This window comes from Hemibagrus wyckioides, linkage group LG06 (genome assembly GCF_019097595.1).
Source record: "Hemibagrus wyckioides isolate EC202008001 linkage group LG06, SWU_Hwy_1.0, whole genome shotgun sequence".
NCBI lineage: Eukaryota > Metazoa > Chordata > Actinopteri > Siluriformes > Bagridae > Hemibagrus > Hemibagrus wyckioides.
Genome location: NC_080715.1, coordinates 3,276,667 through 3,347,072, shown reverse-complemented (window position 1 = coordinate 3,347,072; position 70,406 = coordinate 3,276,667). Strand labels below are relative to the sequence as shown.

The 70,406-nt window shown below is 40.0% G+C and overlaps 4 protein-coding genes and 1 long non-coding RNA gene across 7 annotated transcripts in view; 4 read left to right on the top strand and 1 right to left on the bottom strand.

Annotated features, from left to right (window-relative positions):
• Positions 1–420, bottom strand: part of prmt2 (protein arginine methyltransferase 2) — a 14,544-nt gene extending 14,124 nt beyond the window's left edge. Inside the window, exons 1-2 of the mRNA XM_058393391.1 lie at positions 410–420; positions 74–135 (exon numbers count right to left, since the gene is read on the bottom strand). Of these exons, the coding sequence (XP_058249374.1) occupies positions 74–100 (27 nt within the window). The 5' untranslated portion in view covers positions 101–135; positions 410–420. The remainder of the gene's footprint in view (positions 1–73; positions 136–409) is intronic.
• A 15,559-nt stretch (positions 421–15,979) lies between these two features.
• Positions 15,980–19,200, top strand: LOC131354874 (C-type lectin domain family 4 member E-like). The gene is made up of 5 exons (XM_058392955.1): positions 15,980–16,232; positions 16,306–16,563; positions 16,788–16,933; positions 17,411–17,517; positions 18,241–19,200. Exons 1-5 carry the CDS (start codon positions 16,085–16,087, stop codon positions 18,383–18,385), a joined length of 804 nt encoding a protein of 267 aa, XP_058248938.1. The 5' UTR covers positions 15,980–16,084; the 3' UTR covers positions 18,386–19,200.
• An 803-nt stretch (positions 19,201–20,003) lies between these two features.
• LOC131354101 (uncharacterized) lies at positions 20,004–22,701 on the top strand. Of its 2 annotated transcripts, XR_009204697.1 has the most exons (5): positions 20,004–20,152; positions 20,263–20,556; positions 20,804–20,941; positions 21,466–21,572; positions 22,244–22,701. It is a non-coding gene; the product is annotated as an uncharacterized LOC131354101 (long non-coding RNA). The 2 variants fall into 2 exon arrangements; XR_009204696.1 differs by having other exon boundaries at positions 21,466–22,701.
• A 14,068-nt stretch (positions 22,702–36,769) lies between these two features.
• LOC131354100 (CD209 antigen-like protein C) lies at positions 36,770–40,686 on the top strand. Its single transcript, XM_058391382.1, has 5 exons — positions 36,770–36,940; positions 37,051–37,361; positions 37,583–37,728; positions 38,268–38,374; positions 39,673–40,686. The coding sequence occupies exons 2-5, from the start codon at positions 37,073–37,075 to the stop codon at positions 39,815–39,817; spliced, it is 687 nt and encodes a 228-aa protein (XP_058247365.1). The 5' UTR covers positions 36,770–36,940; positions 37,051–37,072; the 3' UTR covers positions 39,818–40,686.
• Positions 40,687–57,102: 16,416 nt separating this feature from the next.
• Positions 57,103–70,406, top strand: part of LOC131354691 (zinc-binding protein A33-like) — a 166,155-nt gene continuing 152,851 nt past the window's right edge. The window contains exons 1-6 of one of the 2 annotated variants that reach the window (XM_058392632.1): positions 57,103–57,744; positions 58,008–58,103; positions 58,193–58,423; positions 58,552–58,574; positions 58,661–58,779; positions 58,925–59,972. In XM_058392632.1, the coding sequence (XP_058248615.1) occupies positions 57,346–57,744; positions 58,008–58,103; positions 58,193–58,423; positions 58,552–58,574; positions 58,661–58,779; positions 58,925–59,469 (1,413 nt within the window). In that variant the 5' untranslated portion in view covers positions 57,103–57,345 and the 3' untranslated portion in view covers positions 59,470–59,972. Of the gene's footprint in view, positions 57,745–58,007; positions 58,104–58,192; positions 58,424–58,551; positions 58,575–58,660; positions 58,780–58,924; positions 59,973–70,406 lie in introns of those variants that run through there. The other variant, XM_058392633.1, reaches the window with a different exon arrangement.

The following is a 70,406-nucleotide window of genomic DNA, read 5'->3' as shown; positions in this document are numbered from 1 at the left end:
ACCAAGTGAAAAAGGTGCATGTGGTTGGGTGATAAAATATTAATAAAAGAATGACAGTTGAAACAAAACATACCTGCAGAAGACAATAACACAGACACATAGATTGTCTTCTGGTCTGTCCTGCACATCTGACCCCTATATACACAAAACAATAATGTACACTGAGAAATGCCGCTAAAATCTCCGCTGAGCTACATTAGCATAGCAGTCTGCTGTAGTGCATTTGGTGCCAACAGGTGAAATTAAAACTTCTATCAAACTTACATTAGCTGTCAAAACAACACAAAAATTACATGGCAATGTAATAAAATTGACAGAAAGTAACTTACATTAAATATAACAACATAAACGTTCATTTTTACAAAGAAAATAGTCAAATAGCATCAGCAGCATTTCTCATACAACTTACCCTCAGCAATGCATAACCGCACTGTGAGGGGGGGGGAGAGAAGAGAACTACGGAAACCCAGGGGGTACAAAAAGGGGCGATATGCGTCAATATTATTTCCACAGAAAACAAATAAAAACAACTATAAAAGAAAATGGCTCAATATGATAAAATTCACAATTTCTAAACAAAAATTATAAATAAAATTCACAACACTATTTGAAAATAATAGTTATTTCACAAACTGCATTTCTAACCCTGTTACATCCACCCCCACTGAATTTTATCGAATTTGAGCTCCAACTACACAGTATGACAAAGACCACCTACACTGTTCCATTTACCATTACAGGGTCGTTAAACAAAAAAAAAAAAAAACACCAACACCTACAGTATCCCGTAAGGATGAAGTGGCATGAGAGCAGCGCTTATCTCTCAATCCATCTACTGGTAATAGGGTGCCTTGTACACCCCACAAGACCCAAACACTTAGTGTAGTTCAACCCATGAAAGATAATAACAATTTATGCACCATCACAACACACTTGTATACCCTTAAAGCCTGAACAATCTAGTCTGGAATTTACTTGATAAGAGACTGCAACATAGACTTGCAAACTGATTTAGCACCGAATCTATCCTGAACAACGTCCTGTCTTGACATGGTTTGTATCAGTCTTGTAACAGGTTTGACTATCCGACCAAATCTCGATCTGATCCGGGTTTGTGCATCGGAAAGATCACAAAGCGTGAGTGAGGTCTGGTCAACAGTGCACAGAGTGTGTGGTGCATTGATTGTCTGTGTTGTATTGCCATCAGCAGTATTAGTCACAGATCCAAAGTCACAAGTCACAGACTGGTTTGTCATGATGTTTCCAGGCAAGGCTGAATCATCTGTAGGTCCAGAAGACACACTTGTTATATCAGTAGCACCCACCTGTGACAAACTTGGTGCAGACAGCTGTGAGATCCATTCTACTGTTTTCCTTTCAGAATCAACAGGTGAATCAGTCAGGTGGCTCACTTCATCACTCATACATGCAGACAAGCCGGCCACACTTCCAGCATCAGAGTCTCCACTACATTCACAACCATCCTCGCTCTCTCTCTCAAGCAGAATCTCTGCTTCATCTTCTGTAACGTCAGTGTCCTTAACTGATGATTCTGCTGCAAAGGTTGGTGAAGGCAAGTCAGACATTTCAGATGTGTTTCCCACAGGAAGGAAGTTGGCCAACAAAAGCAAATTTCTATGGACCACCTTCTCCCGTCCGGTGGCTGTGTCACATATTCTGTATGTGTGTCGTCCCATTCATGTCCACCACCGTGTAGATGGTTGATTCCCACTTATCAGCTAGTTTCTTTTTACCTCTCTCTTTCCTGTTGGCTAATAACACTCTGTCCCCAATTCCAATATTGGATCCTTTTACTTTCCTGTTATAAAGCTCAGCATGTCTTTTCTGCTCTTTCACAGCATGGTCCTGGGCGATCAGCATTGCTTCCTTCAGGTCATTAGATAGGGAAACCACGTATTTGTCATAGCTTACCACATCAGAATCATTAAGGACAGTATGAAACAAAACATCAACAGGAAGGCGGGGGATACGGCCAAACATGAGGTAAAAAGGGGAATAGCCCGTCGTCTCATGGGCTGTATAGTTGTACATGAACGTCAAAGTCTGTAATCGTCGCGGCCAATCAGCTTTAGGTGGCAAAGCGCGGATCATACAGCCCAAAGTCCTATTAAAATGTTCTACGCTCCCATTTCCCATTGGGTGATAGGGGGTAGTGTGTGATTTTCTGACACCAGAGACCTTTAGGAGTTCACTTATTAATCGACTCTCAAAGTTAGCGCCTTGGTCACTGTGGATTCGTTCAGGAAATCCAAATACACAGAAGTATCGGTCCCACAGAACCCTCGCCACCTGCTTAGCCTTCTGGTCTTTACAGGGAAACGCCTGAGCCATCCTTGTAAAATGGTCTGTTATCACCAAAACATCTACCGACTTGTTACTGGAGTTTTCAGCCAACCAAAAGTCAATACAGACCAGCTCCAGTGGTCTAGTTGTAGTTATACTCTCCAGTGGGGCCCTCCCTTCAGGTTCGGCTGTCTTGCTGACGATGCATCGCTGACAATGGCGAACATAATCCCTAACATCTCTGTCTATGTTCAGCCAAAAGAATCTCTGTCTTGCTAAACTTAGAGTCCTGGACTGAGCCTGATGTCCAGCCTCATCATGAACTCCTTTCAGGACTTCATCCTTGAGAGAGGAAGGAACAACATATTGGGACCGCTTTGCTCCAGTTTTCAGGCCTCTAGAAACCCTATATAGAACACCATTGCGCACAATAAGTTTATCCCAGTGCTTTAAGTATCTGGTGACAGAAATGGACTCTTTAGCTCCTAGAAGGCCTCCATCGCCTCTCAACATAATACAGGACACGAAAGAGAATTCTATCTTCCAACTGCTTATCACGAAGGTCTTTTTCAGAGTATGCAGGTAAGGTATCAAGTCCAGGTGGCACCAACTGAGGAAGATACTGCAATGTTTCCATTGCTCTGGCCCTGGGACCAAGTTCCCATTCAAGATGTGACTGTAATACCGCAGACACGTCCTCCATTCTGATAGACTGTGTGCGCTTGTGAGGTGGACTGCATGTCGACTGCACATTGTTACCCACTGCAGTGGGTTTCACACGACCACTGGATGACTTGAAGGCATTGTGAACAGAATTACATGATACATCTTTGACTTCAGTCAGAAGGTCTGCGTAGGGCTCCGCAAGCAGTCTTTGGCCAACACTCAACTTGACAAATGGTAAACGGCTCAAGGCGTCAGCTACGATGTTCTGCTGACCTGGGACATATTTAATGTCAAAGTCATAGCTTGCCAACTTGGCCACCCAGCGTTGCTCACAACAGTCCAGCTTTGGCTTTGTCAGAATGTGAGTCAACGGGTTGTTGTCAGTCCAAACTGTGAATTTGTGGCCTTTGAGCCAGTGGCTGAACTTATCGCAAACTGACCATTTTAAAGCCAGAAACTCCAGCCGATGAGCTGGGTAGTTTCTCTGGGCCTGAGTCAGTGACTTACTGGCAAACGTAATTGGTCTGGCTCTGGTTTCTCCATCCTGTACCTGAGACAGCACAGTACCTATGCCTTCTAAGGATGCATCAGTTGACAGCATAAAGGGACGGGTAAAGTCGGGGTGAGCAAGGACCACCGAGTTAACCAGTGAAGCCTTAAGGTGTTCAAAGGCCTGTTCCTGCTGTGGTGTCCAATCAGCTGCACACAACTTTCTGCCTGATGGTTTGTGTTTATGATTTTTCCATTTTCTCTTCTCACCCTTCAACAGGTCAAAGAGTGGTTTGGCAATGGCAGAGTATCTATGCACAAAATGCTGATAGTAGTTTATCATCCCCAGAAAGGACCTAATCCGTTTCTGTGATGGGGTCACACCATCAGGTTCCATTAGGTCAGCACTGGTCATACTTGTGATGTTCTCGACCTTACTGGAATCTGTCGAAACACCACTCTCATTGACGACGTGGCCAAGAAACCTGACAGACCTCCTCAGGAAGAAGCACTTTTTGGGAGCCAACTTTAAATTATGACCACGCAATCTGTCAAACACCATCCACAGGCGTAACAAGGCAGCCTCTTCACTTGGTGCAAACACCAGCAGATCATCCAAGTAGCATAGCAAACTTAGATAGTTCTGGTCCCCAAAAATACTTGTCATCATGCGCATAAAACTCCCTGGACTATTGCACAGGCCCTGAGGGAGACGGTTGTACTCATAAAGGCCCATTGGAGTTGTAAAAGCTGAGTACTTCCTGTCTTCCTCATGAAGAGGCATGTTGTAGAACCCGGACGTTAAGTCCATCGTGCTGAATAGACTGTTGCCTCCTAGCGCCGCCAGACAGTCCGCCTGATGAGGGAGAGGATGAGCATCCTTCAGGGTTCTCTTATTCAACCAGCGAAAATCCATACATATGTGGAGATCTCCATTTTTCTTCCACACAAGTACGAGAGGTGACGCGTACTCACTGGTTGATTTTCTTATAATCTCTTTGTCCTCCATCTCACTTAACACCTGGCGGAGTTTCTGGTATTGTCCAGGGGGCACTCGTCTGTAAGGGAGCCTGAACGGTCTTTTGTCCGAGAGGTGAATGTGATGTATAAAACCCTTTGCCTCCCCACAGTCAAGATGGTGGCGTGAAAAGATGTCTTCATACTCCAAAACAAGGTCAGCCATCCTTCTCTTACATACCTCAGACACTTCACATGACTCCACGTCAATATTACTGAGCCCAACTGATATTAACTTTTCTTGGATAGACTGCCCATCAGCAATTGGCGACATGAGTGATTGTGAACAGCTAGCCAACTGACCCTCTGGTAGCTCAGTGACATCCATGTCCTCGATCGCTAAGCAAGGGTAAACATCAGCCAACTTTGCATTTCGTCTTAACACAGGCTTGTCAGATGTATTAATGAGCCTTAGTGGAACCCACCTGTCTCCCCACAATGGAGTTATAATCCTTGCCACTAAAACACCTCTGGGAGCTGAGCGGGATGATGTTGGTTCCATCATTACTGTACTGCCTGTTGAAATGACTGCATTTTTGGGAAGTTTTCCCCAGATTAGATACTCACGGCCAGGCTCAAGACTGGTAGCTGAGTTACACCTGACAGCACCAACCTTTCCAGGAGTGTCACAACCTCTCCAGGGGTTCAGACCTGAGAGCATAGACAGGAACTGTTCCATTTCAGGATCTTTGTTTGAGCAGGGACCAGACACTGTCTTCCAGTAAGACTCACACAGCTTGGACTGATGCAGGACATATTTAATAACATTGGTTCCCAATATGAGGTCATCATGTTGGCCTTGGACAACAAGCGTTGGAACCACCATCTTACAGCCATACACTTCCATCTCCAAATCAAAAGCATACTTAGGTTTAACATGAAGTCCGCCACATCCAACAAGGACCACGTTCACATCAACTTTATGTTGGTCAGTTATCACCCCAGCCCCTTTCAGTTTCATCTCAGCCTTTTCACTGATGCTGCAGGCCATTGAGCCAGTGTCTAACATGCCACCAAGTTTCACTGTCCCACCCAGCATCACAGGTGTATAGAAAAGACTGTCACTACTGCTAATTCTGTGAATATTCTGATAAACAACAATTTCAGAGCCATGACATGAATCTCTTGCAGATGTGTAAACTGTCTCAGCATCCGAAGTATCAATGGTGTGGGAGTTGATCTTTAGACCTGTACTGCCTCCCTTCGAATACAGGTCAACTAGTTTCCCTCAGACTGGGACTGGGTCGGGCTATTGGTTTGGCAAGTCAGTCTGGTGTGACCTGGGGCGAAACAGGCAAAACACAGTCTATCAGACATGCAATGCGAAATGGTGGTGTGGCTTGAGTCATTACACACCTTACAGACTGACTCATTGGGGTGCCTTTCACGGGGAGTGCGCCGAAATCTGCCACCTCTGGTCGGATTAGGAGTATTGCGTTGCTGCAATTTGTCCATCATTTCTTGAAAAATGTCAACCATACGAGTTAGAAGTCTATCCTCTGACTGTAACTGAAGGTTTTGTGCCACAGCTGGCACAGAGGAGTGACTCAGACTATTAAGTGATTTGCCCTGAGCAGGGACAGAGGTATGAGGAGGGCAGGGGGACAGGCACACTGAGTGTTGGGCTTGTGTACAGGGGTTTGGAGTGTGTCGTTGCAAAGGCACTGCCAGATTCGCTGATGGGATACTGGGCTGCTCAGGGGTCACTGCGATGATGTTACTCTTTAGCTGTGCAGCCCCAGTGGCTCTGCCACTAGCGCTTAACTCCCTCTGATAATCATCAATCCTCAGTTGAACATCACGTGAGGTCCATTCATGGATTGGCTTACACTTTAGGGTGCAGGATAGGTCACGATCAGGGCAATGTTTGACAAACATGAGTGCAACTTCATTATTCATGTTCTCTATTTGCTTCCCTTGTCTGTGCAGACCCTCGAGAGCCAAGTCAGCTGCCTAGTTCAGTCTTATCCAGTAATCAACTGGATTTTCTTTGTGTTTGGGCAGTGTGGCATAAAAGTCAGCAAGTGGGAGACATGAGGGAGCCTCACTGAAATAGTGGAGAAGAACATTGTAAATTAGCTCAGGTTCCCGTTTGGGATCATGCGCTGGATCACTACGCAAGGCAATCTGAACAACATCTCTGGCTTTGCCCATTAAATGGCTCATAATTTCCTCTGACTGATCATGCACAAGTGTCTCACGTTTCCTGAGGTAAGTTTTGGTCATGTCAATCCAGTCCCGGACTGGGTATTTGTCAGTGCTGTCACCTTTAAATGTTGGGAGTTCTCTATCTGACTTAACATGGACTGTCACATGTGGGGGGTCATGTCTGATAGATTCACGATGTGCCGTTTGGTCAGTTGGAGTAGACATGTGATCACTAGCCATATTTACTACACCCACTGACATTAGCTTTGCAACAATGGATTCACCAATTTGTGCCCCTAACTGCCCTACCATGTCTGTGAGTTGGTGAATAGCATCAGCATCAGTGCCTGGTGTTGAAGTAAGAAGATTCTCCCTCTTAAACCCACTAACAGGAGTATAACCCGGGCTACGACCAAACCCTGTATCTGTGTAATCATCAGCTATGGACTTAGAATGTCCCACATCCCTACTGCCAGCAACACAATCAAGCCAAACACCCCTTCCCTTTGGTGAATTAGGACCTGCAAAACTATCCATTGCTTTGTTATAAACTGATCTTGGCTACAGGGAAAATAAAATGAAAATAAAATATATATATTATACTTGCGTTGTGTGTATTATTATGAAAACAAAGTAAAATAGAGAAAAAAAAACAAAAAAAAATGTTTTTGAAAACAAAAAATAATAATTTTTCAACTTTTCCAAAAATAAATACAACAGTATGCCCCAATTAGCTTTCTTTTGCAAGTCTGACCACACGTTGATCTTGAAATGTAGAGTGGAACAGCAGCACAGCATCCACGGTGTCCGGCGTCAAGCTGGTCTGAAGATCCAAAGGGTCACGGCACCAGTGTAACGGGACTGCAGATAGGGCATAGACACACTTGACACCAAGGACTGCTTTCCAAGATTTATTTCTCCTGCAGAAGACAATAACACAGACACATAGATTGTCTTCTGGTCTGTCATGCACATCTGACCCCCTCAGCAATGCATAACTGTGCTGGTCTTATATATATATATATATATTTCCTCAAAATTATGCAATATGAAGACATTTTCTAGCAAGAGTCATTAGAATTCACAGGAAAACAAACTTCTTTTTTTCCTCGGTCCCAAATTATAATAACAAATCAGTAACACTTAACACTTTTTCTAACTTAACTATGAGAAATCATGTACAAAACATAAACCAGAGCCATCAGGTGGACCAAGTGAAAAAGGTGCATGTGGTTGGGTGATAAAATATTAATAAAAGAATGACAATTGAAACAAAACATACCTGCAGAAGACAATAACACAGACACATAGATTGTCTTCTGGTCTGTCCTGCACATCTGACCCCTATATACACAAAACAATAATGTACACTGAGAAATGCCGCTAAAATCTCCGCTGAGCTACATTAGCATAGCAGTCTGCTGTAGTGCATTTGGTGCCAACAGGTGAAATTAAAACTTCTATCAAACTTACATCAGCTGTCAAAACAACACAAAAATTACATGGCAATGTAATAAAATTGACAGAAAGTAACTTACATTAAATATAACAACATAAACGTTCATTTTTACAAAGAAAATAGTCAAATAGCATCAGCAGCATTTCTCATACAACTTACCCTCAGCAATGCATAACCGCACTGTGAGGGGGGGGGGGGGGGGGGAACTACGGAAACCCAGGGGGTACAAAAAGGGGCGATAAGCGTCAATATTATTTCCACAGAAAACAAATAAAAACAACTATAAAAGAAAATGGCTCAATATGATAAAATTCACAATTTCTAAACAAAAATTATAAATAAAATTCACAACACAATTTGAAAATAATAGTTATTTCACAAACTGCATTTCTAACCCTGTTACACATAGCTTTTCTCTCGGTTGCGCTGCTTCCAGTAGTGTATATTTATGATAAGAGTATTTATCCAATCATATTTCAGACAGTGGATGACATCATGTGTCACCAGAGTGAAAGAAATCCTTAAAGCCTTCAGAATCAATAGTGCAGGCGCCTGGAGCTTAAAATAAGTGGCAATGAAACTGTTCCATTAACCAATCAGATTTCAAGTTGGCGTCACTGGGGCCATCTAACGGGCATATGATTACGTCAGCAATTTCCCGTCCTTTGACTGGATAATTGGAGTAGTCAGAAGCATACTGTAGACTAATTTCTTTTTTACTTTGTTATTTAACGGTTGATTAGTATCTATTGCTGTGGTGTCCAGGGGCGATTCTATAATTTTCATTTAAGGGGGGCTCAGCCCCCAATGAGAGTATAATAGTAAAAAATAAATAAATAAATAAATAAATAAATAAAAATAAAAATAAAAATAAAAATTAAATTAAATTAAATTAAATTAAATTAAATTAAATTAAATTAAATTAAATTAAATTAAATTAAATTAAATTAAGGTTTGACTAACAGGGTAGGATGGTAAACGTATTGCAGCATTCCACTGTATTGCTTAGATGTGTATAACATTTGAGTACTGAACAAGCCAAATATGAGTCTTCATGATCACACACACACACACACACACACTTGTCCTCTGATCCTCGCTCTGCAACGCAGCGGTCTGCGGATTGAAGAACGCGCTGAAAGACGGGGAGGAGCCGAAGTCTGCCGCCGTTTTCATGTGAAATTTAAAGGGGACTGAGGCAATCAGGAATTTGTGTACAGTTTAGGGAGAATCGCAGAATTTTAGGAGGGCTGAGTAGAAAATGGCCTACCGACGCCCATGGTGGCGTCATAATGATGGTAGAGAGGTGGATTAATTAAGGAAGGACACCAGTGAAGGCCTAGGTGTGAAATGCACGGCCCACCACTGACGGATACCCATATTCATTTACTCATTGTTGAAATTTGTTTATATCCATTTCAACTTGAGTTGAGTGTCATGTGATCATGTGAAGGGTAGTGGGTAAAAAATGGATGCACCGGCTGACACTGGCATCAGCTCTATTGCAGCTTGAAAAGGGTGGAGGGTAGAGTCACACCTGAGTTAGCATGGGGAGGTGAAGCAGGCAAACTTGAGGTGAAGCCCATGAAATTCCAAACTTAAACCCCATCTACCCTTAGTTCGTCTGGGAAGTGCAAAGTCACTCCACTTCCCATGGTTGTATACCCTTCCTTATTACTGTTAAACAGCTTGCAGTCATATGTTAGAGTTCAGTGAATAACACCCATAGTCTGCCTCTGTGAGTTTTGTGAATTCTTTGAAAATATCAGGACAAGAAAAACATCAATGAAGTCTATGATGGTCTGATGGTCATGGTCAGCTCCAAAAGGCCTGATAAGACAGTGGGGGCTCAAGTTGTTAAGGCTCTGGGTTGTTGACCAGAAGACTGGGGGTTCAAGCCCCAGCACCGCCAAGTTGCCACTGTTGGGCATTTGAGAAAGGCCTTCAACCCTCTCTGCTCCAGGGGCGCTGTATCATGCCTGACCCTGCGCTCTGACCTCAGCCTCCAAGACTGGGATATGCAAAGAAAGAATTTCACTGTAATGTATATGTGACAAATAAAGGCTATTTCTATAAAAAAGATTGACTATGTAATTTGTCACTTGGTGTTCACCTGTTATGCAAAAACTTGATTTTTAACTGCTGTATCTTTGTATTCAGCTTGTGCCCATCCAAATTCATTATAACCTTCTGGAAAAACTCGAAGATTTACTTGAGGTTTTCTGGAAAGCTTAAATCCAGGGCATAAATGAACCCAAACAGCATAATGAACCCCCATGTGTAAATCCCCATGACCGTGAAGTTCATGCAGTGTTAATGCCTGTGAGTCTGCCTAAAATGCTGCAACAATAAATACCTGCTAGCTAGTTCCAAACAATAAGCATATATCACGCAGAACAAATGACAATAATACATATAAGCTTATGTCAGTAGGAGGTTGCCCGAAGAAGCTTTGTAATACTGATCAAACTGCTGCAAAAGATGAAATAAATACATTAGAGGTGCAAGTTCAAGTGCTGGAATTTTGAAAAGGTGACAATGACAACTTTGCATTTGACCAATAGGCAACGTAAAAGATCTTTGATCTTTGGATTTCTTTCTTCAGTCATAAAGAAATTATGTTTTTCAAAAACCACATTCAAATGAGACGTGGTGGTGCACATGTGGAAAATGCCGACCATTGCCAATGGAGCAGGAATCATAATGTTGTCACGAATGGGGCATATCTATTCCACCGTTGGAAACAGCCGATGAGACTGCCTCCGGATCTAGCTGCATTACAGAACACAGTGGTTTTCCACCGTTACTGAGCACCAGCACCAGTGTTCAGTTTGCCCTGAATTAACTGGTTCCAGTTTAGTGTAACTACATATACTATGACTCATAAATTATTCACTTCACATATCTTTGAATTTACAGTCAACACAGGCTGGTGGCCTACAGGCTGGTTCTTGAATGGATGCTGAAAGGAGAGAGATTAGGAGTAAGGAACAGGAGAGTTCTTCCATCTTGTGTTGTCAGCACCATTAGAAATTTATACTCATCTCCTTCAGGATATTATGCGGGCTTCAGAGAAGCAGAAGATGCTTTTGGTCTATTGTAATAATATAAATAACAGGAGTTTTGTGACTAACATTCAGTATATTTTATGTTTGTATCACCACAGTCAACTTTTTTTGTTGTTGTGTCAAATGTATGTTTATATAAAGGAATAAAAAAGTAAGTAATGCAAGTAATGACCAAACTCAGTAATGACCAAATATTCACAGTAACCCAACAAGTACATTTTTAAACCAGTGTTGTATTCTGTATTTCCCTAAATATCACTAAAATAGTAAAACTGTAACATAAAATAAATAAATAAAATAAATGAATATATAACATTTTTCATTTCGCTCTTTGTAACTTTAAAGTAAATTATTTTCCAAATCTTGATAAGCGCTTCGAAATGACCTTGGTTGTAGGGCAATGGTCTGTGGCAATGGTGGATGGGTCACATGAGAGGAACTGTCCTTGAAAACCACTCCGGGGTCCAGGCACCGCTGCAGAACTTTCTCAACCAGTGTCTTTGAATGTTTGAGTGGTGGGTTTGTAAATCGGTTTGGCTACACATTCTTTGGAAAACAACCTTGTATCTGTGTACTCTTATTATAAAAACAACAAACATAATAAATGATCCTATTTGTATTGATTACATAATATTGATTAGTGCAGAACATTGCCTTCTCCTTATTAACTTTTTGAGCAGAAATATATTTTCACAATCCTACTTTTTGAATAATTTTACAGAAGTACAGTATGTTGTTTCCAGCATACCAGTAGCAGTTGTGGCTTGAGGCCGACATTTTCGTCGTGATCAAGGATAGCTAGTTGTGTTCTTGCAGTCCTGGAAGCGTAATGATAAGGTTCTTTGGGCAGTACTTCTGTAGGACAAAATGGAACACCTCAAGTTCTCCTATCTTGTCTGTTGTGTCATTCATTAAACTGAATGTGTTGTATTTGGCTGAAAATCCTGGGCTGAAAGAAACAAAAGTAAAAACCATTTCATTAGTTTTAGTTTTTTTTTAATTGTCCCAAAACTAGACAGACAGACAGACAGACAGACAGACAGACAGACAGACAGATAGACAGATAGATAGATAGATAGATAGATAGATAGATAGATAGATAGATAGATAGAAAATTTACTTGCCTGTCTGACCTCCCATCCCCTGATAAATGAACTGGATTACTCAGTTCATTTTGGCAATGTAAGTCATTAATTAATGCTTTCTATTGTTCTTGATATTCTTCATTAATGACAGGGAAAAGGTAAGAAGACTGAATGTCATAGTAAGTTGTTTTCTGGGGTATTTTAAGGTTGAGCATAATGCCCCGATCGTTAATGATTATAAATGTTGCTCCAGTGAATAGTGTACAGATACAAGAAGGTTATTTGCAGGCATTCCTCTAACATCAGTGCATGAACTCCACTGTCCCTTGTGATTTCGGTTTACATGTCCAGTGAATATGGAGAAGACTTCCCACTGTTGCTTTTTTGGTGTCTGTTATTAAGTGACATCTAATAACTTGAAATCTCCTGAAAAGCTCCATGACATTGGGCTTGTTTACAATCCATTTGTTCACGTTCAAGTGTTTCACATTCCTCATCTTCTGTGCTTGGGGCTGAAGTTGATGTTGAACGCAGTGGCTGGAAACTAATGTCTTTTTTGTCATGTGGAGGATCTATGGACAGCATGCTAATGTCAAGCTCCAAATGTTTTTCTGATTGCTCTTCAGTATGTTCTAGCTGAGTATACCTGGGAGGCTGTGAAATTACATAGATTACAGTGAGATTTTATTAAAAATGAATATTAATTAGAAATTGAAATAAGTTGTAGTAGACTCATCACAATTAAACAGTGCAGTTTACTGGAAAATCCTTACAAAAAAAATTAATTACAACATTTTTAACATATAAATTCCATTTCTGATGGATAACACAAAATGAATAACTTGTCATAATCCCACTTGTGTAGCTGAACAGAAATGTTGGTACTTACAGAGTTGTGGGACCGTATTGGAGGGAAGGCATAATACATGTATGTAAGAGTGTACGGATGTGTTGACATTCATATGCAGAGCGAGCAACCACAGCTCCAATCGCTCAGGATTTTTTGGAAATTTGTGAGAGGACACGTTAGGCTTAAAAAGATGTCCACATCCTGGGTACACACACGAACGGACCATTTTTATAAATATTGACACAAAGACGTATAACTTTGTGTCATTCCACATGCAACAACTTTGGAGCTGTCCTCCTTCTCCATGATTTGTAAACATTGGGTCTGTAGCTCCGCCCACATCACATGTGACCTTTCGACATGATTACGTAGTATGTAGCATCGTGGACACGCATCCCATAGCTAGTGCTAGACAAGCTTTTTTGGTTAGAAAGTATAAAAATTTTTATTTTTATAAGAAAATGACTGATTGTTTTGCTAGATATGAGCCTTCTTCTGGGCTGGGATCGTTTAGAGCTCTTTGAAGCTGCATTTAAATTGCATTCTGGAAGTTCAAACTCAGAGGCACCGTTGAAGGCAACTATATGGAGAAAAATCTTGAAATGCGTTTTTTAAAAAACATAATTTCTTTACGACTGAAGAAAGAAAGATACGAAGATCTTGATGACGAGTCGGTGAATATGTTAATTTTTAATTGTTGTTCTAAAAGTGAAATTCTCCTTTAAGCACAGCAGGAGGAGAGGCTAATGTAAACTTGCTAGCAAAAAAACCCGCCAACTCCAGCTTTAGTCATGTTATAACCAAGTAAATTCACCTTGCTTAACGTTATCACGGCTGTTACACATATTTTGGTAAATAGCAAAGTAAATTGGACAGCAGTTGTTCTCACACATGCTCAGTGGGCGGTTCCCTAAACAAACTAATTTACTTTGTGTTAATGAATCTCATAGATGAAACTATTACAATTTTTTTGTTATAGCTATCAAATATAGATGTATATTTTTAAAATTGATATATTTAAACAAAGCAAACTATATTTAAATGTATCATATCTAAGAGGGGCTTGAATCATCTTTTGAGTGAGTACACAAGTTTGAGAGAATCATGTTGGCTTTCCAAAGATGGACATCTTCCACAGAGGGGATGCGAGGTGACTCTAAGATGGTCTGCTCCTGTACATGAAGTGAATGGACCGCAGAGAGGTGGCCATGTGCTCCACCATCCATACAGTGTATGGTGGAGGAACGGTGGAGCAACTGAGAAAGCAGCATGGTTGTCCTCGATCCAGAGCTGGTAAAGGAGTATTAACAGTGGGTGGAGTCAAGCATTCCAATGGTTTTGGCACATACAGATGCAATTCCACGAGACATCTGTCAGAGTTAATATAAAAGAGCTGGACCTGGTGATTGTTAAAGAACAACTTAAAGAAGGAGGAAGAGGAGAAAGAGCTGTGATGTTACTCCATCAGCCTAGTGCACAAAGTCTGCCTCAGCTCATATGGAAGGAAATACTGTGTGCTGAAAAGGAAAAAAGCAAGGTCATTTCTAAGTGTAGCTCTTGCAATGTTGCAGGATTATAAACAGCTCAGTCTGAGGAAGTTAAATCTGAGGAAGTGTGAAGTGAAGAGAAACTGGACTGTGAGAAGGGATTGTGTTTGTGGGATCTCTTTACAAGAGTTAAACAGGCTTTGGTGCTAATTTCACAATCAGACAAAATAAACCAAAAATAAATGTTGTGCAAGTTTCAAAAAATTACTTTGGATCACGCAGAAAATGTCACGACTCTAGAGAGAAATGTCAGTTCGGAATCAACAAATATCAGGGAATTAAATTGAAAATTAGAAACACTTTAAATGACACTTTGTTCTGACACACCAGCGTTCCTTATCATTAGAAATAAATAAATAATAAACAGATGATCATTCTCATTGTTTTGTTTTCTGTGAAGTTAGAAACCTCTTTGAATTCTGTACAGCTGGAACTGTCGATGGCCTCAAACATGATCACTGACTTCAGCAAAAAGGGACTCTACACTTTCGAGTTCTTCTGATTCTTTCGTCTAAATGAGCCTGATTTCTTGTATATTCTTGATCTAGTTTGTGTTATCATGATTTAATATTAATGATAATAATCAGGTGCTGATGTGGCAGAAAAGTATTTATTTATCTGCAAAACATAATAGTAAAGTATAACTTCACCAAATGGTATACCTCAGTGGCATCATTTTCTCTCTCTCTCACTCTCTCTCTCACACACACACACACACACATATTGCAAATTTTTTAAATCTTTTCTTCTAATATTAGATATATATATATATTTTTACACACACTACAATTTACACAGAATGGTATAAATAAACTGGCAGAGCATGCAAAACACACACACACACAGGTATAAACTTGAAAGTGCTCTCACAGGTTTATATTAATGCACTTGTTTATGGTCAAGGGGACTTGCATGATGGGCGGCAATAGTTAATGTTGTCTACATACAGTGCATGTTTAATTTAAGCTATGTTAAACATATAATGAGAGATTTACATTAACAAACATAAAATATCCAATATTTACCCTGACAGGAAGTGAAAGCACTCTGTGAATGTAGTTGAGAAGGAAGGAGGAAAGGCTTTCTGACAGTGTCAGTTAATATCAGAGTATCAGAGTTTAAAACTACGTCTGATCCTCCAGGGATTGTTCAGTAGTTTCTTAACACAAGCAGATCTGGTTTTGGTCTGATTCTTTTAAAGCTTAGAACTTTCTTGGCTCATACTTACCGGGTCACTGGTCAAGACCTGAGCCTGTATCCACACAGTGTTCTCCTTTTTTTTTTTTTTCAGAAACTTTTTTAACTTCCTATTCTGAGAAAAAAATAAAATAAAAATACACCCAGTTTCATAGAATTGAATTCTACAGTGGCGACTGTACAGATCTGCAATTCACATACACTGAAGGCTCTTTGTAGTTCCTGTATCTGTAGAGAACGCAGGAAAACTAAATATGAATAAGTTGTTTTCTGAAAACTCAGGAGCTTTTGCAAATAGCAGGTCTGTTCATCTAAAGGATGGTGAGATTTCATCTGAAGATATCTACATGAATGAAGCAGCAGAAACTCAAGTGACCAGAAGCAAAACAACTCAGATCTCAGGTATTCACACACACACACACACACACAATTTGCTGGACTGTGGCATCCCATGTAAATATTTGTTACTTTCCAGCTTCAGACCCCAATGCTGCAGGATTCAGATGTTACAGACCAGCCGCAGTGTGTCTGCTGATTCTGGTTGTTCTTTTGCTGGCTGCTATCACAATACTGGGGGTCCTGCTGACTACAGAGAGAGACCGTTTAGAGACCAGATACAACAACCTGACTGCTGAGAAGGAACAGTTAGACATCAGTTACAAAAAAGTGTCTGAAGAAAGAGACCAGTTTCAGAAGAAGACTGATGAACTCCAGAATAAGATTTCTCAGCTGAGTATGTGATTTTTTTTGTTCACATTGAACTATTTGCCCAAGGATACAGTTTATGTAGAATATTAAAATCTCACACCAATTAACACATGGCATAAACCACAGGGTCCATAAGCCAAGGGTCCAGCTTTCTTACCTCACGTTACCTCAAATTATGGGTTACGGAGGTTCAGAAATAATGCAGATCTGTTATTAAAATGCTTGTGTTTTAATCTGTTCTCTGTACAGTGAAAGACATTAACACACCGGGATGGAAATACTTCAGCTCCAGTATTTACTTCATCTCTACTGAGAAGAAAAGCTGGAGTGAGGGCAGACATGACTGCATTGAAATAGGAGCAGACCTGGTGATCATAAACAGCAGAGATGAACAGGTAAAAGAGAGAAGAAAATGAAGAAAGAAATCAACATTTAAAAACTATGCACTTTTTAAAATTATGCACTCTTTCATTTTTTTGATGGACTGAATGAGCTCCAAATCTTTGGTCCTGTATGTTTTCTCTTAAAAACACTGTCATTTTGCAGTATGATATAATACTGTGAAGTCTTTCCCTGAATAAAACATCACATACTTCCTGTTTGTTCTGAGTTCTGACCAGCGAGCCCAACAATTTGAGATGGAATCTCATTACTCTCTAACATTTCATCAATATCATTTCTCTCTAACTCAACAGTGTTGTAATTTATGACCATTAGATAAATCAAGAGTACTTTAGTATAAAGGGGTTACTAGATTGTATATAACAATTAAATTGGATTTAGTGTGTGTGTGTGTGTGTGTGTGTGTGTGTGTGTGTTGGCATGGATAGTGTGTTGCTCGGCATGTCTAATCAGTTGTTATTCCTCACCAGGACTTTGTTGAGATGTGGAGAAGAGGTGAAGGTGCCTGGATTGGTGCAAATGACAGAGACAGTGAGGGGGTCTGGAAATGGGTGGATGGTACAACACTGACCAGTGGGTAAGAGATCAGTGTTTTGACCTGACCCTGATAGTTCATGTTGCAAGAATACAGTGTAGGTCTGTTTAGTGCTCAACCTCATGATGACAATCACATCACCCGGTATTTAAAGAAGCATTAGTCAAGAGTAAACCCTTATTAAACTCAACTCTCATTCAAAACCACAAAACCACACCCCTAAAATCTACACTGGTCAGCAAGTTCACTGAGAAGTGGCGTTACCAAGAATTATTAGGTCATCACTGTTGGGTGGTGCAGTAGGCTGTTTATTAAGGACTGTGCATTATTTACTATAGTTATTCAGATGATACACAAATCTGATGTTCTTAACAGCATGGCAAAGGGCTAGTAACATTAGGGAAGGGCTACAGCACTGCTCTCCTGTTGGCAGATATGTTTTTATTGCATTTGATAATTTAACCTTTTATGTATTCAGAGAAATGTACTGTCTAATCACGTCACCCAAATTTTCTTTAAGTTTTCATTATAGCAATGTTTGTAATGTGTCTGAGATTTCAGTCCATTTACTCTGATCCAACTGAGGTTTCGATAAACTTTTTTATTCTAACTGACTGTTAGCAGATTTTTAGGTTTTATCTAAACATAACTTTATAATAATAATAATAATAATAATAATAGTAATTATTATTATTATTATTATTATTATTATTATTATTGTTATTGCTGTTACACTAGACACATTCACTGGTTCTGTCCTTTCAGGTTCTGGAGTTCTGGGGAGCCCAACAATAAAGGTGATGAGGATTGTGCTGTATCTGGCTATCGCTCTGAACCTGTACCAAATTGGGTTGATGTTTCCTGTAGTTCTGAGTATATCTGGATCTGTGAGAAGAAAATTAACAGCTGAAATCTTGTATATCAATAAAAATAAGTGAAGATGTTTTGGATCATAATTGTAATTTTTTGTTTGATTTGACGAATATATTGTATAAGAAAGAATAAGAGAAAAACCTGATGGAAAATTATAAAGAAAATGTAACATGGTCATGGTTCTGTGTTTTTGACTTTCGCTGATATGCTTTTATTGTATTGATTTTGTCCTGAATGTGCATTTTTAAGCCAAAGGTGGTTTCACTTAGTATTAACCCAGCAGGGTGAATACTTATGCAACCAAAAATTAATGCCTTCTTTTTATTAACTTTTGTTCCCAATGAAAATGAAAACCAATGTTCACTTGGACAAATTAGATATATTGTGTTCTCAATGAATCCCAATAAAACTGTAACATTACAAAATGTGGAGAGGTTCAGAAAGAGCAATGGCCACTTGGGTCATAAGTGGGATAAATAGATGAAGAGAGATTTAAGTCAGCTATAAAATGGGCATATTCTTAGCTTAGGAGGAAGAGCCCAGAGTGAGCAAGGCATACTCTAAAGCCTGTGTACAGTAAACACCTTTAAATCCTTTGCAATACCAAACAAATACAAGCTCTTTCATTATTATTGTTTTCAGCTCCCTACCTACACTGCTGTTTTATTACGGTTCTGTCTCGGCTTATGACTGAGTAGAAGACTTTCTGTAGCAACCATTTCAGTGTTCATAGAATATTCAGTCTTGTCATATTGTGGTGTTGCAGATGGCTTTTCTTAGTTTGAGTTTCAAAATGAATTACGCAAGTGCAGAATGCAAGTGCAAAGCAAAGCAAGCTATGGTAACACACCAAAGGACATTCAAATAAAGGTTCTTTTAATTACAATATTATTCTGCTGTTGTATAAAATTACACCAGACTGTAGCTGAGTTCTCGACTGTGTGTTGATTAATTTGCTAAAGCAGTAGCATGAAGATAAACCTTATGCTATACTCTTAAACCATGGGTTATTATTAATGTACTTATTCTAAGACATGATCATACTTATAATGGATCATTTACAGGACAATCCACAAACCTGAAAAATGAACGGGTTTAAAAAATATTGTTATATGAAAAAAATTTCTATAAAATTACAACCCAACCCTTAATAAAACCTAACAACCCAACATTTTTTAAAATGACAGTACCTGTTAGACCACTTTATTGAAGAAATACATTAGTACTGGCACAAATACTGTGAATATAGCAATAAAAGACATTTCTGAAGTTATTTCTTAAGGGCTAGTTTAAATAGTTTAGAAAGAGAAAGGTGTTTAGATGCTGTTTGGACATCTAGAGTAAGTTTATTCCACCACCTAGACACTAGAACAGAGAAGAGCCTTGATGCTGGTCTTGCTTGTACTTTAAGATATGGTGGGATCGGTAGAGCAATGCTGTGGGATCTGAAGGCGTGTGATGCAGTGCAGGATGTGATAAATCTTTGAGGTCTGTATAATGTCTACAGTGACTCTAAAGAGAGTAGTTACAGACACAAGCCTCTAAAAGTGGTGCATGTGAATGATGATGAGTAATGTGGCGTCACCTTAACTTCCTGTCCTTAACACTGAGCACAGAGGATTATACAAAAGCTCATACAAAACTAGACACACAGTTCTTCTGAGCTGGAAGCTGCAGCTCCAGAGTCTTTACGGACAGATGAGTAATTCAGTTTATGCAAACCGCACGGAGCTCTATGAAGATATGTACATTAATAAAGATGCAACAGCAAAGCAAGTGACTAGAGGCAATAAAGGAACTTCAGGTATGCTCACACACTCACATTTAAACAAAGAATACTTCACCCAATTCAAATAAATGTTACACCATCCTATGTAGATAATACATACAGTATGTATCACGTTCTGGCTTTAGAAACAAAACAACTCAGGACGCCGATGTTACAGACTGGCTGTGGTGTGTCTGCTGGTGCTGGTTGTTCTTATGCTGGCTGCCATTGCAATACTGTGGGTCATGCTGACTACAGAGAGAGACCAGATACAGACCAGTTACAACAACATGACTACTCAGAGAGACCAGTTAGAGACCAGTTACAACAACCTGACTGCTGAGAAAAAACAGTTAGAGATCAGGTACAAAAAATGTCTGAAGAAAGAGACCAGTTTCAGAGGAAGACTGATGAACTCCAGATGACTATTTCTCAACTGAGTATGTGATTCTTTTGTTCCTGTTGAACTATCTGCCCAAGGATACTGTTTATGCAGAATATTAAAATCTCACAATGATTACCACATGGCTTAAGCCACAGGGTCCATTAGCCAAGGGTCTAGGGTTCTTTATTAATTAATTAATTAATATAAATGTTAACCTTACTTTAAATTATGGGCTACAGAGGTTCTGAAATGACGCAGATCTCTTATTAAGATGCTTGTGTTTTAATCTGTTATCTGTACAGTGAAAGATATTAACACACCAGGATGGAGATATTTTAGTTTACTTCATCTCTACTGAGAAGAAAAGCTGGAGTGAGGGCAGACGTGACTGCATTGAAAGAGGAGCAGACCTGGTGATCATAAACAGCAGAGATGAACAGGTAAAAGAGAGAAGAAAATGAAGAAAGAAACCAATACATGGAACAGACTTTTTAAAACTGATTTTTTTTTGACTAAATGAGCTCCAGATTTTTAGTCTTTAGATTTATAAAATCCTGAACAATGTTAAACATACTAGCAGAGACCACAGATATAATGAGTTTTTATAGAATTTTTTGTTTGAAATGTCTTTCACTCTTAAAACCAGTATAAGTCATTCTATAATACAATAAAATACTTTCCCAGAATAAAACTTCACGTTTCCAGTTCTGACCAGTGACCCCAACAAACTGAGCATGGAATCCTGTTGAATTTCTCACTAACTCAACAGTGCAGTAATGTCTGATTAATCATATAGGATAAATCAAGAGTACTTTAGTATGAAATGGGTTATTACATTCTATACAAGTCACATTGTCTGTGCATCTATCTGTGCATGGATTCAGTGTGTGTGTGTGTGTGAAGTGTGTGTTGGCATGGATAATGTGTTGCTTGGAATGTCTAATCAGTTGTTATTCCTCACCAGGACTTTGTTAAAGTGTGGAGGAGAGATGAAGGTGCCTGAATTGGTGCGAATGTCAGTGACAGTAAAGGGGTCTGGAAATGGGTGGATAATACAGCAGTGACCAGTGGGTAAGAGATCACTGACCCTGCTAGTTCATGTTTCAAGAACACTGTGCAGGTCTGTTTATTGCTAACCCTCACAATGTGAATTCCATCAACCAGTATTTAATTCAATTTTTTAACTCATTGACCCCACCTTTCATTTCCAAACCACAAGAACAAAACCATGCCCCTAAAATCTCCAATTCAGTTTAATTAGAGGTAGCGTTACCAAGGATTATTAGGACATCACTGTTGGGTGATGTGGTAGGCTGTTTATTAAGGACATTGCATTACATTATTTGTTTAGATGTTACACAAATCTGATGTTGTTAGCAACAAGGCAATGGGCTAGTTTACAGAACATCGGGGATGTTAAGCATCAGCAGAAGGCTACAGCCCTGCTCTCTTGCTGTCAGATGTGCTTTTATTGCACTTCTTAATTTAACTTTTTCCTTATTCAGATTAATTTATGTCTAGTCATCTTACCCAAATTCCCAGATTTTATTGTAGCATTGTTGGGGATGAATCTGAGATTTCAGTACATTTACATAATACAACTGATGTCTTTAGATTAACTTTTTTAATGCAAACTGATTTTTAGGCTTCATGTAAACACAGTTAATGATTTTTTTTGCTGTTTGATTTGTTTGAAAGCCTTCATGAATCACTGGATACATTCACTAGTTCTGTCCTTTCAGGTTCTGGAGCCCTAGGAAACCCAGCAAGAATGTTCATGGGTACTGTGCTGTATCTGGCTATAGGTCTGAACTGGTACCAAATTGGGTTGATATTTCCTGTAGTTACAAGAATATCTGGATCTGTGAGAAGAAAATTAACTGCTGAAATGTTGTATATGAACATTTTTAGTTTGATTTGACTGATATAGTGGTAGAGAGAGAGAATAAAACAAATTACCCTGCTAGAAAATTGCAGTGAAATGTAACATGGTCATGGCTGTTGTGTTTTTGACTTTTGCTTTCATTTTGGTGATTGGCCATTGTCCTGAATGTCCATGTTGTGGCCAAAGGCGGTTTTACTCATATTAACCCAAGGGGGTGAATGCTTATGCAACTAAAAATTCTTCTTTTATATAACCAAAATTTCTTCTTTCATGCACCCAAAAATGTCTTTTTTTTTTAACTTTTGTTTCCAATAAAAATACAACTTTCAACCTTGAAAATTTAGATGTATTGTGTTTATCCAATGATAAAAATCCATATGAAACTGTAACATTACAAAATGTAGAGAGGTTCAGAAAGAGCATGGGCCAATTGGGTCATCATACTTGGGATAAATAGAGGAGGAGAGATATGAGTCTGCTATATCTTTAGCTTAAGAGGAAGAGTCCAGAGTGAGCAAGCCATCCTCTAAAGACAGTAAGCACCTTCAAATCCTTTGCAATGTCAACCAAAGGCAAGCTCTTTCTTTCTTATTGTTTTCAGCTCCCTATCCATTCTGCTGTTTTGTTATAGTCTCTACTCATGACTGAGTTAGCGACCAATTCTATGTTTATAGAATATTCACAGTCTTGTCATATTGTGGTGTTGCTAATGGCTTTTTCTCAAAAGGTAGAGTTTGAGTTTCAAAATGAATTACTTGCTACTGTATGTAATGAGGATATTCATATTTCAGTTGAAATACTGATATTCATTCTGTTTACATCTGGATGGTGTGAAGAGTTTACCAGTGAATAAAGGTGCTGCTTTTCGGTCAGTGCTTCACTGATACAGGAAGCCATATGTTTTTGAGGGTGATAAAATGTTCAGTATCATACAGCAACATTTTCAGCATGAAGCGTGAGCTGTGGTATCACACCAAATGACAAGCATCAACAATAATCAAGGTGAAGGTGTACACAAGTGCAGAGTTAATTTATTATAGTGCAGAGAAACTATGAAATTACAGAAGAGAAACAAAGCAATAAAAAGAAACCATGGTATCACACCAAATGATAGTCAAATAAAGGTTCTTTTAAGACATGTTGGTTGATTATATTAATAATAATACAATAATATTCTGCTGTTGCACAACTGTATGTCGGTTAATTTGTTAAAGCAGAAGCATGAATATAAACAATTACACTAAGCTCTTGAATGATGGGTTAATGTTAATTTACTTATTCTAGGATATGGTCATTCCTATAATGGATCATTCAAAGGACAATCCACAAAGCTGAAAAATAAAGGGATTTTTAAAAAAACAAAAAAACAAGCAAAACAAGCCATGAGAAAATACTTGTTAATAAATTAAAACAAAATTGTGATTGTTCACAATATGTGAGAGCAAGAGCAGCTGCTAGAGAAGAGGAGCAGCCCTGGTGATTATAGCAGAGAGGAACAGCTGAAAGAAAGAAGAAATGGATAAAGAACATTGTATTTTAATTGAGATAGATTTTCAAACATTTTCTTGCTTGAAATACAGAGAAAATGCTTGTAATGGCACTCCTAATGATCCAAGTTTTGCAAATGTACCATTTGTTTTAAGCATCCAGTCTGACGCAACTCAGCCAAGTCATTATATTCTATTTTTGATTCCCGTTTATTTATATTTCAAAGTAGGATCTTTTAACCTTATATAACAACAGAATATGGAACAACAGAATATAAAAACTGTATTACTCCATCTCTTGCTTGCTACACCACTGACCCGGATATGATGTCTTAGTCACCTCATCAGTTAACAAGGACATAAAAAAGCACATGTAATAACAGTATAAACATTCTTAAAGATTATAAAAAACACAAATGCAGTAATAATAATTTTAACAATACTTCAATATTCTCATATTTACATAATGTCTATTATGGCTCTAACAATGCTTCATGTCACAACTGTTATATATCAGCTCTACACAATGGAGTTATACCATATCAAACCTTCCCTATCCTAGGATAGCTTGTAGTACAACAGTTATGCTCATAACTACAGGGAATAACATTCATGAAATATATCAGTCAGGATTTAGGGCTCATCATAGGATAGAGATAGCACTGGTTAAAGTGGTAAATTGCCTGTTACTGGCCTCTGATCAGGGCTGTGTGTCCTTGCTGGCGTTGCTTGATTTTAATTCTGCTTTTGACACCATTGGTTATACTATTCTACTTGATAGATTAGAACATGTTGGTGTTAAGGGAACAGCCCTCTCCTGGCTAAGGTCTTATTTGACTGATCATTATCAGTTTGTAGCTCCAAATGGTGACTTCTTTACCAAGGTCATGGTTTAGCTCATGGTTTTCTCCTTATATATGCTACTACTTGGTACAATTATTTGTAAACATAGTATTAGCTTCCACTGTTATGCTGATGAGACACAGTTAAATGTTTTAGCAAAGCCTGATGGGAGAACCAGCTTATTAAAATTGAAGAATGTGTAAAGGACATTAGACAGTGGATGCTTACTAACTTCCTTTTGCTTAGTTATGACAAGACAGAGGAACTTGTACTAGGACCACATGCAGCTAGAAGAATGAATATTGTCATCTCTACATGGATTAGGTTAATGATTTGTTTTATTTTTTCAATCTTTTAGGTGTCACGTCCAGGCACCCCCACCCTGTGCGGGGCTCGAACCTGGACCTCCATGGTGGTGCATGTGCCGGCACGCCATGGAGACAGACCCAATCACAGGATCCAAAAAAAAAGCACTGCTTTATTCACATTGACAGACAGACATGGGGAAGACTAACCTAATCACATAGACTTATGTGAATCACATAACACTAACTAAACTGAAACAAACCAAAACCTTGGACATAAACTTGGACATAACTCCAAAACATAGCACATGAAACACAGATACACATTATGGTTAATTAGGAACAGATGACACAACAGGGTAGGAGAACAATGGGAAAGGTGTGGCACAAAATACAAACAAAGAAGCAGGCTTCCAAGGTTCACCTGCCAGTGCCCTCTCCTGGCCTGGCAGGGATCTTTCCAGCTGTTCCTGACATAAGGGCATCATTCACAAAGCTCAACCCCCTGATCTACGCTAAAGTTTAGCTAGAATTTACAATGCTATCAGAATTTGTCATCCCTGTGTACTGTTTTCTGTCTTAAATAATTAGTCAGGTTTGTGGTAAGAGCAGAATTATTTTGACAATGGATTGGAGAGTATCCTTTTTTAGTCCCAACAAGGCACATACCTGTTTCTTGGTGGCTGGTCCATTTTCTTGTGGTTTCAGGAGGCCTCAATCCAGTAGCCCTGACCAAGGTAGGTACTGTACCTTGGTCAGCCCCAGGTGGCACTTCTTGGGGTTTGCCGTTTGCCTTGATCTCATGGTGTCCCAGGTGGGAAGACCTGGTACTGAGGAACAGTGTAAGATTTTTTTAAGTAAATATATATGATATATTTGGGTGTCTGCTCTGTTATGCAGTTGTTACACGTGGTATTTCATGGGCCGTACTCATTCCACTACCATGTACGGGCCTTGCCAGCAGGCCAGGAACTTACAGGAAGCATTGGGGACCAGCAAGAGAACTTCGTCACCATACTGGAACTCCCTGGCCAGATAGTTATAGACTCTCTGTTGGGCTCGTTGGGTGTTCTCCAAGTAGTCACGGACAATAGGAGTGACCTGGTTGATGCGCTCCTGCATCTCCTGGACATATTCGATGATAGAGTGGAAAGGAGAGGGTTGTTCCTCCCAAGCTTCCTTCGTCTTCTCTTCCTTGTCTACTCTTCTCTTCCTTGTCTACCACCCAGCATAGAATCCTCTTCAAAGTTTTATTAAACTGGATCAAGACTTCCATCTGGGAGGGGTAGACGAACATTCTCAAATCAAATCAAATCAAATCAAATCAAATCAAATCAAATCAAATCAAATCAAATCAAATCAAATCAAATCAAATCAAATCAAATCAAATCACTTTCATTGTCACATCAGCACTGATGCCGTGGTGAGTGAAAAACTTGGGAGCGTGCTCCAACCAGTGCAATACAATTAACACATTAGCAGATAACACTATACACAATATACACGTTAAGCAAATTACAGTAGACTTTTATAAAGTATATACACTATATAAGACAGTAATGTACAAAATATATAAACATAATACACATAAACTACAAATGAATATGTGCACAAATTTGTGGTGGTAGTGGTAATGAGTTGAGTGCATGGTGAATGGTATGTTATGGACAAGGTGGTGTACTGTATAAGTATCAGTTCTGAGTGTTCAACAGTCTAATAGTCTGGGGGAAAAAGCTGTCCTTCAGTTGGCTTGTGCGTGAATGGATACTGCGCAACCGTCTGCCTGAGGGCAGCAGAGAGAACAGTCCATGGCTTGGGTTGCTGGGGTCGCTAATGATCCTCCGGGCTTTCTTCATACACCTCCTGGTGTAGATGTCCTGGAGGGAGGGAAGCTCACCTCCTACAGTGTAGCAGGCACTTCGCACAACCCTTTGTAAATCCTTGCGATTGCTGCTGGTGCAGTTTCCATACCAAGCAGTGATGCAGCCAGTCAAGATGCTTGTCTGAGGAAATTTGGAATGTTTGAGGAAATTTGGAATGAGTCCCTACATCCTCCACTCATTCCACACCTGCACTGTGGAATGAGTGGAGGATGTGGGGACTCATTCCAAATTTCCTCAGACGCCTGAGGAAAAAGAGGACCATGTGAGCTCCTCAGTGATATGGACTCCTAGAAACTTAAAGCTGCTGACTCGCTCCACAGGTGTCCCATTGATGATGATGGGAGTGTGTTCTGTCTTCTGTCTCCTGAAATCCACCACTATCTCCTTGGTTTTGTTGATGTTGAGTGAGAGGTGGTTTTCCTGGCACCAACATGTCAGAGCATTCACCTCTTCCCTGTAGGCCGTCTCATCATTGTCAGTGATCAGGCCCACCACCGTCGTGTCATTGGCAAATTTGACAATGACATTGGAGCTGTGTGTGGTTGTACAATCGTGTGTGTACAGTGAGTACAGGAGTGAGCTGAGAACACAACTCTGAGGAGCACCAGTGTTGAGGACCAGTGGAGATGAGGTAATGTTACTCATTCTAACCACCTGATGTCTGCCTGACAGGAAGTCCAGGATCCAGCTGCATAGAGATCTGTTTAGGCCCAGAGTCTGGAGTTTCACAACAAGCTTAGCAGGCACTATGGTGTTGAATGCTGAGCTGTAGTCCACAAATAAAATTGTCACATAGGTGTTCTTACTGTCCAGGTGAGAGAGAGCAGTGTGTAGAGTGAAAGTAATGGCATCGTCAGTGAACCGGTTGCTCCTATATGCGAACTGCAGAGGGTCGAGTGAGGCAGGCAATACAGAGCAGATGTAGTTTTTGATCAGCTTCTCAAACCATTTGCTGAAAATGGGTGTTAAAGCAACAGGACGTCAGTCATTTAAGCATGTGGTTTTAGCTGTCTTTGGTATTGGCACGATGGTTGATGTTTTAAAGCATGAGGGAACCACAGACAGAGAGAGAGAGAGATTAAAAATGTCTGTGAAAACATGACATGTTATGAGCTTCAAAATGAGCATAGAACTCGTTGAGCTCGGTCGGAAGAGAGGCGGTAATATTCACAGCGGTGATTTTGTTTCTTTTAAAGTCTGTGATATTATTAATGCCTTGCCACATGCTTCATGCATTATTGATGTTAAATTGTCCTTCTACTTTGTTTTTGTATTGTCGTTTGGCGACTTTAATGATTTTCCGGAGGTCATAGTTGGCTTGTTTTTGTTCTTCCATGTTTCCAAATTTAAAAGCAGATGTTCGCGCTGACAAGGCTGCTCGAACATCGCTATTAATCCATGGTTTTTGGGGAAGATGCGAACTCTTTTCGTCGGCACCATGTCTTCAACACACTTCCTGATGAAACACGTGACAGTGTCCGAGTAAACCTCGATGTCATCATCAGAAGCAGCCCAGAACATCTCCCAGTCAACGTGTTCAAAACAGTCTTGCAGTATAGAATCCGATTCTGTCCGACCAACTTTGAAACGTCCTGAGGGTGGGTGCCTCCCATTTAAGTTTCTGCCTATAAGCTGGCAGGAGCAGAACGGATGAGTGGTCTGATTTGCCAAATGCTGGGCGGGGGAGGGATTTGTAGGCATCCCGGAAGGGAGAATAACAGTGATCCAAAACACGATCTCCATGAGTGTTTATGGTGATGTGTTGAAAATATTTTGGAGCTATTTTCCTGAAGTTGGCATTATTAAAGTCCCCTGTTACAATGAACACTGCCTCTGGGTGTGCGATTTCCTGCTCGCCTATGCCCTTATACAGTTCCTTAAGTGCCTGTTCTGTGTTGGCCTGAGGGGGGATGTAAACAGCTGTGATTATGACCGCTGTAAATTCCCTCGGTAGCCAGTATGGTCGGCACAGCAAAGTGAGGTATTCCAGATCAGGTGAGCAAAGGGATCTAACAGAGTGTATGTTCCTGTCATCCTACCACGAGTTGTTAATAAAGAAACAAACACCTCCTCCTTTGCTTTTCCCTGTGAGCTCTTTCGTTCAGTCCGCACGGTGCACAGAGAATCTCAAGAGTTCAATGGCTGAATCTGGAATCCCCACAGATAACCAGGTTTCTGTGAGGCAGATAATGCAGCAATCCCTCGTTTCTAGTTGGTAGGAGATACGCGCCTGTAGTTCGCAGTTGTTTGTTGTCCAGTGACTGAACGTTAGCCAGCAGAATGGTGGGGAGCAGAGGTCGAAAAGCACAGCGTCTCAGTCTAACGAGGACGCCAGGTCTCTTCCCTCTTTTCCGGCTGCGTTTCCGTCGTCATGGTTGTGTGACCCAGACAAAGGGCTCTGCTGCTGTGTTTGTAAACAACGTGCCGCCATTAAGGAACTCAAAGTCCAGTTTTCAATGTGCAATGCAGGAGCCAATTTCTAAAAGTGTGTGTCTATCATAGACAATAAGAGTGTAAACATCCAGCACCAAAAACAACATAATAATCAATAAACCACACAAAAAACACGAAAAACTACAAAGTTTAGTAGGAGCTCGCAACACGGCAGCCATACTCAGCGGCATCTTGTGAAACAAAGATCATGTATTTGATCTGCAAAATATGGTAATAAATCCACCATTAATTGAGATGTAAAAGGTGTATCTTGATCTCTAATGTCCACCCAGCTAAACAAAAGTAGGAGCTCTATAGTGATGTTACAGGAGGTGGCCTTCTGAAGTGGGACTGCCTCAGAATACCTGGTGGCATAGTCCATTATCACCAAGATGTATTCATGGCCCTGTGCAGACTTTAGCAGTGATCCCATGAGATCCAGGCTCCCATGCTCAAACCGGACCTTGATAATGGGTAATGGGATTAGGGGCACAGGAGTTGATCCTTGAGCTTCTTGGCTGTGTTCAGGGCCCCCAGTTGCCCCACCACTGGATGGGAGTGCACCAACAAAGTACTACCAACAGGTTGCAGAGTTGGCTGCAGCAGCCCGTACCATAATATAACAGTCTGCAGTTCACCAGGAAGTATGCCCCTGGCAGCCACTGATTAGGTTGGATGACCACCCTGTCAATCATAGCCACATGGCTCCAGTAGGTCTACAGCCTGTCATCCTCCTTCTGATCTCTGCCAAACTTGCCTCCCTGCACAATTTGGTGATACAGGAGAGAGCTCAGGTTAATAGGTGTGTGTGTCTCACTTTCATTTGAGGTATCCATGTCTAGCCTTGCACACCCTCTGCACAGGCTTGCTGGTTCAGGGCCTATGCCGATTAGTCGGTGGCTCCTGTTGGACAGCGTTGGGGAAGCCCAAAACAGGCACAGGCAGTCCCAGGATAATTCTACCAGCAAAGACCATTCCCTCTCCTGAATCTGGACTCAGGTCTGTGTGGTAGGGACCTAGTGGATGTTGCCATGAACACATTATACCATAAGGGTCCCCACCAGCTTATCAGCTTTGGCTCAAAACGTCTGGCCGGGCAGACTGGGTGCTGGGTGCAGCCAGGACTTAGCGTGTAAGGGGCCTGTCAAATGGTCTGGTTTCATAGGCATGGATTCATCTTGAATGGCAGATCCTGGGGCGGAGCATGCCCTTGGTAGATCCCAGAAGGGCTGACTCTGTGCTCTCTTTGTGTGGGATTCCCACTGCTCACACCTGCCAAGCTCCACAGTGGCCAGGGTCTGCTGCAAGAGGTCCATCATGTCATAGGTTACTTTGTGCCACTTAGGCCTACGGCTTTGCACTCAACAGGTGGTAGCGATCAGAGGTACTGTTCCATCACCACATGCTTGAAAATCTCCTTCAGCAAAAGATGGTTTGGTTTTGAGCCACCACATCATGATGCGTAAAAGCTCATCCATATGGGATCTGGGACTGGCATTGGCAGTGGTGGAACTCAGTCTCTCAGGATCTCAGTCCCATAGTTCTCAGCTTATTCAGGGGCAAGAGGGAATGGTATGCCAGAAAACCAGTTCTTTCGTGACTGTCTGGAGCGTTTGGGTCATGTGTCATAGTCTGCTGGTCTCCATAAGGTGCTTTAGCAACTGCTCCATGAGGTCTGCTGATTGCAGTGTCATGCTCATGCACCATATTCTCCACCAGTGTAGCGCGAAGTATCTGAGTGGCAAGCACAAATGCACAGCTTGGGTAAAAAATGATGTGAGCTTTTATTTACATTATTTACATTTATTTTAAGTGAAAATAAGTGGGGAACAAAAACAAAGAAAAAAGGCAAAAAAGAAAAAACAAGAGCAAAATCAAAGGAATGAAAAGGACATACCTTAGGTTAATGGAGTAAGCAGCAGTAGAGATGAGTGGGCAGAGCGTGCTGAGGTCTGGTATTTGCAGCGGTATTTGCCACAACATATACAAAATATCACACTGGACTGTTACCTTTTTACATATTTTCACCATACATGAACAATACAGAATACTCACCTAAGTCATAATTTTACTTAAGCCATATAATGAACACAAATAACATTAAACAACTCATATTATGTTATTATGTAACACGCTTGCATTTTTTGACAAGGAATAAGAGAGTAGAATAAGTCAACTCTTATTGACAAAGAGCATATTTTTTGGTCTGGACAGACAGCACCACATTACAATTAGCTAGCTTCAACTTGGAGTATTAACATTTTATTTGACAAGAAAAGGACTGGGTAATTGAATTAAACCATGGCAAAGTGAATGTCGGACAGTTAAGAACAACATTAACAAGTCTAGTTCAACTTTTATGTGCTTTACAGGCAAGTTAACATTCTTTTGTCCACAAACACATTCACAGACACATTACTATTTAATGCAGGTGCATCATTGTGAAAGTAGATGGCATAGTTATCTCATTAAGCAGGATTTAACATGAATACTTTTTAACTGTTACACCAAGATACCACAACCTGCATAATTTTATTGTTAGCTACAATTGATTCTAGGATTTGTTTGCTATAAAGTTGTATCATTGTATCATGTTATGTATGCTTGGTCATGGCCTGTTCTTTTCTCCCTGAGTCAGCATTTCTCTCTCTCTCTATCTCTCTCTCTAAAAACTGTATAAGTCATAATATATGTGGTAGGAGGAGCAATTGCCTCTATGGTTAATTGTTTGGTGCTTTAGCCAATCAGCGGCAGTAGGTAGCTTATAAAAAACCAGAAGCATGCCGGAACCGAATGTGAATACCTGTGTCAGTAAAAGGTAAAAGCAATGTTTGTGAATATTGCACAGTCAACTGTCAGTTGTATTATAAGAACGTGGAAGTGTTTGGGAACGACAGCAACTCAGCCACGAAGTGGTAGGCCACGTAAACTGACGGAGCGGGGTCAGCGGATACTGAGGCGCATAGTGCAAAGAGGTCGCCAACTTTCTGCAGAGTCAATCACTACAGACCTCCAAACTTCATGTGGCCTTCAGATTAGGTCAAGAACAGTGCGCAGAGAGCTTCATGGAATGGGTTTCCATGGCCGAGCAGCTGCATCCAAGCCATACATCACCAAGTGCAATGCAAAGCGTCGGATGCAGTGGTGTAAAGCACGCCGCCACTGGACTCTAGAGCAGTGGAGACGCGTTCTCTGGAGTGACGAATCGCGCTTCTCCATCTGGCAATCTGATGGACGAGTCTGGGTTTGGCGGTTGCCAGGAGAACGGTACTTGTCTGACTGCATTGTGCCAAGTGTAAAGTTTGGTGGAGGGGGGATTATGGTATGGGGTTGTTTTTCAGGAGCTGGGCTTGGCCCCTTAGTTCCAGTGAAAGGAACTCTGAATGCTTCAGCATACCAAGACAGTTTGGACAATTCCATGCTCCCAACTTTGTGGGAACAGTTTGGAGCTGGCCCCTTCCTCTTCCAACATGACTGTGCACCAGTGCACAAAGCAAGGTCCATAAAGACATGGATGACAGAGTCTGGTGTGGAGGAACTTGACTGGCCTGCACAGAGTCCTGACCTCAACCCAATAGAACACCTTTGGGATGAATTAGAGCGGAGACTGAGAGCCAGGCCTTCTCGTCCAACATCAGTGTGTGACCTCACAAATGCGCTTCTGGAAGAATGGTCAAAAATTCCCATAAACACACTCCTAAACCTTGTGGACAGCCTTCCCAGAAGAGTTGAAGCTGTTATAGCTGCAAAGGGTGGGCCGACGTCATATTGAACTCTATGGATTAGGAATGGGATGTCACTTAAGTTCATATGCGAGTCAAGGCAGGTGAGCGAATACTTTTGGCAATATAGTGTATGTAAGTATGTATTTTCAGTTACAAGAAGTGCATCCTTAATACAATGTTTAATGTATCTTTTAGAGACTCCAATTTCTGAGTGTGCTACTGCAGGCCTTATCCTTTGCTTACGGGTTCGTTGTCATTATTATATGAACCGGATGTGTACATCAGAGCAGGTATGGGATGTATGTGGGTAAAGGCTTTTTAACAGGTTGCAGCTATAATGAGTCATGTGTTTCTGAAGCACGGGCGTATATTTTAGTCATGAGAGCCTGATGCAGCCGCTGGGTTGGGATTTTCCCTCTTTAATTCGCTACGAATAACTTCCTTTTAACATGTGGGATGATTGGTATGTAAGTTTTAATATGGTTATGAATTTTGGATTGGGTGGCCGAATTCCATGAGGCAACACTAATGGTCTCATTTCTTATAGGTTTCCCAGGAAGACCTGTAATTGTACTCTAGTCCACTCTGGTCTGCCGTGCTGTTCTGTTTCCAATTTGGTGCTTCAGCTAACATTTTAGTTTACTTTTGTATATTCTTTCTGTATTCTTGTGTTCATTCTGTTTCGGCTTGGTTGAACGTATTGTGATTTATTGAATTGTTTTCAAGATTGGAAACCTTGTTTTTCTTATTATTTTCTTTTGCATTTTTGTTTAATGCTCAGGTTTTTATGGATGATTTGAGTGGGTTTATTAGTTTGTACTTTTTTATGTTCATTATTATTGTTTTTTTTACTTTGCATATGTTGTAAGTCTGGTTAACTGAGTCTGATGGACCCAGCTAAGGGTTATTTCATTGTTCTGTTGATGTGTATCTTCTTTGTCTTGGCATGGCCTGGGCACTTGGGGTAGAGGACTGGCCACTTGGGGTAGTTAGCCTAACCCTCTGCCTCTGTTGGCTCCAGTTCCCCGCTTTGACTTTTGTTGACACTTTGTGGTCTACTGAGGAAGAAATGAAAGCAATTATATTTATTTAATGCTGTTTTATTAAAGAATTGTCAATAAACAACCTATTTTTGAATTGTGGCCAAAGTCTCTGACCAATATCAGTGATTTGAACCTGTTCACTGTTAGCTCCTTGGGTGAAATTCCTAAGGTGGCGTAGTTGGATAGTGTGAAGCTGTCTCTCTGAAAAATCTGTTAGTGTAATTTGCTAGTATAGCTTTTGCTATGCTATATAATATAGTATACTAGTATAGCTATAGCCTTGCTCCCGCCACATATAGTATAATTCTGACTAATTCTGACTAGTGACCCCAAGAAATTGAGAATGGAATCTCACTGAATTTCTTGCTAACTCAACAGCACAGTAATGTATGATTAACCAGATTGGATAAATCAATAATACTTTAGTATAAAGAGAGTTATTGCATTTTATAAAAGAGTTTTTATTGTCTTTCTGTGCATGGATTTAGTGTGTGTGTGTTTACATGGATGGTGCATTGCTTGGAATGAGTCAGTTGTTATTCCTCAGCAGGACTTTGTTGAGATGTGGAGAAGAGGTAAAGGTGCTTGGATCAGTGTGTGAATGACAAAGACTGAGGGGGTCTGGATGGTACAGCAGTGACCAGTGGGTAAGACATCACTGTTTTGACCTGACCATGCTAGCTCACATTTCAAGAACATTGTGTAGGTCTGTTTAGTGCTCAACCTCATGATGTGAATCACATCACCCAGAATTTAAAGAAGCATTAGTCAAAAGTAAGCAGTTTCTTACAGCTTGAACCCACCTTTCATTCCCACCCACACAACCATGCCCCTAAAATCTATGCTGGTCAGTGAGTTCAATAAAAGGTGGCATTACCAAGGATTATTAGGATGTCATTGCTGGTTAAGAGTAAGAATTATTTTCTAGTCAAGAATAAGCATTATTTTTAACTCCTTAAACCTACCTCTCATACCTACCCACTAAAACACAAAACCACACCCCTAAAATCTACACCGGTCAGCAAGTTCACTGAGAGTTGATGTTATCAAGGATTATTAGGACATCACTGTTGGGTGATGCTGTAGGCTGTTTATTAAAGATGTTGCATAATTTAGTTGTTTAGGTGATATACAAATCTGATGTTAATAGCATGGCAGTGGGGTAGTTTACAGAACATCAGGGAAGTTAATAGGGATACTGCACTTCTTTCTTGCTGTCAGATGTACTTTTATTTTATGTAACCAAAATTTCTTCTTTCATGCACCCAAAAATGTCATCCTTTGCAATGTCAACCAAACTCTTACAGAGCATTATTTCCTATTGTTTTCAGCTCTCTATCCATGCCACTGTTTTGTTATGGTTCTGTCTTGGCTCATGACAGAGTAGAGGACATATTAAAATGACCATTCAGTCTTGTCATAATTGGTGTTGCTGATGGCTTTTCTCAAATAGTAGAGTTTGAATTAAAAATGAATTAATTGGTGTGAGGAGTCAGTGTTTCACTGACATACAGCAACATTCTCAGCATGTGGTGTGTGCTACAGTATTACACAAAATGAGAAGTAAATCAATGTTCTTTTAAAACAACATATCATGGCCATGGCTGTTGTGTTTTTGACTTTCAATGCTTTATGTTTTTTTATTCTGTCCTGAATGTCCATGTTTAAGCCAAATGTGGGTTTAGTTTAGTTTTAAACCAGGTTAATAACAATTATCAGTCAAAAAAGAAAAAAAAAACAATAAAGATGTAACATAAAATGTGCACAAAGAACATGGGCCAAATGGGTCATTGTACTTGGAATAATTAGATGAGGAAAGATTTAAGTCGGCTATAAAATGGCCATATCCTTAGCTTAACTGACACAGGAAGCTGTGTTTTTGAGGATGCTAAAGTAATTAGCTGCATACAGCAACATTTTCAGCAAGTGGTGTGAGCTGTGGTGTTACACCCAATGGACAAGTAAATAAATGTTCTTTTAAGACATAATGTATGTTGATTACCATATTATTCTGCTGTTGTATAAAATTACAGCAGATCATGTCTGATTTCTCAGTTGTATGTTGATTAATCTGCTAAACCAGTAGCTTGAAGATAAACCTACATGAATGAAGATGAAACAGCAAAATAAGTGACTGGAAGCAATAAAGGTCCACATTATGGAGTTATGTTGCAGCCTTTAAACTCTGAGAGGTGTGGATCAAGAAGTGGCGAATTTTAACCATTGAGAGGTGGGGATTAAGGGAATTAACTGTAGTTAGATAGATCTTAAAATTGTGAAAAAGCAGGTTTACATAAATCCAATTAAAATAAAGTTGTGCTGAAAAGTTTGCATACCCAAAAAAAACTCTTAAACATTGCCATTTATTTGGAAAATATGACTGATGCTGTTCGAATGTCTAGGTGGAGTTCATTCTCTCACCAAGATAACAGAACATAGACGCATCTTGGTGCAGGTGTTGCTTGTACCCTGACATATGCAGGGATCAGTGAAGCAATGCTGGAGGATCTGAAGGAGCATGATGCAGTGCAGGGTGTGATAATTCTTTGACATCAGGACAGTGTCTCTAAACACAGGCCTCTAAAAGTGGTGGATGTGTATGATGATGAGTAGTGTGGTGTCCCCTTAACTTCCTGTCCTGAGCACTGAGCACAGACAATTTCTTTTACAAAACCACACACACAGTTCTTCTGTGCTGAAGGCTGCAGCTCCAGACTCTTCACAGAGAGATGAGTAATTCAGTTTATGCAAACAGCACAAACCTCAATGAAGTTATCTGCATGAATGAAGATGCAACAGAAAAGCAAGTGACAAGAAGCAATAAAGGAACTTCAGGTACGCTTACACACTCACATTTAAACACAAAATACTATACATAATTTAAATAAATATTGCACCATCCTATGCAGATAATACATAGTAAATGTATCACGTTCTGGCTTTAGAACCAAACACCTCAGGACGCCGATGTTACAGACTGGCTGTGGTGTGTCTGCTGGTGCTGGTTGTTCTTATGGGGGCTGCCATATACTGTGGGTCATGATGACTACAGAGAGAGACCAGATACAGACCAGTTACAACAACATGACTACTCAGAGAAACCAGCCAGAGACCAGTTACAACAACTTGACTACTGAGAAGGAACAGCTAGACATCAGTTACAAAATAGTGTCTGAAGAAAGAGACCAGTTTCATAAGAAGACTGGTGAACTCCAGAAGACCACTGATGAACTCCAGAAGAAGTTTTCTCAGCTGAGTATGTCATTTTTTTGTTCACATTGACCTATTTGCCCAAGGATACTATATGTGGAGAATATTAAAATATTACGCCAATCAATACATGTCTTAAGCCACAGGGTCCATAAGCCATAAAGATTCTTAAGAATGATAGAAATGTAAACCTCACTTCAAATTATGGGTTACAGAGGTTCAGAAATGATGCAAAGATGCTTGTGTTTTAATCTGTTCTCTGTACAGTAAAAGACATTAACACACCAGGGTGGAAATACTTCAGCTCCAGTATTTACCTCATCTCTACTGAGAAGAAAAGCTGGAGTGAGGGCAGACATGACTGCATTGAAAGAGGAGCAGACCTGGTGATCATAAACAGCAGAGATGAACAGGTAAAAGAGAGAAGAAAATGAAGAAAGAAACCAATATTTGGAACAGACTTTTAAAAATGATGCATTCTTTCATTTTTTGCCAGACTGAATAGCTCCAAATCTATAGTCTTGTATGTTTACATTTATAAAATCCTAAACAATGTTAAGAACAATATCAGAGACCACAGATATAATGACAGTTTTTACAGAATTTTTTGTTTAAATTGTCATTCACTCTTAAAAACTCTATAGAATAATAAATTACTGTGAAGTCTTTCCCCTAATAAAACATCACATATTTCCTGTTTGTTCAGAGTTCTGACCAGTGAGCCCAACAATTTGAGAATGGAATCTCATTACATAATGAGATGTTACCAACTTAACAGTTTGGTAATTTCTGTGTAATCAGATTGGATAAATCAAGCACTTTAATATAAAAGGGGTTATTACATTTTATATAACAGGTTGTCCACCTGTGCATGGATTTAGTGTGTGTGTGTGTGTGTTGGCATGGATAGTGTGTTGCTCGGCATGTCTAATCAGTTGTTATTCCTCAACAGGACTTTGTTGAGGTGTGGAGAAGAGGTCAAGGTGCCTGGATTGGTGCAAATGACAGAGACAGCGAGGGGGTCTGGAAATGGGTTGATGGTACACCAGTGACCAATGTGTAAGAGATCAGTGTTTTGACCTGACCCTGCTAGTTCATGTTGCAAGAATACAGTGTAGGTCTGTTTAGTGCTCAACCTCATGATGTGAATCACATCACCATTAGTTAAGTGTAAGCAATTTTTTAAATCCTTAAACCAACTTATCATTCCAAACCACAAAACCACACCCCCAAAAACCTACACTGGTCAGAAAGTTCACTGAGAGGTGCTGTTACTAGAATTATTAGAATTATCGCTGTTGGGTGATGCTGTAGTCTGTTTATTAAGGATGATTCATTATTTAGTTGTATAGATGAATCACAAATGGAGAGTGTGGGAAAGAGGTAAAGAAACGAGTGCAGGCAGGTTGGAATGGGTGGAGAAAGGTGTCTGGAGTTCTGTGTGATAGAAAAATTTCAGCAAGAATCAAGGGGAAGGTGTACAGGACAGTGGTGAGACCGGCCATGCTGTATGGTTTAGAGGCAGTGTCACTGAGGAAGAGACAGGAGTCAGAGCTCGAGGTAGCAGAGCTGAAGATGTTGAGGTTCTCTTTGGGAGGGACACGGTTGGACAGGATTAGGAACGAGTACATCAGAGGGACAGCTCATGTTGGATGTTTGGGGGACAAAGTTAGGGAGGCCAGATTAAGATGGTTTGGACATGTCCAGAGGAGGGAGAGTGAGTATATTGGTAGGAGAATGTTGGACATGGAGCTGCCAGGCAGGAGGAAAAGAGGAAGGCCAAAGAGGAGGTATATGGATGCAATAAATGAGGATATGAAGCTAGTGGGTGTAAGTGTTGAGGATGCAGAAGATAGGGATAGGTGGAGAGAGATGATTCGCTGTGGAGACCCCTGAAGGGAAAAGCCCAAAGAAGAAGAAGATAGATTATACACAAATCTGATGTTGTTAACAGCATGGAGATGGGCTAGTAATATCAAGGAAGTTAAGCATAATCATAGGGCTACAGCACTGCTGTCCTGCTGGCAGATATTGCATTTGGGAATTTAACCTTTCATTTATTCAGAGAAATGTATTGTCTAATCATCTTACCCAAATTTTCTTTAAGTTTTTATCATAGCATTTTTGAGTCTGAGATTTCAGTCCATTTACTCTGATCCAACTGAGGTGTTTCTTTTTCACTTGAGTTGATTGTTAGCAGATTTTTAGGTTTCATTTAAACAAGGCTAATTATTATTATTATTATTATTATTATTATTATTATTATTATTATTATTATTATTATTATTATTGCTGTTTGATTTATTTGAAAGCCATTATAAACACACTGGATACATTCACTGGTTCTCTCCTTTCAGGTTCTGGAGTTCCGGGGAACCCAACAATAAAGGTGATGAGGACTGTGCTGTATCGGGCTATCGCTCTGAACCTGTACCAAATTGGGTTGATGTTTCCTGTAGTAGCAAGTATATCTGGATATGTGAGAAAAAAATTAACAGCTGAAATGTTATATATGAATTAAAATAAACAAATTTATTTTGGATAATAATTTTTTGTTTGATTTGACCGTTATATTGGATGAGAAAGAATAAGAAAAAAATTGTAAAGAAACTTTAGCCAATGGCCATGGTTGTTGTGTTTTTGACTTTCACTGATATGCTTAAATTTATTTATTTTTTATTCTGTTCTGAATGTCCATGTTTAAGCCAAAGGTGGTTTTACTTAGTTTTAAACCAGGTTAATATCAATTATCAATAATAAAAATCTCAATGAAGATGTAACATTACAAAATGTGGAGAGGTTCAGAAAGAGCATGGATCACTTGGGTCATCGTACTTGGGATAAATAGATGAGGAGAGATTTAAGTCAGCTATAAAATGGGCATATCCTTAGCTTAAGAGGAGCCTAGAGTGAACAAGCCATCCAACCTACGCTGCTGTTTTGTTACGGTTCTGTCTCGGCTCATGACTGAGTAGAAGACTTACTGTAGTGAGCATTTCTGTGTTCATAGAATTGTCGTATTGTGGTGTTGCAGATGGCTTTTTCCAGAAGGTAGAGTTTGAGCTCAAAGAGAATTAACTGGTACTGTATATGAGGAGGATAGTCATATTCCAGATGAAATACTGATGTTCATTCTGTTCAGGTCTGGAGGGTGTGAAGAGTTTACCAGTGAATAAAGCTACTGCTTTTTTATTCAGATATACATTTCTTTTTAAATTGTTGTGCTGTAGCTGAGTCAGTGCTTCACTAACACAGGAAGCTGTATGTTTTTGAGGGTGCCAAAATTTGCAGCTGCATACAGCAACATTTTCAGCAAGTGGTGTGAGGTGTGGCGTCACACCCAATGGAGAAGTAAATAAATGTTCTTTTAAGTCAAAATGTATGTTGATTACCATATTATTCTGCTGTTGTATAAAATTACAGCAGATCATGTCTGATTTCTCAGTTGATTAATCTGCTAAACCAGTAGCTTGAAGATAAACTTTACACTAAACTCTTAAACGATGGATCAAAGTTAATGTATTTATTATAAGATATGATCGTTCCTAATAATGGATTATTCACAGGATAACCCACAAAACCAAACAAATGGGGTTTAAAACAAAAACAAAGCATGATGACAGATTTGTTAATAAATAAAAAAAATTAAACTGTTGATCCTAATCTTTAAAATAAGCCCTTACTGTATGTTGTTTGCATGCTTTTCTTGCTGTATTACCTCCAGAACAGAGTTTTTAGACTGATGGTGCTCTTTCTGAATGACCTAGTGACCCAATATAATTTTAATTTACAGCATTTGGAAGAATCCCTTATTCAGAGTAACTTACAGAAGTGCTTTGAAGTTCATTCCACCGCCTAAACACCAGAACAGAGAAGATACAGGTATTTCTTGTTCCCTGAGAGAAAGAGGGATCAGTGGAGCAGTGGTGGAGTATCTGAGGGAGCATGATACAGTGCAGGATGTGATAAGTGAGTAGCTACAGACACAGACCTCTAAAAGTGGCACTTGTGTATAATGATGTGTAGTGGGGTGTCACCACAACTTCCTGTCCTGAGCACTAAGTACAGAGGTTGTTTTTTGTTTTTTTTACAAAACCACACGTACAGCTTCACAGAAATATGAGTAATTCTATTTATGCAAACAAAAGATATCCATGTGAATGCAGATGCAAACAGCAAATCAAGTGACCAGAAGCAGTATAGGAACTGAAGAAAAAAAAAACTATACTTAACTATAAAGACTCTAAAGAGAGTTGTTGAAGACACAGGTCTCTAAAAGTGGTGTATATGTATGATGAGGTTTTGATTTATTTATTTCATTTTGCAAAACACACACAGTTCTTCCAAGCTGGAGGTGGCAGTGTCATCTACAAGAATGAAGATGAAACAGCAAACTAAGTGACTGGAAGCAATAAAGGTCGACATTATGGAGTTATGTTACAGCCTTTAAACTTTGAGAGGTGTGGATCAAGAAGTGGAGATATACTGGGTCGCAAAATTTTAAATGTTGAGAGGTGGGGATTAAGGGAATTAACTGTAGTTAGATAGAAGTTGTGCTCAAAAGTTTGCATACCCTGAAAGAAATTCTTAAACATTGGCATTTATTTGGAAAATATGACTGATTTTTTTTTTCTTATTTAAGGATAGTGGTCACATGAAGTCATTAATTATGACATAGTAGTTTGACTCCTTTTTAAAATCTAATGATTACTGAAATCACCCAAACAACCCTGATCAAAAGCTTACATCCTTGAATGTTTAATGCCAAGTTCACACTGCACGATTTTACACCTGATTTTCAGTAAAGACAAGTTTTGCAAATTCAAATTCAAATTCAACTTTTATTGGTCACATACGAAATCATACACAGTACGACATGTAGTGAAATGCTTATTACGACTGTCCTACATAAAAAAGAAAAAAATTAAAATTTAAAGTGTGGACAGTGTGGAAAGTGAAGTGTCAGATCAGATATGCATATGCAAATATATATATATATACATATATATATATATATATATATATATATATATATATATACATATATATATATATATATATATACATATATATATATATATATATATATATATATATATATATATGTATATAATATAAATATGTATATGTAGTATCAATAGCAGTGAATATAAATATGAAAAATAAAATAAAAATAATATAATAAAAATATTAACAAAAATAGAAGTATAATATATATGTATACAAATATAAAACTGCTTTATAAAAACTAAATATAAAAAACAAATATAAAACAAAAATATAATACAGTACAATGGTTAACTTTGAAATGGTGTCGCAAAAGAATAGGGTATGTACAGTGTGCATATGTAAGATAAATATATAAATATATATGTAGATGTCTATAGGCAAGTATAAATATCCAATCGATCAGGGAGTAAAGTGACGGTGCAGTGTGCACACAAGATGTACAGGAAAGATGTACAGTGTGAGTGTTATTGTGTGTACAGAATAGTGCAGAGTACAAAGTAGTGCAATTATTGCATGTGCAACAACCAGCTGAGGTAGAATGTCATGTCGTGTGGGAGTACATCCAGAAAGTCCAGATTCTAGGTGTTCTGGTTGAGGGCCCGAATGGCCTGCGGGAAGAAGCTTCTCCTCATTCTCTCTGTGTTCGCCTTCAAGGAACGGAAACGTTTCCCTGACCTCAACAGAGAGAAGAGTCCATTGTTGGGATGGCTGAGGTCCTTCATAATCTTCCTGGCTTTGGTCCACTTGCTATATATAGTGTCCAGGTCAGGAAGCTCAGTGTAGATGGTACGCTCGGCTGATCGCTCCACCCTCTGGAGGGCTTGCCTGTCCTGTTTGGTGCTGTTCCAAAACCAGGCTGCGATACTTCCAGTCAGGATGCTCTCAATGGTGCAGGTGTAGAATGTCTTTAGCACCTTTGAGGGCAGTTTAAAGTCCTTCAGGTGTCTGAGATGATAAAGATGCTGCCGGGCCTTCTTCACCGGGGTGTTAACGTGACAGGACCATGTCAGGTCCTGTGTGATGTAAACACCTAGGTACCGGAAACTGTCCACTCTCTCCACCGGTGTCCCGTCGATAGTGAGTCCCATCTGAGCAAATCATCGATGAGTCACTGACGCCTGTTAAATATTTGGCATGCTAAATATCTGGATCTATCGGCAACTCAAAATCCTGCAGTGTGAAAGGAGTTGTAACTGAAAAATGCCTTGCCGATGACCTACAGCCAATGAGAAAGTGAGATACAGGGCAGTGGTCTGTTCAGGGAGGAGTTATGGACTACAATATCAGCAAGCATAGCTTCAGTTGAAGCACAATATTTTATAGAGCTTATAGGTTTTTATTAGAAAAAAATGTCTTAAATATAGCTTTACAATAGCATCAAACAGAAATAAAGCAGAAACATTTGCTTAACCAGCCACATCTGCAGCAGCACATTGCAAAATTATTAATGAATGATTGTGGGGTACCATTTCCAGTCTTGCCTGAGAACTCTGATCTCACGTGTGATCTTGCATTATTTCCTTATCATTTCTCATGTACGTTCGGTTGTGAAACGCAGTTTCCGGACCAGACAGAGTTGTCATCAATTCTTCCTATTGTGAAGTCATGCAGTGTGGAAGCTCCTGTCACCGATCCATAATTTGCATTCTATAGCACAAAAGCTGCACAAGTCTAAACTGACATCTTTGATTCTACATGAACAGCATTTGACAAGCATCGAAGTGAGCTGACGAGAAGCTGGACCAAGCTTGAGCTTTCTGAGTTTTGACCAAGCCCGATCATCAAGAAACTGAGCGTGTCTGTAATATACCAAGTGGGGCATTGATCATTGTGCTAGCTTTGCCTTCTTTGGAAGGCGTTATTTTTTGTTTTAGAAGGAAAGCCGCTTGGATCGCGTGATTTTCTTTTCCTACTGTTGTTGAGGCAAAATCCTTGTGTTGTCTTTCATAACAATAGTGCCACTGTGTGGACACAAATGGCATTTGGAACTCTCTGATACTCTTCTCCTGACAATATTTCCTTCTATTTAGGGTATTTAGTCGCTTCTCCTGGAAATACATTTTTCTTCTTTTATATTTCAAAGTTTATTTTTGGACGATTTGCAGTGTTTTAGATTAAATACATATAAATTCTTTTTGGTTGGACACTTGCCTATGGACTTATAACTGATAATTGAGTTTGCACTTGAGTTAATTGGGTTTGTGAATGTTTTTTTTGAGGGTACTGCCTCATCTACCAGTTTGTAGTATTGTAGGATGGAACAAAGAGAAGCCCTGTCACTGGCTAGGGCAGTAATGAAGCACCAAGCATCCACTTGTGCATCCCCAGCGACAATCTATATCCCAATAGATCATAAACTTGCTAATTTCACTGGTATCACCAAGCTTTGAGAAGGAAGCACAGAATAGTGGATAGTCTAATAGGGGAAAGCTAAGGATACTGTGAAAAAGGGGATTATCATGCGGAGTCCATCTTCAAATTGCTTCAGGAAATGGGGACAAGGTACCTATTGGCCCAAGGTTAAAAGATTTTTATGATTGAAAACAATCATCTGGTGAGATCATACCTGCATATGTTTATGAGAGAAACTTTGCAAGATAAAGCACAGAGAGCCTGGGTTCCGGATGAAAAGAGTGTTTTAAAAGAACAGTTAGTCCTTAGATTTCCATGAGAAGAGAGATGAAATGAAGGGTCAAGGAAGAGCGGAGCTTGACTTTTGCACAGCTGATGCAAGACGACATCACCTGAGAAAGAGGAAGCACAGCCAGAAAGTAACTTGAAGACCCCTGTGCATGCAAGAGCTGCAGTCCACACTACAGTTGTGACTGGTGACAACTCATCTCCTCTTACATTAGAGAAGTTGCATGAGACAATAGAGAAGATAGCATAGAATTGTACAGATCAAGGTGGATTCGACCTTCAGCCTGGTGTTGCGAAAAGAGAGGGGAAACATTGAAGGGAAGTATATTTGTTACACCTGTGATAAAGCAGTTCACACCAGTCAACATTGTAGGCAGTGCAAGGAGCTCAGTAACTGGGGCACTGCATCATCACAAATGGCAGAGGTAACCGAGGCATTAAGGGGAGTTTTATCAGGTGACTTGGCGAGCACCAGTGGGCCTTCAGTAATCTGGAGTTATACAGATGACTGGAAGGCAGAGGTAGGGCCAGAAAGGGAAAGTGCTTTTGGAGACTGTTTGATAGTGGATGTAGAAATAGCAGGGGTACCCACCCGATGCCTGAACACTGGTTTAGAGGTAACGACCAGCTCAGAATCTCACTTTAAACAACATTTCATAGAGCAAAAGATACAGTTGTCATCTGCTAATTGGGTGCATCTCACTGCTGCAAACAGATTAGATATTCCATTTCTTGGTTGCTTATAGACAGATATGGAATGATGGGGAGTCTGCTGCCAGGCAAGGGTGTTTTTGTGCTTACAAAGTCCAACCACGATGTAAATGAGATGAAAGGACTCGATGAAATCGTGGGGATGAATGTGCTTAGGGAGTTGAAGAAGCTTGTACTGTCAGGAAGGGAGTTGAATAAGGAGAGTAAAGCGAGCTGACACACAGATGCTAGTTTAAGGAGAGTAATTGTAAGAGTGAATACAGATGAGGAACTCTTGTTAAAGTTTTGTTAAAGTGTCCGGAAAGCAAGTAGTCACATTCCCACCCTTAAGTAAGAAGTCTGTGGAAGGCCACTGTACTATACCACTCCAAGCAGATATTTAGCTACCCATCCAAAAGGACTGTTGGTAGCCAGTGTGCTTGCAAGCCCAGAAAAGGGTAAAATTCCAGTACTAAGTCAAGTGTTAAATCTCTATCAAGAAACCATCAAGTTAATACTGAGATCCAGGATTGCAGTCATGTCCAAGCGGGAGAAGATAGTCCCAAAACAAGTCATGGAATTTGAAGATGATGATGATGAGTTACTTGTTAAGAAACATGTGCAATGCAGCATTAAGTTTGAGAGCTGGCCCGAACAATTGCCAATTCCAGAGCAAGTGAACTAAGACAGACTCTCAGAGATGCACTGCAAATAGTTAAATTCCCTGCTGACTCATTACATTGATGTCTTCTCCAAGAACAACACAGAATTTGGATATACAACAACCGTGATGCAAAGTATACCTACAGGAGATGCACAGCCAACAAAGCACTGTCTCAGATGAGTCCAACCTCATGTTTTCCAAGAGTTTAAGAGACATGTACAGGTTCAGTCAAGGCATACCAAAGGAGGGTCACAGTCCTTGGACCTCACCTGCAATCACTGTGATAAAGAAGGACGGAGGTGATCATTTCTGCTGGAGACTCAATCAAATCACATTCAAGGATGCTAACCCCCTTGCCATGTGTAGAAGAATACGTGGATCCTTTGGGGAATGCACAGTTGTTTCCACCTTGGATCTCACAGTAGATTACTTTCAATGAATGTTATTATGTTCATAAAGTAAACAGAAATATAAACTGAAGTATTTAACTTAAAGAAGGAGATGTCAGGGTATTGTGTATTATCTGGGGTGTATTATACTATACAGCCGCTAGGACCCAGAGTACACTGTATGGTGGAGTGACGCATAGAAGAGTAATAATGTTTATAATGCTGGATAGAGTGTTATTCTGTTGGTTTTCTCATTTAAGCTGTAAAGTTAATTAATGCCTCAGTGTAAATGCCTACAAGACATAATCTAGTAGTTGTTGCTATTGTACATTAATGACAACCAAAGTTCAGCTATAATTACAATAGGAGACGGCTAAATAAAATTATAGAGTAGAGCAGTGAACAGTGTGTGTTGTATTTTCCCCTGGGGCAGTGAGAATCACTTGGATATCTCCATGTCAAAACCAGCAACAAAGTCATATATATCACTGTGTTTCTTCTAGCTTTATACACTGCTCTGACCTCAACACCTTGGAGGTACCTGAGTTACAGCTTGTGACTATGATCAAGGTTATAGGTACCCTCTGCTCCAAAGCTGTAAATTATCTTCATATGTCATGCTCCTTCAACTACAGCCTCGTGTTGATGTCCTTTAAGACACAAGAGTTTAAACAAAATAAACTCACCATCTGCACGTGGATAATTGTGACAAGTGATGTAAAGTGACAGAGGGACACTAGAGCCTTTTATTTATAGATAAACTCTCATCCTCTTGATAAGGATCTTGTGCACGCCTTTGCAAAAGTTAGATTAAAAGAAAACCTTCTAAAATGCTGTGTGTGTGTGTGTGTGAATTGAATGACAACATCCAGCAATTTTTAGTCTTTAACTAACATCATCTTGTTGTTTATTGGCAAATAACTCCTTAGGAGCATTATTGCCACCTACTGGACTGGATGTGAAATAAGCATACATAGGTGAAGAGTCTGAAATTTCAGAAGGGGGTATTTTGGTGGATGTTCTGTATTCCTTCCAATCTATGGTGCACTCAGTTCACATGCTCATGCTAGTGCTGTGTGTTCAGCTTCTCTAACACTCACAATTAGCTCTTCATGTCCCAGATTGAGTAGAATACTCCCATCCACACATACTGTATTGTAGTCTAGATCCTAAACCTGAGTCATATATATATATATATATATATATATATATATATATATATATATATATATATATATATATATTTAATCAGTGCTCTGTATCTGTCTATTCTTTAAACCTTTTCCTAGAATAAACTGTCATTCTTTCCACTCCAAGGTGACTAAATAATATATCACAATATATGCTGTATTTACCACATCTAAAAAGTACATGATAAACATTTTCAGATACACCACATACATCACATAACCTGTTTTCATGTAAACCCATAAGTGCCAGTGTTGATTTCAGCCCTGTATGACCCAGTCTTATTTAAGACAACACCTCTTCTTTCCTATTTCTTCCTTGAAAATTTATCCTCCCTACTGTCTGTGTAATATTATAACACCATCTCCCTGTGCTGCTATTATCCTATCTATTTTGCCATTTATTTATTAACTTTTTCTTCAAAATCGATTTTGCCTCCTTTTTCCCCATAGGCACTTTAACATCCACCTCCATCTTGTCTAGTGCTTTTTTTGCTAGTTTATCAGCAACTTCATTACCAGCTACCCCAACATGTGCTGGAGCCCAACAAAAATATACCATTATTCCAGCCTCTTTCAACCTGTATAAAGGTAGATACACTTCCATTAATAAATCTTCTCTGTCTGATTTCACATGTGCTATGCTAATTAAAGCTGAAGAAGAGTCTGAACATATTACCACTTTATTTGGTCTGACTTGTTCAACCCACTGTAGTCCTATTATTATAGCTGTTAACTCTGCAGTGTATACTGATAAGTCATCTGGCAATTTCAAACTAATTCGTACTTTAAATTTTGGAATATATATACCTATTCCAAATCTAGCCATGGGTGTCACAGTCCAGTGACTTCTGTGCTGGTCCCAAGCCCAGATAAATAGAGAGGGTTGCGTCAGGAAGGGCATCCGGCATAAAACATTGCCAAATTTAACCATGCGAATTGTCAGTACTCTAAATTTCATACCGGATCTGTCGAGGCCCGGGTTAACAATGACCGCCATCGGCGCCGTTGACCTACAGGGCGCTGGTGGAAATTGGGCAACTGTTGGCCGAAGAAGTAGAGGAGGAAGGAGAGTGTGTAGACAGAGAGAGAAGAGGAAAGGTAAGAGTGTAGGACTGAGAATAGGAACTCTGAATATTGGTACTATGACAGGGAAAGGTAGAGAGCTGGCTGATATGATGGAGAGAAGGAAGGTGGATATACTGTGTGTACAGGAGACCAGGGGGAAGGGGAGCAAGGCTCGTAGTATAGGAGCAGGATTCAAGCTGTTTTATTATGGTGTGGATAGTAAGAGAAATGGGGTAGGTGTGGTCCTGAAGGAGGAGTTTGTGAGGAATGTTCTGGAGGTGATGAGAGTGTCAGACAGGGTGATGAGTCTGAAGTTGGAGATTGAAGGGATGATGTTGAATGTTGTTAGTGGTTATGCCCCACAGGTAGGTGGTGAGTTACAGGAGAAAGAGAGATTCTGGAGTGAATTAGATGAGGTGATAGAGAGTATTCCCACGGGGGAGAGAGTGGTGATAGGAGCAGATTTTAATGGACATGTTGGTGAGGGGAACACAGGTGATGAGGAGGTGATGGGCAAGTTTGGAGTTAAGGAAAGGAACCTTGAAGGACAGATGGTAGTGGACTTTGCTAGGAGGATGGACATGGCTGCGGTTAACACTTATTTTCAGAAGAGGGAGGAGCATAGTGTGACTTACAAGAGTGGAGGTAGGAGCACACAGGTAGACTACATCCTATGTAGAAGAGGCAATCTGAAAGAGATTAGTGACTGTAAAGTGGTAGTGGGAGAGAGTGTAGCCAGACAGCATAGGATGGTGGTGTGTAGGATGAATTTGATGGTCTGTAAGCAGAGGTCAAAGATAGAGATGGAGAAGAAAACCAAGTGGTGGAAGCTGAAAAAGGAGGAATGTTGTGAGGAATTTAGACAGAAGTTGAGGCAGGCTCTGGGTGGTCAGGTAGTGCTGCCAGATGACTGGGAAACTACAGCAGACGTGATCAGGGAGACAGGAAGAAAGGTGCTGGGTGTGTCATCTGGAAGGAGGAAAGAAGATAAGGAGACTTGGTGGTGGAATGAGGAAGTTCAGGATAGTATTCAGAGGAAGAGGTTAGCGAAGAAGAAGTGGGACATGGACAAGACTGAAGAGAATAGACAGGAATACAAGGAGTTACAGCACAGAGTGCTTTTCTAAGGGAGGGAGTTTTCTAAGGCCAAGCAGAAGGCGTATGACGAGTTGTACACTAGGTTAGACACTAGAGAAGGAGAGAAGGACTTGTACAGGTTAGCTAGGCAGAGGGATCGAGATGGGAAGGATGTGAGGCAAGTTAGTTATTAAGGATAGAGATGGAAAGGTGCTCACAAGTGAGAAGAGTGTATGGAGGAGATGGAAGGAGTGCTTTGAAGAGCTGATGAATGAGGAAAATGAGAGGGAACAAAGAGTAGAAGGGGTGAACTCTGTGGAACAGGAAGTAGATAAGATTAGAAAGGATGAAGTCAGGAAGCCTTTGAAGAGGATGAAGAGTGGAAAGGCAGTTGGTCCTGACGACATCCCGGTGGTGGTCTGGAAGTGTCTAGGAGAGGCGGCAGTGGAATTCTTAACTAGTCTGTTTAACAGGTTTTTAGAGAGTGAGAAGATGCCTGAGGAATGAAGAAGAAGTGTATTAGTGCCGATCTTTAAGAATAAGGGTGAAGTGCAGAGTAGCAACTATAGGGGGATAAAGTTGATGAGCCATACAATGAAGCTATGGGAAAGAGTAGTGGAAGAGGAGGCAGGAGGAAAAGAGGAAGGCCAAAGAGGAGGTATATAGATGTAATCAAATGAGGATAAGAAGCTAGTGGGTGTAAGTGTTGAGGATGCAGAAGATAGGGATAGGTGGAGAGAGACGATTCGTTGTGGCAATCCCTGAAGGGAAAAGCCGAAAGAAGAAGATACCTATTCCAATCTTTTGACTAACAGGTTCCTTAGATCCATCCATAAATATTTGTAATGTTGAATAAAATGTACTATTTAGCATAGCGTTAACCTTCTTTCCAATGTATCCACCTTTGGGCTTGTCTATTAGGCTCAAATATACAAGTGGTTTGGGGGCTCTCCATGGTGAGGCAACAGTGAGCGGTACATTAGGACAGAAGGTCTTATTATCCATGCCATACTCCTTGGCCCATACTCTACTCTTCCATCCAAAGCTGCAGCCTCCATCATACAAATATTGTGAGATGAGTACAGTACTTACTGATTGTTGAAGATTCACCCAATACATCATTGCCAGTTTGTCCTTCTAATCTCAAGAGGCATCTCGCCCATTTCTACACCAATTGCATTTACAGGGGATGTTTTAATTGCTCCACAACATATTCTTAATGCTCTGGATTGTATGATTATATTTCAGTACAGTTTTGGTTGCTGACCCATATACAATACATCCATAGTCAAAGCAGGAGCAAAACAGTGCTAGATACATACATAACAGTACACTGCGACTAGCTCCCCATTTGGGATTAGCAACCGCATGCATGCAATTTATGATCATTTTACAGTTTGATTCAATTTTACTTATATGCAGTTTCCATGTTAATTTTTCATCAAACCATAAACCAAGGTATTTAAAAACTGGTACTCTTTCCAATACTTGATCATACATCTTCAAATCTAAATGTTCAATCTTCTTATTCTTAGTGAATAACATACAGTGAGGGAAACATTATTTGATCCCCTGCTGATTTTGTACATTTGCCCACTGACAAAGAAATGATCGGTCTGTAATTTTAATGGTAGGTTTATCTGAACAGTGAGAGACAAAAAAAATCCAGAAAAAGACATTTCAAAAAAGTTATACATTGATTTGCATTTTATTGAGTGAAATAAGTATTTGACCCCTTTGCAAAACATGACTTAGTACTTGGTGGCAAACCCTTGTTGGCAATCACAGACGTCAGACATTTCTTGTAGTTGGCCACCAGGTTTTCACACATCTCACATCTCAAGGAATTTGGGCCCACTCCTCTGGGATTAAGATCTGGAGACTGGCTAGGCCACTACAGGACCTTAATGTGCTTCTTTTTGAACCACTCCTTTGTTGCCTTGGCCGTGTGTTTTGGGTCATTGTCAGGCTGGAATATCCATCCATGACCCATTTTCAATGCCCTGGCTGAGAGAAGGAGGTTCTCATCCAAGATTTAATGGTACATGGCCCCGTCCATCATCCCTTTGATGCGGTGCAGTTGTCCTGTCACCTGGGGATGGTGTATTTGGGGTCATAGGCAGCATTCCTCCTCCTCCAAACACGGCGAGTTGAGTTGATGCCAAAGAGCTGGATTTTGGTCTCATTTGACCACAACACTTTCACCAGTTCTCCTCTGAATCATTCAGATGTTCACTGGCAAACTTCAGATGAGCCTGTACATGTGCTTTCTTTAGCAGGGGGACTTTGTGGGCGCTACTGGATTTCAGTCTTTCACGGCGTAGTGTGTTACCAATTGTTTTCTTGGTGACTATGGTCCCAGCTGTGTGGGCTGATTCCTCGCTGTTCTCATGATCATTGAAACTCCATGAGGTGAGATCTTGCATGGAGCCCCAGACCGAGGAAGATTGACAGCCCTTTTGTGTTTCTTCCATTTGGGAATAATCACACCAACTGTTGTTACCTTCTCACCAAGCTGCTTGGCGATGGTCTTGTAGCTCATTCCAGCCTTGTGTAGGTCTACAATCTTGTCCCTGACATCCATGGACAGTTCTTTGGTCTTGGCCATGATGGAGAGTTTGGAATCTGACTGATTGCTTCCTTCTGTGGACAGGTGTCTTTCATACAGTTAATGAGCTGAGATTAAAGCCTAGTTCACACTACAGGATTTTAAGCCCGATTTGCAAATTAATGAGCTCTACAACAGATCGGGCTGTGATCGTGGGAAAATCAGCGGGTGATCAGCGCTCAGAAATCTTTGTGTGTGAACTACTCAACGACGTATCAAACAGGCCACTGACGCATCGCTGACACCTCTCAGACAAAATCCAAATATCTGGCATGTTGAATATCTGGGACGGTCGGCTGACTCAACATCACATGGTGTCAATTGTAGCTACCAATGTAGCCAATGAGAGAGCAAGTCAACAGGTTGAGGTCACCGCACAGCAACATGGCTTCAAAAATAGTGTGGACACAACCTTTATTTTAATAAATTAACATTTATTTAGACCGAGACTCCTGCAGATGTCCATTTTCAAAACAAACCGGAAGTCTCGCGTCATTTCCGGATCCACCTGTCGCGTGTGTTTTTGTGACAAAATGTGGTTTGGGGACTGAGTTGTTGTCAGATCATGTGATGTGCGACCCCCTCTTGTGGGTCATTTACGAAGTGTCGCGTAGTGTGAACACCACAAGGACAAAAAGACATACAGTGAAGTCATGTAGTCTGAACAGCAAAGCGATCTGCCGAGGTTAAAGTCTTGTATGTGTGACCAAGCCTTTAGAACACTCCCCTAAAGTGCTCCTACTCTAATCTCAGCTCGTTACCTGTATAAAAGACACCTGGAAGCCAGAAATCTTTCTGATTGATAGGGGATCAAATACTTATTTCACTCATTAAAATGCAAATCAATGTAGAACTTTTCTGAAATGCATTTTTCTGGATTTTTTTGTTGTTATTCTGCCTCTCACTGTTCAAATACGCCTACCATTAAAATTACAGACTGATCACTTCTTTGTCAGTTGGCAAACGTACAAAATCAGCAGGGGATCAAATAATTTTTTTCCTCACTGTACTTTGTTTTTGACACTGAAAACTTTAAACCCCAGTCCAGGGACCACTCCTCCACTTTTTTAACTGACTCTTGTTTGCCTTTAACTACATTTTTAATATTGCGTCCTCTCTTCCATAATGCTCCATCATCTGCATAAAGTGCTAATCCTATTCCTGTTTTCCTTATTTTATCAAAAACATCGTTAATCATTAAATTAAACAATATTGGACTAATTGCACTACCCTGTGGAGTTCCATTTAGAATGTTATAAGGCTCTGATATTTCTTCTCCAATTTTAACCTGAAAGGTACGCTAAGAATAAGATAAGAAGTCTAAAACCCAATTACAAACTTTCCCACCTATACCTAATCTATTCAGTTTAATTAGCAAATCCTCTCTCCACAAAGTGTCATAAGCCTATTTTCTATGTCAAAGAATACTGCAACCATGTACTCTTTCATTACATAGGCTTTTTAACTTCGTTTTCAAATAGTATCAAAGCATCTACTGTAGATCTACTTTTCCTAAATCCACTTTGAAAAGTTGATAACATTTCCCTTTTCTCCAAAATGCAATTCAGTCGTCTGACAATCATTTTTTCATTTTTCTATTGTGACATCTAAACATGACATTGTACCTCTTATGTCTATTCTTGTTGGGTTGCCATCATTTAGACATATTAGAGTGTTTTCTTCCATGAATTCTTCTATTACTTCACCGTTTTTATCTGTGTTCCTGCTACCCCAAATACTACTGTGTGCATTAAGATCACCACATAAAATCATTTTGTTTGATGATTCTCCCACGGCACCTTTTAGAATGCCTACTGATAATTCTGAACAAGGATTATAATAATTTACTATTCTAATTACCCCCTGTATACCCATTACTTCTATACACATGCTCTCTGCATTACTTTCATTATTTACACACCTGTATATCACATTTTCTTTTATGAATGTAGCACAACCTCCACCTCTACCATTATTTCTATCTTTCCTTATTACTTTGTACCCATTCAGCTTAAAGTCCAATGACTTATGTACCCATGTTTCTTCTACACAAATTATATCAGGAGATTTACTCATATCTGCAGTGTATTTTTAAACTCCTGCCCATTAGTGATCAAGCTTCTGGCATTCCAATGAAGTAATAGGAAAGACATGATGATGTTATGTATCACTACACTGAGATGTATCATAGCTTGTTGTTATGCTTCCTTCTGTTTTTCCTTCTTTAGGTTTTAACATCTTATGGATTTTCTCCGCTGATATACCAGTGCAGTTCAAGAATTTGTTCTATTCTACCACAATTTTTATTTTGTCTGATCTTCTTTCCAGCTGTTCAGAGCCATTCACTACTGCACAGGTAAACAGCACAAAATCAGTTCTGCTCATGTTTATACTATCTGTTGAGTTGTTTCTTGACAAGTTCAGCTGTTTCATTGACTCAATCGCCTGGGAAGTTTGCGCCTGTTCCCTTTGGATTCTTGTTTCTGCTTTTTGATTCATTCTACGAGCTTCTGCATATGTTCAATTCTGACTGGACTTTACCTTTTGGATGTCCCGAGCCTGCTGTTGCACTGGACATCCTGCATAAGCAGCACTGTGCTCTCCCCCACAATTACAGCATTTCATCTTAGTTCCTTCCTGACACTTCCTGTACTCATGATCTTCTCCACATTTTACACATCACATTTTCCCTTTGCAAACAGTAGTGGTATGTCCCATGCACTGGCAATTATAACACCGTAAAGGAGGGGGAATATATTCCCACACCACATAACTGATGAAACCTAGCTTCACCTTTACTGCTAAATTATTGTCTTTAAAGTGAATCAACACAGAGAGACTCTCACATTGTTTATTATCTTTCCACGTCATCAGTCTTTTGGCTGAATCAGCCTTGCCTCCAATCAAGTTTTCTTTTACTTCCTCCATAGTTACATTCAAAGGCACTCCTGAGATCAACCCCCCTCTTCCTCATACCTATTTCTGCACAGCTTATCTTACCACCAGCCAGTGATTTTAGTTTTAGTATCTTTGCTCTCTGAGTTTCATCCTTACACTCATCCTTACTCTCTCCCATTGTTCAGACATTGTTAGAGATCGCCTGGAGCGGTCGGTCCAATTTACTGCCGGGACAAGCGGACATTTCGGCGAAGGTGATTTTATTTACAAGTGCAGTGGTGATATACAACAACCGTGAGAGAAGACGGAAAATAAACACTGAGCCCGAAAACAAAACAAAACAAAACTACACACTATTGACAAAAACTGCTCACTGCAATCGTGAAGTCAGTCATAGATTTTCAAGCAAACACACAAGCCAGTTCCAACACAAGTTCTCCATACACCCCCCACTACAACTCCAGCGGCCATTTTTTTAAAAAAAAGGTACGCGCCTCCCCTTTCTGTGATGTACTCTCCCATACGTCAGAGCGTTACTATGCTCAACAGAACAAAGAACATAATAAACATAACATACACACATAACAAATACAAATAACCAATAAATGCCACCAAAAATGGTGGCATTTATTGCCTCATTACTTGTTGCCATCCTTGGTCCTGTCTCCCTGTTTTTATTTGAAGACATTCAGACTCATCACCCATGTTATTTACATTTTTTTTCTTTTATTATATCTTACTTCACGGAATTCCATTTCTTGATTATCATCCAGAGAATAATCCAATGTATCCACCGACTTGCTTCACACTCAGTCCAAACTTCCTGCCCAAGCTCTCTTTCCGCCTTTCCAAAGAAAAACGCCACCCCCTGCCTTTCGACCCTGTAGCTAAGCTAAGCGTCCCAAAAAAAAGCATTAGCCTCTTTAACTAATTATCCGAAAAGTAAAAATTTACATACAGTAAAGTGGTGAAGATGAAGGCACGCCCCCTCGTACCTTTTCTCAAGAGATTTTCCCAAAGCTCTTAAAGAGACAAGACACATTTCTTCTTCTTCTTCGCGCGGTTTTCAAAGTTCTTTATTTACTTTTGATTTTTTTGAGTTTTAATTTACTTTTGATTTCAAATCAATTTTAATTTCCACACACATTTTTCTCCCCACTCATGTTATTTGGACATATTGAATTTAAAAACGAAATTTTCAAGATTACAAGACTGGATTAATAAAGGATTCATTTTCATCATATGTGTGTGTCCATAAAGTGCTATAATTTGTGCTGTTTATAAGACTGCACACTTCTGACTGAGATCCAGTTCATCCCACTGAGAATTAGTGCATTCTGGGATCTTGTGTCCTAAACTGGAATAGTAACAGATTTCAGGAATTAAATCATTATTCTCAGTCCAGAAGAGAGAAATTCATCACTGGATAAATTTGTACCAAAATTACAGTTAATTCATTTGTACTCAGTAATTAAACATGTGTTGTGTGCTGTTTCTGATGTAACTGATGACTGTAACAGGTTATAACGTGTCTCTGTAAATCTCCTCCTATTAAGGAAGTGTGGAGTCTGAGACGACTGCAGTCCTTCATAAACAGTCTGCAGTGTTCTGCTCTGGTGAGATTTGGTTTATTCTCAGTTTATGGAGAAATCTGAGTCTCATTTTCAGCCCTGTGTAAGGAAGTGTTTACTAACTGGACCTAAACAATCCTGAAATCAGCGTGTGTTTAATTTTTATCAAAGTGAAAGTGAAACTCTGAGCTTCCGGACTGGAGAGAACAACAGCAGCAGTAAAATAAAATGGCTTCTAACTTTTCAGAGGAGGATTTCTCCTGTCCTGTGTGCTGTGAAATCTTCAAGGATCCTGTTGTTCTGCCCTGCAGTCACAGTGTGTGTAAAGTGTGTTTGCAGCAGTTCTGGGAGGCCAAAGAATCCAGAGAATGTCCTGTATGTAGGAGGAAGTCATCTAAGGGGGAACCTCCCATAAATCTGGCCTTAAAGAACCTGTGTGAGACTTTCTTACAGGAGAGAAATCAGAGCTCTTCATCAGGGTCTGAAACAGTCTGCAGTCTGCACAGTGAGAAACTCAAACTCTTCTGTCTGGACCATCAACAGCCGGTGTGTTTGGTGTGTCGGGACTCAAGGAAACACACCAACCACAAATTCTGCCCCATTGATGAGGCAGTGACAGACTGTAAGGTAAATAAAATGTACATCTGAGGTCATGTGCCACAAAAAATGAGAAAGAAGCTTAATTTACTTAACACTTTTTATTTTTTCCAGTATTGTATTTGGGTGTTGATCAGTTTAATCATGTAGTGATAGCCCAGTGGTTAAGGTATTGGACTACTGCTTGCAATGTTGTAAGTTTAAATCCCAGGACACCATATGATCTAAGTTAACAATGTGTACAATAAGAGCTGAAACACAGAGTCTCCATGCAGTGTATTGATTTGTTTCAGGAGGAGATCAAAACTGCACTGAAGCTCCTACAGGAGAAACTGAAGATCTTTAAAGACTGTAAACTGAACTGGAGTCAGACTGCAGAACATATAAAGGTTACAATCATTAACATGGTTTTGATAGAATTCTATTCTCCATCATTGTAAAATCAGTTCTATTTCATTTGATTTCCTCTTCACTGCAGATTCAGGCCCAACACACAGAGCGTCAGATTAAGGAGCAGTTTGAGAAGCTTCACCAGTTTCTACGAGATGAAGAGGCAGTCAGGATCACTGCACTGAGAGAGGAAGAGGAGCAGAAGAGTCAGATGATGAAGGAGAAGATTGAGAAGCTGAGCAGAGACACATCATCTCTTTCAGACACAATCAGAGCCGTAGAAGAGGAGATGAGAGCTGAAGACGTCCTGTTCTTACAAGTGAGGATCATTTAGTCAGTATTTATACTGTGAGAAAGTCAAACTTCTTTCCATCATCAGAAACGTCACATTTCAGTGGTGTAAAAATGTAAATCATATCCACTGATATTTGCTTTGTTGTTTTCCAGAACTACAAGGCCACAGTGAAAAGGTGAGTGATGTGGTTCCTGTCTCTCTGGTTCTCTGTGTTTCTGAATCCAAAGCCACAGCAACACTGACTCCTGAATGTTTTTGCAGAGCCCAGTGCACACTGCAGCATCCAGAGGAGCTTTCAGGAGCACTGATCCATGTGGCAAAACATCTGGCCAACCTGAAGTTCAGAGTCTGGGAGAAGATGCAGGACACTGTCCAATACAGTAAGAGTCTTTCTTTCTTTCTTTAATTGTCTGTATTAACCTTTTTTATTTTGCCTACTGTTTTTCTCCATTTGTTAAGTAGGCCAAAAGCGATTTGAGTATTGTTATTATTATAATTATTATTAGTTTGTGTGTGTATTTTCAGCACCTATAACTCTGGACCCCAACACTGTTCATCCTAAACTCATTGTATCTGATGATCTGACCAGTCTGAGACTCAGTGATGAGAAACAGAAACTTCCTGATAATCCAGAGAGATTTGATGAATATTCGTGTATCCTGGGCTCTGAGGGCTTTAACTCAGGGACACACTGCTGGGATGTTGAAGTTGGAGACTGTACGTACTGGTTAGTGGGTGTGATGACAGAATCTGCTCAGAGGAAGGGGAAGATAATCTCCAGAAGTGGAATCTGGTTTGTGTGGAATAAAGATGGTAAATATTTGGCATGTTCTACACCACAGTCAGTCACTCACCTCTCAGTAGAACAGAAACTCCAGAGGATCAGAGTGAAACTGGACTGGGACAGAGGAAAGCTGTCATTCTCTGACCCTCTCACTAACACACACTTACACACTTTCACACACACATTTACTGATAAATTACTGCCATATCTAGGTGTTTATGGTAAAGAATCTCCTCTAAAGATCCTGCCACTTCAGTGCTCTGTAAGAGTGAATCAGATCAGTTAGAGCTGATAGTTTTATTCCAGATCATTCATGAAATATTGCAGATTAAAAGATTCATATTCTTTGTGAAAGTTTGTTTTTACAGAAGCACTGAACAATTCATTGTGAAAAGTTTATTGAAGTGCTGTGACCTTATTTCAGCTCACCTTGTCAATGAAATCAAAATAATGTGAAAACTGGAAATATTGATAGAATATCTTGTACTGATTACTAAAAATTACATGTAGAATCTAGATATATGCTGAAATTCCAACTTATCTGATGAAATGAAAGTTGATTTAGAGTTAAAATAATTATCTCTTCTGTTGAAATAAAATAATGTGACATTAAGTTTAAATAACTACAAAGAACTTTTTCCTCCACAGCTTTCAGTTCAGGGCTTCAACACACAAATAAACCACAGGAGGAAAATAAAATAATAAAAGTTTGTTTAAATGTAGAATCTGAAATCTGAAATAGATGATTTAATTTTTTTGATGTATTTTAAATCATTTGAAATAAACTGAGACTTTGAAAGCTCATGTCTTTACTGTATTTGTACTTGTTAGCACTATGCTGTTAATCTTGGGTGAAATGTTTAGCTGGCTGTGTGTGTTATGTGTGAAACTGTACAGTGGAGGAGAATTCAAGCTCTCCGTTTCACTCCACCTGCACTTTGTGGTTTTACAAACATCAGATGGATTTGTCACAAATTTCTAAACCATAGGATGGCAGGAGGAGACTCATTAATATTCATGAGTGTATCTCCTTTAGCTACTGATCTTGTTCATCCATTAACTGGTGTGATCACTGAGAGAAACTGGGTGATGTGGAGATACTGGAGCATCTTGATGTTGGGTTGAAATACATGGCTAAGAGTTAGAGTTAAAGACAAATGAGAATTATTGTTACAGTCTGACTGTGTATTAGCCGTTTTTATATTTAGACTAATTGTAGAGATTTATGTTTATTTTGTTTCATTCTTACACAACAGTCATCAAAGATTGTGTGTTACGTCTCGTTCTGAGTGTGGTTTAAGCTACTTTTAAGTTCTTATTCCTGCGATTATTTCTCGACTCACATTGTAAGAATCTTAAAGGACTTAAACATGGAAATAAAATGCAACAAATAATTTGACATGCTGCTCATTTTTGCAGAATAATCTACTGGAAAGAAACAAGAGCTGAAAAAAACCCCAGCTACAGTTCTGCACTTGTATGACTTTCTGCTGTACATTAACTATTAATTTATGGATTCAAGATTCAAAAGGCTTTATTGTCATTTCAACCACATATATCTGACGCAGTACATAGTGAAATGAAACATTTCTCCAGGACTTGGTGCTACAGAAACATACAACATAAAGATCAAATACGAAAAATCAACACAAAGCTGGGACCAAAGTTTTGTCCTAGCCACATAATATGCAAAGTGTGGAAGCTGCATATTGAAAGTCGTACATGTGAAATAAAATCTACAAAATAATGAGTGACCACATAAAGTAACTAGCTGAAAAAAATGTTTTATCATAATACATTGATTCTATTAACATAAAGGTGCTTCAATGAGTCCATCATTGTTCCTGTCCCGAAGAAACCCCATCCTGCTTCCCTCAACAACTACCGCCCTGTAGCCCTGACCTCAGTAGTGATGAAGTGCTTTGAACGGCTGGTCAGAGACTTCATCATCACTTCACTACCAGACACACTGGATCCATTACAGTTCGCCTACCACCCAAACAGCTCAACCGACGATGCCATTTCCCACCTCCTTCACACATCACTCACTCACCTGGACACTAGAAAGGGGAATTATGTTAGAATGCTGTTTGTTGACTACAGTTCAGCATTTAACACTATAATCCCCTGCACACTCACCAAGCAGGAACACCTGGGACTCAGCCCATCTCTTAGTCAGTGGATCTCCAATTTCCTAACTGGCAGACCACAGGCAGTAAGGATGGGCAGACATGTCTCAGCCTCACTCACCCTCAGCACTGGAACCCCCCAGGGTTGTGTTCTGAGCCCCCTGCTGTACTCTTTGTACACATGACTGCATGGCCACTACCAACACCACCAACATTATCAAGTTTGCTGACGACACCGTTGTGGTCGGATTGAGAGACTTTAGACTGCCTGCTAAGGTGCTAAGGAACTTTTATTCCTGCACCATAGAGAGCATCCTGATGGGAAACATCACCACCTGGTTCAGGAACAGCACCATGCAGGACAGACGAGCTCTTCAGAGGGTGGTGCAATCAGCTGAGCGCATCATCCGTACCAAGCTCCCTGACCTGCACTCGATCTACAACAAGCGGTGCTGGACCAAGGCCAGGAAGATTGTGAAGGACCTCAGCCATCCCAACAATGGACTTCTCTCTCTGTTGAGGTCAGGGAAACGCTTCCGCTCCCTGAAGGCCAACACTGAGAGACTGAGGAGAAGCTTCTTCCCGCAGGCTATACGGTCTCTCAATCAGAACCTCACATAGGACTCAACTGATTAGACCTACTATGTTCCTACACTCGTGTTGGAACTCCGACCAACCACACCGGACATTGCACATTACAGGACTGTGGCACACAAACACACAATGTACATCTGCACATTTCAAGACACATATTGTGCACACAATACAACACAAACATACATGTTGCACAGTCTGCCCCCGTTTACATACAAAGAGGACTTATGCACATCTGCAATACCACTGCTCTCATCACCTCATCACCTTATTCCACTTCTTGACCACTCCGTACTGCTGCTGTCTGCACCTTGGACACTTTTGCACACTACACACTATTCACTTTATATAATTTTGCAAAATTTTGTACTGCTGCTGTCTGCACCTTGGACACTATTGCACAACACACTATTCACTTTATATAACTTTATATAATTTTGCATAACACTGTTTTTGTTTTTTTACACTTCCTATATACATATTCTATCTTATTTTATATACAATACATATTCTATATACATACATACATACCTTACTTTATTTATATTTATTATATTTTATTCTATTTTATTTTTCACTTACTGTGAACTTGTTTTTATATTTTCTATTTCGTATTTTTAGTACAATTCGTATTCTTATTTTTTATATTTCATATTTTTATATTTTATCCTTGTCTTTTGTTCTGTCCTTATTCCTTTTCCAAGGGTCAAAACAGTCGTGTAAGCATTTCACTGCATATCATACTGTGTACCATTACGTATGTGACAAATAAAAATTGAATATGATTTTATTTGAATTTAATAAGACTTTTTAAAGTCAGAGCATAACACCTGAAGGAAATCATTAATTTATAGAAGCATATTGAAAGTCATACATGTGTAATAAAATCTACAAAATAATGAGTGACCACATATAAAGTAACCAGGTGAAAAATTTGTTTTGTTTCAATACATTTAACGTTTTTATGAAATAAGACTTTTTAAAGTCAGAATAACACCTGGAGGAAATCATTCATCCATCCTGCATATTAACATTTATAATTATCATGTGATCTTCAACAGAGTCCAAGATTTATTTTGTAACAGATTCTGAGTTCAGCTTCTTCCAGCAGATTAACACCAGATTCACTAAACACATGACAAATATTTCAATCCCAACATATTTAATGTGTTTCAGGGTGCAGCTTTCTTTTACAGTGAGACGTGACAATTCCAGCTGACTTGGTTTACACTTTTTCAGTGAGCACAGTGTGTGAATTGGATGGAAAGATGCTTACGTTATGTCTATACTAAACAGATGTCCTGCTCTTGTGTCTGCTGTATATTTTAGATTACCTAAGAATCAATAAACTGAAAAACACCACCTTATACATTTGTGGTACAGATTTTGATCAGGAATAAATAAGTGAACAATGACAGGATGTATTTCTGTAACTCTAGAAGTCCAAACCACAAATTAATAAGACATTGTACCTGTAACTGGTAGCAAATAGCACACAGTTTGTCTAAACAGAAAAGCACTCAAAGTCCATAAGTTTCCTAATCACAGTGCAGACACGTGAATTCATTCCTGATTTCTTTCTCTCCTGTGTTCCAGCAACAACCTTTGACCCTCCTTCTGGATTAATACCCATGCTGTCTCTGATATAAAATCTAAATATTTCAGTATGTTTTATCTCCTTAAAATGTCATTACCTCATTTACACTGTAACTGATGACACCCATCTATGTAGCTGTTCTACATTTCATAGAGCCCTTCATTATCCTATCTGAACCTACTGATTTTAAACGTTATTCAGTTCTTATAGAACCTTGCTTCTACAGATTCACCTGCTGACACAGTGCAGAGAACTACACTTTCACAAATATGATATTAAATAAAAAATTATAAATATCTTGCATATGCTATGTTTTTTTAACATAATGTGAAATTCTAACAGCCTTTGATTTTTTTTTAAAACTTATTTTTAATAGTTTTAAAATATCTTACAATGTCAGAGTGCTTTAATAAATTAGTTAATAAATTAATAAAATTACATTCATAAACAAACAACCTAGCAATTATAAAGATTACATTTAATATAAAATATTTCTCCTTCTCAATCTTCTAGTTGTTAGGAGTTACTGGGACACTTCCCTGTCAGACCACCAGAGGGGGCACTTTCAGGTGTTTCATGATATCCTGCTTTGTCATTGTTGTTCACGTGTGTTTACATTTACATTTCTGGCACTTGGCAGACGCTCTTATCCAGAGCAACGAACAAATGTGTGTGGCACAATACAAATGTACAAATGTGTTGTGCCACGCCCTTCCTGTTGTTCTGCTTTCCCACTGTGTCACCTGTCTCCCATTTACCCTGATGTTCTGTCCTGTATACACCTGTCTTGTAAACTCAGGAAACAAACTGTGGATGAAAAAAGAATATCTGAACAAAATGTTTTTTGTATAAACACAACTCCAAAACAAATACACAGTTGTTTCAGGAGCAGAGTTACAGAAAGAGCAGCTGGCATCAATGTCCTTTTTACATCTCAAGGAAATAAAGGATTTAACAGGATAATATTTATACAGCAATTTAAATCAAATTTCTCTCATCTTGTTAGATAAATAATACTTACAAGTCCAGATGTATTTCTGTGGTATATTATTGATAAACCATCCCAGTATGACATCACATGAGGGCCAGTGACAGAGTAAAAAAAGTTAAAAAAAAAAAAAAAAAAAAGTGCTCTCAGTCTTTTATTGTGACGGCGACTGAGAAACTCAGTTTATTTGTTTTATTGGGTTGAATATCTGAAATAGCAGCAGCTGAGAAAGAAGACCCTCTCAAGAGCATAATCACACCTGAGGGAATGACATCAAACACAATGGAGAATTAGTTTGCAGATACAGGAACAGAAAAAGCAGTGTAACGGTGGCGACACCCAATTGAACATTTTAACTAAAACATTACTAGTTCGGGCACCAGACAGGGGTTAGCCTGTCAAAATAATTAGATAAGTACCCCGGATTGCCGTCAAACACCACCTATTACATACAACTTAATAATAGTAACCATAGATATGTAAAAAAAGAAATAAATGCACATGAAAGGAAAATGTCCGTTTAAGGTTTGCATATATTTTCTTTAAATAGGAAACTATACATCATACATTTGACCACAATTAAAGATAAACACAAAACTAAACAAAACCATCAAACCCTCACAAAAACCATCAAAAACCCTCAAAAAAAAACCACACAATCTGAGGCGATCGCGAGGTTTCTGTATTCACAGCAGCAGTTTCGAGCCTCTGGTGCTCGATTAGTTACTGTTCCGAACCGAGGATCAAAAAAAAGGGAAACACAAACGAGATTAGATCCAGACGGTCTCTTATTAAGGAAAACAAAGGGCTATGATGTGAAAGAGAAAATAAATAAAAAATACTCACATTAAGGGGAGTTGTTGCGATATGCGAGTGACGAGTGTGTGTGTGTGTGTGTGTGCGCGCGTGTGTGTGTGTGTGTGTGTGTGTGTGTGTGTGTGTGTGTGTGTGTGTGTGTGTGTGTGTGTGTGTGTGTGTGTGTGTGGCAAACCGTGGGCCATCCAGCCGGCAGCGTCGGCTTGGGAACTCGGGACAGAGTTTCACACAGCAGATCTGAAGTGGATCTTCATCATGGAAAGAAGGCATCCAGGTAAAGGCACTTCCCATTCACTCCTGAGACAACACGCGACTTTGTGCTGGCTTTGTGGTCCTGCGCTCGGATATTGATCTCGGCGACCCTCCGGCTTTTACTCCAGCTGTACCCCTGCGTGAGTTTGTGCTCAGCTGATACTGGTGCAGCCACCACCCTGGACACTCGCGGCTTCTTCCTCTGATCCTCACTCAAACAAAAACCCACCATTTTGTTCCTAGACCGCTGTATATATCACTATCTCACTTCCTTCCCCAAATTAAATTCCCGTTCCTATTCGCTGGCCGTCATGACGTTTAGTTGTTTCACTAAACGCCCCCCCCCCCAGAGAAAACAACCCACAGTTGCTGGAAGAGGTTACCAAGATTAAAATCCTAGAAACTCTTCATCTTCAGAGATTCCTGAAATACTTCACGGAGTTTCTGCTTTTCTTGGGCGTCTATCTCTTCTGCAGTGGGAAAACACGGTTTTAAATTGCACACATGGACAGTGCGGACATCTTCCCCAGTGGCCTCCATCGCTACTCTGTAGTTCAACAGGCCCAACTTCTCAATCACCCGGTAAGGTCCTTTCCATCTTGGGGCTAGTTTGGTACTAAAAAGTGGTGAAGTGCACTTGACTGGGAAAATTTCTTACCCACACACAGTCTTTCTATTTAATACAATTTCTCTTCTCTTTTTGTTGTAGCTTCTCAGTTGTCTCTCTGCAGCTTTTCTGCAACACCCTTTTGCTCTCGACTGCAGCTGAGATAACTGTTTAACAAGGCCATAAGAGGGTGTATCAGGAAGAAGATTCTGGCCATGCAGTACCTTGTCTATTGGTCCTTGTAATTTTCTTCCCAGGTGTAGTTCAGCTGGAGACATTCCAATTGTTTCCTGTACAGCTGAGTTGATGGCAAACCTTAGCTCAGGAAGATACTGGTCCCATTTTTGGTGGTTATCCTCAACATATGGTGCAATCATTTGTTTTAAGGTACGGTTCACCCGTTCTGTCATGTTGGTTTGAGGATATGCTGTTGTGGTTTTTTTGATTTATCCTCCATTTTACAGATCTCTTTGCATACAGCTGAAACAAACTGTGTACCTTGGTCAGACAGAATGCAGTTAGGAACACCCCATCTGGTGAGAATTTCCTTCCTGAGGAGAGATGCGACAGTCTGTGCAGTGGCATTCCGCATGGGGAACAACTCAACCCACTGCGAAAAGTAATCTACAAAGACTAAAAGATATTGGTGTTGGTGAGTGCTGCGGGGCAGGGGTCCCGTGATGTCTACTCCTAGCATTTCACTTGGTCGTGAGGTAGTAACTTGTTGGAGTTTTCCCGCAGGCTTTTGGTTTTCACATTTTACAGTCTGGCATTTCACACATCTCTTGACGTGTTGCTTCACGTCTGTCCACATTCCTGGCCAGAAAGCAACATGATGCAGCCTTTTGAAAGTTTAGAAAATTCCTACATGACCACTCAAAGGATGTGAATGATAATGTTGTAGGTTGGTTGGGATCACACTTCTGGGAATATACACTCAAAAATGTACTTGGCCACTGGGTAGGTGAGTCTTGTGAAACAATTTATCTTATCAAATTGCATTTTAAGAAGGTTATCGTCATTGGCCAGTTCTTGAAATATGTGTGCAATTTCTGCATCTTTGTGTTGTTCCTTCCAGATGACAGCATCAGTGACTGGAAACTCTGGATCTTCTTTCTGGGTGGAATAAAGATGGCATTCAGGTCTGGAGTGCATGTGGGAAAGGGCATCAGGTGCCAGGTTAAGTTTTCCTTTGCGGTATTCCACGACAAAATCAAATCTCTGTAGGCGGAGAGCCCATCAAATCAGTCGGCTGGTAGTCTTAGTGGAATTCATCACCCACTGTAAAGCTGAATGATCAGTAACAATGGTAAATAGTTTGGGTTCAAGATAATGTTGCCATTTTTCTAGTGCCCACACTACTGCCAAACATTCTTTCTCTGTCATGGAATAGTTTACCTCTGCTTTGTTCAATGTCCTACTCCCATAGGCGATTACCTCCTCCAGGCCACTGTTTTTCCTTTGGGCCAAAACTGCACCAAGTCCAGTGTCGCTGGCATCAGTATAGACCACAAATGGTTGTTGCAGATCAGGATGACCTAATATGGGAGATGAAATTAGACAGGCTTTCAACTGATCAAAAGTTTCCTGACATTGCTGTGTCCACTGAAATGGGCAACCCTTTTTCTTCAGTGCATTGATAGGTTCAGCGACCTGAGAGAAGTTGGGCACAAATCTGTGGTACCATCCTGAAAGTCCTAGAAAGGTTCTTTCAGGTTGGCAGGCACAGGGTAAGAACGTATGGCTTCCACTTTACTTGGGTCTGCTGTAATGCCTTTGATGTTCACCACATGACCAAGGAATGTCAGTTCCTCCAGACAGAATTTGCTCTTTTTCAGGTTGATGGTTAAACCAGCAGTTTGCAATCTAGAAAGGACAATTTGGAGATCCTGGAGATGCTGGTTCAGAGATGGGGAGTATACAATGATATCAATGTACACAAAACATATTTTCCCTCTCAATTCTCCAAGAATAGTTTCCATCAACCTCTGAAATGTTGCTGGGGCATTTTTCAGTCCAAAAGGCATCACATTAAACTGAAGGCGGTCTTAGATTTGCTCTCAGGGTCCATCATCACCTGCCAGTAACCACTGTTCAGGTCAATAGTGGAAAAGATAACTGCTCCTGAGAGAGACTCAAAATCTCAGTGATGTTAGGTAGAGGATAAGCATCTCTCTCAGTGATGGCATTTACCTTACGGTAATCAACACAGAACCTCAAGCTCCCATCCTTCTTCAGGACTAACACCACCGTTGAGGCCCAAGCAGAGTAAGACGGTTCCACTATGCTATTTTCCAGCATTTCTTTAAGTTGTTCCTTTACAACCGCTTGTTTCTCAGGGGTTAGTCAATATGGTTGTTGCTTTATGGGAACTGGGTGAGTGGTGTAAATACAATGTTGAAGAACAGTCGTCCTTCCAAGCTTCATGAACAGCCATCTCTAACAAGGTTTGGTCATCCAGATAGGTTAATGGTGGTGATGGTGTGAATTGAAATGGAGGAATAGAGCTGAATACTGAAAGTGTTTTGTTTGAATGTGGAGTTTGGGAATTCTTTTCCAAATGTGGGGATCTTCCAACAGGAACGCTGGCATATCCTGGTTGAAAAGGATAGTCTTCCTAGGGGTTTGCCTTGAAGGAATATTTCTGGTCAGCTACATTAATCTGCAGACCACTGGAATAAATGAAGTCCAGGCCTAAGACAACAGAATAAACCAGGGCCTTGGAGGTGAGAATGGCAGCATGAGTAGGAAAGGTTTTGTGGTGAAGTGTGATCTGAACATTTGTCCATCCTAAAGGCACTTCGGCCTCTCCATTCACCAAATAAAGTGGACCAAGGGTCCAGGGATGAAGGCTGGTAGGGGGTTCCAGTTCCTTCCAGAGACTCTCATGGAGAAGGGTATAACTTGCTCCCGTATCCAAGATAGCTTTTCCTCTCCAATCTCCAATATGAACAGGTACGACCAACTGTTGAGGTATGGAAACAAACTTATTAGTGGCAGACTTATTGGATGACTTTGTAGGAAGTGAAACTGACAGGGCATTACTGGATGGTGATACTCCATGCTTCTGTGGCTGGAAGGAACGTTTATTTCCTGCAGATGGATGCTGACTGGATGACTGGGTCACCGCAGGGAGGAATAGAGTGGACAGTTACCTGGTGGATGCTATCCTTTACATCTCCAGCACTGGACTGGTGGCCTTTCAACAGCTCGATTGACGGTAGGGCTCTGTGGTTGAGTCATCCGTCCTTCATAGTGTAACTGCTGAACATAATCTTTCTCCAGCTGAAAGCCTAGTTTCACCATCTCATCCACTGTATTTACTCTGCTACGAAATTGGCTGGCTAGGTAAGGCTTGATGTTTTTGAGAATCACTTTTACTAGCTTACTATCCATTAGGGAGGGCTTCCACCGTTTACACAGGGCTCTGTATGAGAAAGCAAAGTCTCTGATTGATTCCTTTTCTGCCTGTGTTCTAGTTCGGACCCTCTCCGCCAGCTCATCTTCATAGTCCTCAGAGAGGAAGGCTGAGAGGAAAGCAGTTTCAAACTCGTTCCAGGTAGTAACAGAAGATCGAACAACTTCCCACCAATCACGTGCTGTGCCATATAGGACAGTGAGGAAGGTAGCCAAGAGGTCAGCATCAGTCAGGGAATGTAAGGCCAAAAAGTCCTGACAGCGAGCTAGATATAACAGTGGATCAGTATCATCTCAAGGTCTTCCAAATGTTGGAAAAGTTAGTTTCAAATGATCACTTTTGACAGCAAGCGGTGGAAGTGTCAATGGAGCAGTCACTGAAGGAGCAGATGAAAGACTGGTTCCGGGTGCCGATACTGGTGAGGTCTTTGAAAGGTCTGCCACTTGCTTTTCATGTGTTTTGAAATATTTCCTCATTTCCAAATGAAGATCTTTTAGGTGGTCTCTGATGACATGTAGTTGAGTGCTACAGTGCTGAATCTTGTTGGAAAGGTTTTCATGAATCTTCCCACATTCTTGTGTAGCTCGAATATCCTTTTGTAATTCCACCTAAACCTGTTCGACCATGAAGGTAATTTCACTTCTCTGGACTTCTTCTGCCACCATCACCTTCAGGGCTTTTGTCAGTTGATCTATGCTTTCTCCCTCATCTCGTCTCCATGCAGTTACCATATCCAAGATTTGCTGATGGTTGTATTCCACCTTTGCAGCCAGAATTGCAAGCTTTTCCTCATGTAAAGAATTGGATTTTACAGATTCTTAG

Coding starts and splice junctions, on each gene's coding strand:
- LOC131354100 (XM_058391382.1), top strand. CDS start 37,073: ATGTTACAGACTGGCTGTGGTGTGTCTGCTGGTGCTGGTTGTTCTTAT. Junction 37,729..38,267: donor TAAACAGCAGAGATGAACAG/GTAAAAGAGAGA, acceptor ATTCCTCAACAG/GACTTTGTTGAGGTGTGGAG. Junction 38,375..39,672: donor GGTACACCAGTGACCAATGT/GTAAGAGATCAG, acceptor CTCTCCTTTCAG/GTTCTGGAGTTCCGGGGAAC.
- LOC131354874 (XM_058392955.1), top strand. CDS start 16,085: ATGAATAAGTTGTTTTCTGAAAACTCAGGAGCTTTTGCAAATAGCAGG. Junction 16,233..16,305: donor CAAAACAACTCAGATCTCAG/GTATTCACACAC, acceptor GTTACTTTCCAG/CTTCAGACCCCAATGCTGCA. Junction 16,934..17,410: donor TAAACAGCAGAGATGAACAG/GTAAAAGAGAGA, acceptor ATTCCTCACCAG/GACTTTGTTGAGATGTGGAG.